Source organism: Papio anubis, chromosome 3 (genome assembly GCF_008728515.1).
Source record: "Papio anubis isolate 15944 chromosome 3, Panubis1.0, whole genome shotgun sequence".
In the NCBI taxonomy this organism is placed as follows: domain Eukaryota; kingdom Metazoa; phylum Chordata; class Mammalia; order Primates; family Cercopithecidae; genus Papio; species Papio anubis.
This window is the reverse complement of record NC_044978.1, coordinates 2,528,231-2,600,319: the sequence shown is the minus strand read 5'-3', so window position 1 is coordinate 2,600,319 and position 72,089 is coordinate 2,528,231. Positions and strand designations below refer to the sequence as shown.

At 39.3% G+C, this 72,089-nt stretch overlaps 1 long non-coding RNA gene across 1 annotated transcript; it reads left to right on the top strand.

Annotated features, from left to right (window-relative positions):
• Positions 1-16,430: 16,430 nt before the first annotated feature.
• On the top strand, positions 16,431-71,613 carry LOC103884852. The gene is made up of 4 exons (XR_647660.4): positions 16,431-16,549; positions 35,789-35,919; positions 37,971-38,041; positions 69,111-71,613. It is a non-coding gene; the product is annotated as an uncharacterized LOC103884852 (long non-coding RNA).
• Positions 71,614-72,089: the final 476 nt, after the last annotated feature.

The following is a 72,089-nucleotide window of genomic DNA, read 5'->3' as shown; positions in this document are numbered from 1 at the left end:
CTACTTCTGGAAATGAAAGTCAAAGAGATAAAAATTTAACTTGGGCTAATTAGTGGTTCTAAGGGGAGTTCCATTATTGCAAACGCTATAATAGGTACCCGTGAAATGAAGAGTATGTGATTGTTCCAACATATATCTTTAGAGTTTAGTGCTTAGATCCTAGAAGATACTTAACTCTGGAGATACTCTGGGTGTAATTTAAAAGTGGGATGGCCCAGATTGGACCTATGATCCTTTCCTTGAGCTTTCCTGGGGCCAGGCTGTCCGTGTGGAAGTCTTCCAGACCAGGGCAGGCTGGGATCCTACCTCCCAGTGCAGATATTGCTAGGCCAAAGTGAAAGCACCAACTCTTGGAATTTACTTCTGCTTCCAGGAGAGCAATGGAGAACTTCCAAAGGTTTCATACACTGGGTCACACTGTGCCCCATATCACCGCTCCCTGGCATGTCAGGTCATCCTAATAAATGCAAACAGCTCAATAACACTCGGGTACTCTAAATATCCTCTCACTGGGAAAGTACATGAGAAAAAACACCTTGTCCTTAAACTTCTACCTTGAGTCCAAGCTCTATAAATCAGTCGTGCTTTCAACAACCTCTTTTTAGCCATTCCAGTCTTATGGCTGACTCTCTGCTTCCTACTTCTTTGAATATGAATTTCAGTGAGAATAAATTATTTTATAGGAAAAATGTTTTTCACTAGGCAGGAAATTCTTTTCATCTTACTAAAGTTGGAACATAATAGTTTAGACATTTTCATTCTCTAAAGTATAAAACATCTAGTGCATGGTCATTACCCCAACCACTAAATCATAATGCTCTTGGAGGTAGAATGTGCTAGTATTTAGGAAACTCATTAAGTCAGAAAGTACTCACTGAGCCCCTACAGCCTGGAAAGTACAGCACTGGTCACTTCAGGAAATCATCAATATCAGACTAACTCCAGGTCCTTCGGGAGTTGCAAATATTTATAATAGAGAAGGTAATCAGCCTAAGATCAGTCTTTCTTGAATGTAGCCATAAAATATTTATTTTGCTCATATAGATTTTATGCTTTGTTTCTTTAAAACCTAAATTCTGAAAGTTAAAACAATACTGTTTCTGATAATGCTATGGGTATACTTTCTGGCATCTTTTATTTTTAGATACTATGAATGAAATCTTACCAAGTGTCATATGTAGTTAGTAAACAAACTATGAATAAACCATCAGCATTTTCAGCATGTGGATGTTAGCATTAAAAAGTAAATTCTGATTCTTTTAGGTCAAAGCTGTTGAATTGAGTCCATAGTTTCAGAAAACGGATCACCTAGTCTTTATGTGTTGCATTTCAAGTTACGTCCCTATCAATCTTTACTAGATCATGCATATTGAAGCTTCCATAGAATCTCCATTTAGTATCCACTGTAGTACAAATGTTTGTGTCCCCCAGTATTTGTCCATTCTCACACAGTTATAAAGAACTACCCGAGACTGGGTAATTTATAAAGAAAAGAGGTTAATTGACTCATAGTTCTGCAGGGCTGGGGAGACCTCAGGAAACTTACAATCATGGCAGAAGGCAAAGAGGAAGTAAGGCACATCTTACATGGCAGCAGGAGGGAGACAGAAAGCAAAGTGGTAAGTGCCACACACTTTTAAGCAATCAGATCTCATGAGAACTCACTCACTATCATGAGAACAGCAAGGGGAGATTGCCCCCATGATTCAATCACTTCCTACCACACCTCTCCCCCAAGACATGGGGATTAAAATTCCGGATGAGATTTGGGTATGGACACAGAGTGGAACCATATTACTCCCTCAAATTCATATACTATAATCCTAACTCCTAGATGGTGGCATTAGTTGGGAGGGCTGGCTTGGGGGAGCGGTAATTAGGTCGTGATCATAGACCTGCCATGAGTGGGATTAGTCTCCTTATAAATGAAGCCCTGGAAAAGCTCTCTTGCCCCTTCCTTCTGCCATGTGAAGTTAGAGTGAGATGACTGTCTGTTTCATGCTGGGATCTTAATCTTGATCTTTCCAGCCTTCAGAACTGTGAGAAATAAATTCCTGTTGTTTATAAGCCATCCAGTCTATGGTATTTTGTGGTAGTAGTCCAAAGGTGGTACCCATGTGATACTTCATACATAAAATCATTTGATTATGCCACTCCCCTGTTAAAATGCTGTTATTGATTTGTACTGAGAACAGGATTAAAAAAAAACAAAAACATTTTCAATGTGGCCTCTTTAATGTGGTTTACCACTGTGGCTGCACCGAAATCACACTTGTTCTCAACCCTCACTCCAGCTACCCAGGTTCTCTTTAGCAAAGACGTTCTATCCACTTGGAAGGAAACACTCTTTTCCCCAGTTAGTGCCTGCTTATTTATGAGCTCTCAGTTCAGTAATTCCTTTCTCCCTTACTCCCTTGCCCTGTGAGTGGGCATTGCTGTCTCCTCGAAGGCCTGCAGTCTTCTCCCTGTGCTTCATGCAAAACCAGCCTGCAGCAGTGGCCCTGGTGATGGTTCACAGAAGCTCAGTTTGCACTTGCTGGAAAGTGACCTCAGGTGATTCCTATAAGCTTGGAAGCAGAGATACCTTTGGGGCTTCAAGGAAGCTGCTATCATCAGAGACATATTTCCCCCGAGTCTGCTTCTTTTACATCTTATGCCAATTCCCATTTTAACACATTCAGATTCCTCTGTATCTCTTTCAGGTTAAATTCCAGATTATGTATCTGACCCAATCTATTAGATTGGTGCAAAAGATTTTGTCATTAAAAGTAATGGCAAAAACCGAGATTACTTTTGCACCAACCTAATACAACTTTCTGCAATATGTAATCAATCAACTAATCAAGTTATAAGATTAAGCTCAGTGGTTTTGAAGGAGCCTGCTGGAAATCCTCTAAAGATGTTGCAGATATTATTTTGGGGGCTGGTTTTGTATTGTTGGTAATAAAAGTTTTTGAGAGACTTTCCATTTCTAAACACAAATCAAGTATCTCTAATTCTTCTAGGATAGAGACCATAAAATCTCTTGATTATAATAAAATTTTGCTCTCTCAATTGCTAATGAGAACCATGGTAGTGAAAATAATTTTGACATATAGAAATTGTTTTGATGTTTTAATGACTAATTATCTTAAATATAGTGTCTGGCTTCCAGAATTTCTTTATAAATAATTCTGATGTTGATTAGCCGTGTAGTTGCTAACCTTGTTCCAAGTGCATCACAAATTGAAATTTTTAAAAAAATTAGGAGGAATTATGTGATCCACATGAATCACTGGTGCCCCCGGGAAAGTTTTCGGTGGAAACCTCACAATGTGGGAGATTTGGAGAAGAAACTGACTACATAAGGTGTCTGCTTTTTAAAGGAATAGTTCTATTTTGGGAAAATTTTTCATGCCATAGAGAGGATGTTCCATAACTCAGTGCAGAGACAGAAATCGAAGAGAGTTCCTTTGTGTTTCTATCATAAGACAGAAGAATGTGTACCATCCACAACATAAATCCTAAGTCCTGCACTGGGATAACTTCCCGAAGTCTTGGAACAGCTGTTCATAGTAATTATAGTTGAGTGAGGGCCACCCTCTGCTTCAGGCAGAGAAACTAATACCGACTTTACAGACCAGGTTCTTTTGTTTTGTGTTGCTGAAAGGCTTTTTGCTACCCACAATTCTCCACCATGATGAGAAATTTTAGATCTGGTTCATAAATGCAATTAATAATAGAAATGACAACTTATTGTTGGATTCAGAATTTCTAAAGTACCTAGTGAGAACCTGGTGAGAAACGCAATCATTCTTGACTATGCATACAGTTAAGATCATCTTGAGAGTATCTAATAATGGAGAGAAACAAAGATGGAAGAGGGAAGGAGAGAGAGAGAAGAGGGGAGGGGTAGAGGAGGAGGGAGAGAAAGGGAGTGGAGAGAGAGAGAGAGGGAGACAGGAGAGAAACTCCTTTTGATCCCTGAATATTATAGAACTAATTATATTATTAAAATTTAATTTTAAATCTGCATGTGCTTTTTTATAAGATGAAAGGGAAACTTCAAATAAGTTTCTCAAAGAAGAATTCAGTGAAAATATATAAGATGAATGCTCTGGTCTAATTAGATAAAATAAACATATGCAACAGCACACACTTCTCAACGGTCATAAAAGGTATTTTGTTACTTAAAAGCAAAATATTCAGTGATCTGCATGTGTTTACAGGTTGAATAGCATCTTTACTGTGGAAGAATGTTTGATTTTTTCACATTATAAGATTTTGGAAATTACAATAACATTTTATTCTTTTATGAATGTTGACAGGATTTTGTTAAAATTTGATTAATTATTTAAAAAATCAACTGAATCATAAATCACAATTCCTAAATAATAGCAGAACCTATTTTTTTCCTACTGGGCATTTACATTTACTTAGTTTCATTCTTGTAAGTTGACTGTTAATCTCCTTCTTTGTTCTCTTCCAATTTGTCATTAAATACTGGGATCTTCCTTTAGGGCACAGAATCATAAATAAGAGGAAATGCTCCCTGAAATCAAAAGAAGCCTGCTGGAAAATGTTTGTTTGTCTGTTGCTGGTTCTGATGGATTCCTTACACTTGATGCTTGTTTACACATCGGGGTTCCCCATGTTAATACGTCTGAAAAGCTCTTTTGATACAATCAATTCTGCTGTTAAAGAAATGAATTGATCAAAAGTATCTTTTAAAAGTCATCTGGCATATTATTTCCCTTATGTTTTTCCCATTATGATTTATAAATATTCTGAGAAATAAAAATTGCTTTACTATATGCATGCTACCACATATTTCTAGGTCACCCTTCATTGAGTGTCTACCATGTGTCAGGTCCTATATTAAGGATTTTGCATTAAGTTCTTTTTAATTCTTACAAGAACCAAGTATATTGCATATTAACAGGTCCATATTACAAATAAAGAAACAAAGTCTCACAGGGGCGTTTCAGTTACCTGCATGACCACAAAACCAGGAGTAGTAATGGAGCCAGCATTTAACCTACATTAGTCTGACTTCAGCAACTGTATTCTTCCAAACAAAGCAGTTAATAATAAAATAATACAAATAACTGGCAAAAAGATACTTAAATATTTATTCCCATCTATTTAAATAAAATAATTTACATAAAGTGCTCAGTACAATGTCTAATATAATCATGTAATTAGAACAAAAAGTGGTCACAACTTCTATTTGAACAGTTACAAAAACTGGGTTTTACAGTTGTATTTACCAGAAAAGGTCAATTGCTATAAAAACACATCCACAATCTCAGTTATTTAACAATATAAAGGTTTGATTCTTGCTGCCATTAGAGTCCAATAGCTATCAACAAGGTCAGAACGAAGCAAGGAGTCTTGCCAAGCAGTTACTCAGGGACTTAGGTTCCTTCCACAGAGAGGACCTGAAATCCTTGAAACCCTCCACTGAGAGATTCTATCTTTTCCCAGCAGATATGGAATTACAGAGCATCTTGTGAGCTATTGTAGGGGTGAGGCCTGAAAGTAGCATGTGTGACACCCACTCATATCACATTGGATGGAATTCAGTCGTATGGCCTGCCCTAGCTGAAAGCAAAGCTCAGATACCTTGTGTAAACATAGAGCTTTGTGTCTGCCCCAGTAAGCAAAATATATCATCCTCCAAATGCATGGGGACTGGAATTTTGGCAGTGTAGTTGAAACCTTAGTGAATAGAAATTATATTAGAGATTAAAAAAAAAAGAATCCCCCCTTTGAGAAGAAACTTAGTTTTAGCTCCCAAATTACAAAATGAACTACCAAAGATTATGCATTTATTTTAGCATTATAAATATATGTTACTAGTTTGATCTCCTTTGCAATGCCAGGGTAAGCTGAGTGTTTTAATTACAATAGTGATTTTGTAGCACATTTTAATAAAACTGGAGTGTTTCATAAATTTCTGAATTATGACATCATTTTAAGGCACTATTTAATTCACACTTCATTAAATTGGAGGATTATGAAATTAGAGCTCATTTTTAAGAATAAAAATCTAATTTTCTTAAAATTGTAGACTGTGACATTCTTGAAAGGAAGAAAAAACTAATGATACTACCTCATATCCAAATATACTAGAAGCAGCAGTTGAAGAATTGTCTTCCTGGAGCTTGGCCAATGTATAGGATTCCTAAGATACATTACCACACCCTGTTTACTGTCTTTGGCCTGGATTCAACTGGAGACTGCCAATTCCTTCTGAAACAGCCAGAGGCTTGTGGCAACCTTATTACAAATGGCTTATTTTTTTTTCCCAGGGAAACAGTTTATCCCCCTTTTTCCCATACTATGACTCTGGGAAGAGCTTTGTTTCAAGATGGTGGCTGTTTGACCATTCTAATGACAAAGCTCTCTGAAAGGAGTTCTAGAAGGGAAGATATAACTTTACTACCACTGACATTCTTAATTCAAATCCCAAATTTCATTCATCCAGGCATTTATTCTTTCATTCCAGAGTATTTTTGTCTTATCTTCTGTATTAGTCCATTTCACACTCCTGATAAAGACATAACCAAGACTGGGAGGAAAAAGAGGTTTAATTGGAATTACAGTTCCACATGGCTGGGGAGGCCTCAGAATCATGGCAGGAGGTGAAAGGCACTCCTTGCATGGTGGCAGCAAGAGAAAATGACGCAGAAGCAAAAGCAGAAAGCCCTGGTAAACCCATCAGATCTCATGAGACTTATTCACTTTCACAAGAATAGCATGGGCAAGACTGTCCTCCATGATTTAATTACCTCCTCTTGAGTCCCTTCCACAACACATGGGAATTCTGGGAGATACAATTCAAGTTGAGATTTGGGTGGGGTCTCAGGCAAACCATGTTATTCTACCCCTGTCCCCTCCAAATCTTATGTCCTCAGATTTCAAAACCAATCATGCCTTCCCAACAGTCCCCCAAAGTCTTAACTCATTTCAGCATTAACCCAAAAGTCCACAGTCCAAAGTCTTATCTGAGACAAGGCAAGTCCCCTCCACCTATGAGCCTGTAAAATCAAAAGCAAGCTAGTTATTTCCTATATACAATGGCAATATAGGTAATGGGTAAATACAGCCCTTCCAAATGGAAGAAATTGGTCAAAACAAAGGAGTTACAGAACCCATGCAAGTCCAAAATCCAGGAGGCCAGTCAAATTTTAAAGCTGCAAAAGGTTGTCCTTTGACTACAGGTGTCCCATCTAGGTCATGCTGATGCAAGGGGTAGGTTCCCATAGTCTTGAGCAGCTTGCCCTTGTGGTTTCACGGGGTACAGCATCCCTCCTGGCTGCTTTTATGGACTGGTGTTGAGTGCCTGTGGTTTTTCCAGGTGTACAGTGTAAGCTGTCAGTGGATCTACCATTCTGGGGTCTGGAGGATGGTGGCCCTCTTCTCACAGCTCCACTAGGCAGTGCCCCAGTAGGCACTCTGTGTGGGAGTTCCAACCCCACATTTCCCTTCTCCACTGTCCTAGCAGAGGTTCTCCATGAGGGCCCCACCTCCACAGCAAAATTCTGCCTGGGCATCCAGGAGTTTCTATACATCTTCTGAAATCTAGGCAAAGGTTCCCAAAACTCAATTCCTGACTTCTGTGTACACTCAGGTTCAATATCAGGTGGAAGCTGCCAAGCCTTGGGGCTTTCACCCTCTGAAGCCACAGTCTAAGCTGTATGTTGGCCCCTTTCAGCCACAACTGGATCAGCTGGGACACACGGCACCAAGTCCCTAGGCTGCACACAGCATGGGGACCTTGAGCCTGGCCCATGAAACCACTTTTTCCTCCTGGGCCTCCAGGCCTGTAATGGGAGGGGCTGCCATGAAGGTCTCTGACATGGCCTGGAGACATTTTCCCCATGGTCTTGGGAATTAACACTAGGCTCCTTGTTACTTATGCAAATTTCTGCAACTGGCTTGAATTTCTCCCCAGAAAATAGGTTTTACTTTTCTATCATATAGTCAGGCTTCAAATTTTCCAAACTTTTATGCTCTGCTTCCCTTATAAAACTGAATGCCTTTAACAGCACCCAAGTCACCTTTTGAATGTTTTGCTGCTTAGAAATTTCATCCACCAGATATCCTAAATCATTTCTCTCAAATTCAGAGTCCCACAAATCTCTAGGACAGGGGCAAAATGACACCAGTCTCTTTGCTAAAACATAACAAGAGTCACCTTTGCTCCAGTTCCCAACAAGTTCTTCCTCTCCATCTGAAACCACCTCAGCCTGGAGTTTATTGCCCGTATCACTATCAGCATTTTGTGCAAAGCCATTCAACACATCTCTAGGAAGTTCCAAACTTTCCCACGATTTCCTGTCTTCTTCTGAGCCCTCCAAACTGTTCCAACCTTTGTCTACCACCCAATTACAAAGTTGCTTCCACATTTTCAGGTATCTTTTCAGCAGTGCCCCACTCTACTGGTACCAACTTAGTGTATTAGTTCATTTTCACACTGCTGCTGATAAACACACACCTGAGACTGGGGGAAAAAAAGATATTTAATGGACTTACAGTTCCACATGGCTGGGGAGGCCTCAGAATCATGACAGGAGGTGAAAGGCACTTCTTACATGGTGACAGCAAGAGAAAATGAGGAAGAAGCAAAAGCGGAAAGCCCTGAGAAACCCATCAGATCTTGAGACTTATTTCCTCTCATGAGAATAGCATGGGAAAGATCAGCCCCCATGATTCAATTATCTCCCCACTGGGTCCCTCCCACAACTCATGGGAATTCTGGGGGATATCATTCAAGTTGAGATTTGAGTGGGGACACAGCAAAACCATATCATCTTCTATGCCACAGGTACTGGAATACAACTTGAACAGATCCTGGATCCTAACTCACATTATTTTGGGGAAGAGAAACAAGTCGTTGAATAAACAAAATAAAATCCAGTTTATGAAAAGTGGTATAAAGAACACAAATGCGGATGCTGGGTCTTTATGTGATAACAATGGGGCCTTCAAAATAGAGTATGGGAGAAGCTTCTTTAGATGGCTGCAAGTGGGAACCCCTCACAGAGGTTCAAGCTGAGATACAAAGGATGAGAAAGGTCCAGTCGCATGAAAGGACAGGAAAAGAGAAACCCTGGAGACCCAGCAATGGGGGAGATTGGAGTGTGACTGCTGCAGTGAGCCAGTGGCTGGGGACATGAGTGATTGGAAAGGAGAACAAGAGCCAGGCCATGCAACGGTTTGATCCGTCATGGAAACCTGTGGAAAGATGTTAGGTTGGGACATGTCTTGTTCCTGGGATATGAATTACATTTTTAAAAGTTTATTTTTGTCACTTAATAAGAGAATAGATTGAAAAGGGTAAAATTAAACACTAGGAGATCAGTTAGTGAATGATCTGGGCAAGAGAAATCTGGCTTGAATCAGGGTGGTGAGGGTGGAGGTGGAGACAGGTGAGTCTGAGATCTATCTGGGAGTGCCGCAGAGAGCCTGATAAGAGAAGGCGAGGGATAGAAGAAGGGAGGAGTGGAAGCAGGTGACTTTTAGGTTGTTGCCTGGTAACCAAGTGGATAATGGCACTATTTACTGAAATGTAAAGATGACTATGCTGCGCGAGGGCAGGAGAGAAGTCATACAATGTACTTGGGATATGTTAGGATATCTAAGGCTACTTGAAATGCCTACAAGACATTCAACACAGATTTCAAATAAATAGTTGGATATAAGCCTAGATTTAGGGGGAAAATTGGAGCTAAAGACATAATTAGCATTTATCAGATTAGAGATGGTAGATAGCTCTACATTCACGGGAATGTACGAGATCAACTGCGAAAAAGTACATATGTGTAAGAAAAGAGTGCTTAAAACCTAGTTGTGAGGAAATTCAATATTTAAAGATAAGTAAAGGAAGAGGCTTATGTGTAGAGTCTATATACAAATTGGAAGTGGTAGTGACTGAAAAAATTGCATTAAAATTAACCAAATTTTCTCTTTGCTAGGCACTGTCCTAACTGTAGCTGCTTGAGAAAATAGAAATGTAATCATGAATACCCAACAGGTATTTGAGTCTTCAATGCAAAAGTCACATAGAAGCTGCTGCTTTAATGTTTGTAACAGACTTCCAAACTAATGTCTCTTATAATGTCCCTGTGTATTAAGATTTCCATAAACCATTACAATTTCTATTTATTTTGTCTAGACGTAAAGCAGACAGCATGTCATATTACATATATTGCTAAAATTCTTGCAGCCTAATGTATACAGATTTGTGAATTTTGAGTGATTGGAAGTTCATGAATATTTTGAGGTTGGTTTGTTTTGTCTTGTTCAAAGCCTAGATATCATGTTTTTGCAGTTTAACATATTTCTTGAGAGGAAAGAAATGTTTAGATTTCAAGCTAGTTATAAAATTGTCAGAAAGAATAGAAGTTAAACATACAGAGAAACAAAGGTTACACATCTGGGAAAATAGTAGAAAAGCCTTTATATAGTCTCAGCAAATGAATTCAGAGTGTTTTATTTTTAATCACAACTCTAAAGAAAGAAAGATTGCCTTTTGGGGAAATTAATGAATATTTTGGGCTTAGACAGAAAATAATTGTTAATTGCTCCATTTATTAGAAATCATATGTCAAAAGTTTTTTTTTTTATCAGTAATACAATAGCAATGGAGATAAAAATATATACAGATATTTGATTTTGATGATTTTAATCTCCTATACTATTTCCATAACAACCTGATTATTCACACCTGTCAAACTGATGGGTGAGAATGTCAACTTGCCCTTGAATGCCAAAGACTATTTTCAGACCCTTGAATTTTCTCACTAATTCAATCCATTCTGCATGCTTCTGATATGCCTTTTAGAAGACCAATTTGCTTATATCTCTTTACCTATTTACTGAAATCCTCATTTAACAGCTTGACATTCAAAGTCTTCTACAGTCTTGTCATATCTCACTCTAAATCTGTTTCTCCCCCTACCCATCTTTTCCAATGCAATCCCTATGTTGCAGGATGGCTAATTTACTTGTTTTTTTTAATGTATTTCATGTAACTACTATCTTGAAGTGTTTTCTATGTATTTCTGTCTCTACACTGTGATCCTCTGTTGTGCCATCTACTCAGGGACATGCGTTCCCTTCTTTGACACATGTGTCTTACGTGCCTTTGTCCCCCACGTATTACCTGGACTGGTGCCATATCATAGACAGTAGGTATCAATAAATGCTTCTTGGTTAATTAGATGATTAGTATACAGGATGCTTTTGATGAGAAGGGTAAAGGAAATCATCAGAGAGGTTAACGGAATTAGACTCAACTCTGGGTGTCTCTGCCTTCAAAACTCATGTCTTTCACACTATTCCACGCCAGCTCCCGCAGAATGGTGTTTGTCTTAGTCCATTTCTGATGCCATAACAGAAGACCAGAGATCAGGTAATTAATTATATGGTTAGTTAGAAAAAGATTCATAGCTAGAACCTAGTGCTCCCCATTTCCCTAGTGCTTGATAGGTTTTTAAAAATTTATTGAGATAGTTGCAATTTTGTCAAATTATTTTTGACTCGTAATCCATACCTGTTGATATTTCTTACTTTGTAAAAATGATTTTCTTCCTTTCATTTTGTATCTACAATTCAGCTTTGCTTTCTTTCTTTTCATTTCCACTTTTCCTTTTTGTTTAAAATATAACCCATCAACACACACTTAGGTAAGACTGTACTGAATATTGTCTCTGTAAAGGGCATGAGAGTTTCCTTAATGTGAAATTGAGGTAGTACTAAATATAGACTTAATTCAGCAAACTGACATCTCACCAAGCAATCTTTTTACTATGTGGACAAAGTTGTGTGTTTCTGTGCGTGTGGGTGCGTGTGTGTGTGTATGTATGTATTGTGCATGTGTGTCTGCACATTGCAGGGAATGGCATTTTCACATCACCACAAAAACACTTTATATAAGAAAATAATTCTCAACTGCTCTGTAGGAGAGGGAACCACGGATGGGTTAAAGCTGACTTCTGTCCCTGACTTCTCCACCCCCATTATTCTGTTTTGTGTTTCCGAAGCCAGTTTTATGTCTTAGTAGAGCCATAAATAATGGCAATAAGCTGGAAAGGCTGGCATCTCCAAGGGTGGGGAGAAGAGGTCAATAACATACATATATAGTCTTCTGTTCACAGGGCCAGGGGCTGCTGAGTGTTGAGTCAAAAAGCCATTTCCAAGCAGAACACGCTGAGTGGCTGGAGAAAAACGCCCGTCAGCCTCCGCACCTGCGATTCCAGGAGGATGGGCCTTTGCCAGTCTTGAGGGAGCTCGGGAGGTGTTCTAGCCAGGCTCTTCAATGAACTGTCATTCAAGCTACCTGCCTACTCCTTCGGCTACTCTAGCCCAAGGTCCTGCCCCATGGGTGGGGCCACTGCATCAAACAGCTCTCCAGGGAGAACCACTCACAGCGTCGCCTAAGTCTATCTGAATCTGAATGGCACTTACGCTATCCGAACGGAGCCTATTCAACACAGCCCACGGCTTTACCTGCAGCCTTGCATAAAACCTTGTAGAAATATTTCTTTCCAATTCCTTTCTATTTTCTGATTATCCTTTTTTGTTTGTTTGTTTGTTTGTTTGTTTGTTTTGCTTATTTTTAGGGAGCAGATATTAGATTTTCTTTTCATTAACTGCAAAATACACACAATTCATTCAGGAGTTAGCGACTCAGCTAATGTAGACACTTCTGGGCAATGACAGGTGTTTTGTTTTCAAATATGGTTAAGAAAATAGTCATACAATGGCTCCTGTTTGGGCTCTAAAGCCAACAGGCTTCTTCCTCTGTCCCCAAATAGGATAATAAAAGATTTGGAGAATATTCCAAAGAATATTCAAAGAAGTAAGTGATTTTAGTGTAAGTTGCGATTTCTCTGTGAGAAATAACAGCAAGCATAGATACACCTAAGGGAAGGCAGGACGACGTCGCCACTTTCCTTGGAGTCTAAAACTCTGACCTGAAAAGTGTTCGCAAAAGATTGGAAACAAAGTCAGGATTGATTTGCTGAGATTTACACTCTTACCTAATGGCCTGAGGAAGCCGTGCTGCCGTCTTGGTTTGTTCTGGCAGCTATAACTAAATACCATAGACTGGGTGGCTTATAAACAACGGAAATTTATTCCTCACAGTTCTGGAAGCGGGAAGTCCAAAATCAAGGCCTGACAGATTCGGTGTCAGGGGAGGGCCTGTTTCCTCGTTCACAGAGGGCACCTTCCTGCTGCATCCTCACAGGGTGTGCGGGGCAAGGCAGATCTCTGGGCCCTCTTTTATCAGGGCACCGATCCCCTTATTGATGGGGGCTCCGCCCTTATGATCTAATCACCTCCCAACAGTCCCTTCCCAACACTCTCACACTGGTGATTAGATTTCAACATGAATTCTAGGGGAGACACAAACACTCAGACCATAGCAGTGACCAAAGTAGCATTAGTCAAGAAAGCCTAAGACACTCAGTCTCTGATAGGGAGGAAGATCTTACCAGTAAATGTGAACATGTATTTCAGGGTTCAAAGGTGATTAGGAGTAAACAATTTTAAAGATTATAGAAAGCACAGTGGCAATGCTTAAAAAAAAAAAAAAAAAAAAAGGACTGCTTTCCTGTTTGAGTAAAAGCAAGAATACTAAATCAGGAGCATCAGCCAATTGACATTCCTGTGCTGGTGTGGGGAGAGGGCAGACATTCAACTCAGAGCTTAGCTATCCAGCTCATCTTCACTCCACTGGACTCTGAGGCCAGATAATTAGATTCCTTCTTTTCTCCCAAATTTATATTTCATCACAAAGCTGAATGACCTTTCCTGTCAGTGCAACCAACAAAGATGGCTGGGCAGGAAGTGCCCAGACATTGCAGGCCTCCCTACACCAAGGAAATTGTATGTTGCAACCACACAGACTGATTTTTTTTTAATGCCAAGCTATGCAGCTCGACTGTCAGAGCAATGAAGTGAAAATAAAATTAGGAGCCAAATGTCTAAACCCTTAAGAAATGTCACGGATAAGAAGAATAAAACAAGTTAAAGGTTTTCCTTTTTTTGTTTTAATGTTTAAATATATGAATTTTGTTGTCAGTGCAATGAAAATGGAGTCAGTGACCCGTTGGACCAAATGCTTATGTTCAAGAAATGCCTTGAACTTTAAATAAACTCCATGTTATTTTGCTCTGGATTAATTTCCTTGCAGATGTGTGGCATCGCTTGGGAATATATGCCCAGCTGGAAAATATAGACAGAGGCAGGGCACAACCTAATTTTCTTACGGTTCAGACTTTGCTGAACAGACAACATAGCTTTCAAAAGAAACATGAACTTCTCTTTCTTATTCACTTCAGGGACAGAGAGATTGAATTGAAGGCAGAATTTGAGAGTTTCCTCCAGTGACCACAAAATAGCATTTTAAAGTCTTGTTGTGTTTTGTTTTCTGCTGCTGTTTTGATTTTTTTTTTCTTCTCCTCAGCAGGTTTCTGAATTTCCAAGTAGCTCCTTCCTGCTGCTTCTTCTCTTATTCCCGCATTTATTAGCAGGAGGATGCAGTCAGCAGCTCTGCAGCCAGAGGAAATTCACAGCACCTCTCTGAGCCTTAGCTTTCTCTCTGTAGACTGAGAGCATTGGGCTAAATAGCTTCTTCCTCCAGTGGCTGGTCTATTTCCTAGGTCTGTATGGGTTTACTATTTGGATGTCCCTGTGGCGGAGGTAGAATCTCGTCACTACAGTCCCCAGTACTAGAGGATCAGTTAGTCAGACAGCCAAAGAGATCATTCACGTCAATTTAGGAAGGAGGCCGGGGTGGTGGTCTACCTATGCTCCAAGAACCTAGTACCTCCTTTCCCCTCTCCTATCAGATGACTTTTTTTTTTTCTGTTTTCAGTTTGGTCTTCTGTAGATTTGTACTACACTTTGACTGGTATATATAGAAAAGCAATTTTCATTACCATAAAGGATTAGAAAGCAAACTTTAAAAACTAAGCTCATGCAAGTATCTTCACATCTTAGAATATTAGGGGAAATATTCATATGGGATGTTGAGTGATGTCAAAAGGCCAAACATACAATTATGGGGGTTACCATCCCATTTGTATATTACCTCGTTGTTAGAAATCAGTAGTTCACTGAATATTTTTCACATTATTTTTAAGAATATTTTTAATTGTCAGACAGTAACAATAAGACATTTTAAAATTGTTAGTAAAATAACTTCTATGTATAAATAACCTCTGTCTTAGTGAAGTAACTTTTATTTATTAGTAAAACTAAATCTTACTCATGCTCGTTTAAGCAGAATGAATTACAAGACTATGGGGTCTATTAATTTGCTAGGTCTACTGCAAGAAATTACCATAAACCAGGTGGCTTAAAACAACAGGAGCTTATTATTCTGACAGTCTGCAGGCCAGAAGTCCGAAACCCAGGTGTCAGCGGGCCGCGCTCCCTCGGAAGGCTCTGGGGGGTGCGGAGGACGGTCCTTGCTTCACTCTCTCCCAGCTTCTGGTGGCTGCCTGGCAGCCCTTGGTGGACCTTGGCCTGGCCTGTCTCAGCATCACTCCAATCTCTGCCTCCGTCTCCTCCTCTGTGTGTCCCCGTCTTCCCCTGTTCAGTCACTCAGAAGCGCACCTGCCAGTGGACTTAGGGCCTACCCTAATCCAGGAGGATCTCATCTCCAGATCTTTACCTTAATGACGTCTACAAAGACTATTCCAAATAAGATCTGATTCTGAGGTTCCAGGTGGACGTATCTTTGGGGGTCGCCATTCAGCCCGCCGCACAGGGAGGTCGTGGAGCTCAAGTGAAGAAACAGCAGCCGGGCTCAGAAGCCACCAAAAATAGCAATTACAGAGCCCCTTGGAAACAAAGCTCATTTTCTTAGCCCTCCTCTCTCCTTCCAGGCCGCTTGCCTCCTTCATCTGCTTCTCTCTAATTGGCAGCATCAGTCACTTTTCCCTGCAGCCTGTGTCAGCTTAGGACAGAAGAGGACCCTTACACTGACATGCATTTAGCTGCAGAGCACACGGCGAGCGGCTAACCTCTGCCTCGGTTCCACATTCCTGAGAAAAAGAATCTCATGGGCTAGTTTCCATTAAGCCTCTATCACGGTCCCGTCAGCTGTAGTTGAGACAATGGTCAGGTAAGTAGGTGCTGGAAGGGAAAGGCATTCTCAGTTTAACAAAGTATTTTTAATAAAGTCACAATAGCATGAAAGTTAATAATAATGAGGTTTCTAAATACCCTTTCCAATGTTGTTCATTGAAGTTCATTAAGTACTATTCAAATAGTACTTAAGTTTTTAAAACTATCCCCCAAATGCTTCAGAGCCATCTGAAATGGTTGCTGGGTTTAGACTTCCCTGACACCTGTGATGAGTCACAATTTAGTCATCAATGTTAGTGTTCTACTCTCATCATAAGGGCCTGTGAGGAAGGTCAAGGTGGTTTGCAGTGGCTTTTCTGGAAAATCTTCCAGAAGACTCCAAGCTCTATTGTCTGCAATTAGGATAATAGGCGTGGCTTCCGTCAGAAGGCTCCTTTCAGTTCTGTAAAAGTTCCTATTGGTGAGTGGCTTATGGGGCCTATGAAATGTGATCTCTTTCTTCTGGAAAGAGGTCCCGAAATGGCAGTAATGGAGGAATATGTCCTGGAAATGGGAGTGTATATGTGCATGGAGGTGAGGTAGTGATGGGCGGGACGATGTGTTAATTAGCATGACAGGAAGAGAAAACCTGTTCAGAAAACGTAATGGTGAGAGAGAAATCAGAAGCGATATCCTGGTTGGAAACCAAAAAGCCTCAGGGAGACAGAGTCAAATACGATGGCCATAATTAAATCAAATATGTACTCCTTTTCCTTGACAAATCAGTGAGGCTTCAGAAGTGTGTGAAGCTTGAGATTCAGACATGAAATGTGAACACATAAGGATGAGATAAGCCCTGTGGCCCATCTTCCAGATCTCAGAAGGATAGAATGAACAACTGTAGAATCTTAGTGTCAAATGTAGGCCTGGGGCTTGATAGTAAAAGTCCATCAGGTTCAAATCTTACAAAACAGAATTGCATGGATGGGGTAGAAAATGGGTCGCTATGAGAAAAGCAGCATTGTTGATTTCATTTCCCAACTGTTGTAATAATGCTGTGTGTGTGTTAACTGAACTAACTAGGAGAAAAATGTGAGGAAGAGCACTCTCTTATTATTGAAATGGGCTTGGAAGTCAAAGAGCGAATGTCTGGTAAAGGCTATAGCATAAGTAGGATGACCCAACAATCGATTTAACAGACTGTACCAATTATCTGGATAAACTTATGTAAGAGTGGTGTTGATATGGCTATTACATACGAGGGACTAAATTGTGTCCCTCCAAAATTCATGTGGAAGCCTTAACCCCCAATGTGACTGTATTTGGATACTAGGAGTGTCGGAGGTAATTAAAATTAAAGTTATCACTAAGGTGATAATGGTGGGGTCCTAACCTGACAGGTTTGGTGGCCTTACGAGGAGAGGAAGAGAGAGAGCTCTCAGTCTCTCACATAAATTGGAGGCAGAAGATCCAGTCTGAGGGCTGGTCATGTAGGCATTCTTGGGAGAGGGCAGTACAGGCAGGCCTCAGAAATATTGTGAGCTCGATTTCAGATCACCGCAATAAAGAGAACATTTCAAAAAAGTGAGTCACACGAAGACTTTGGTGTCCCAGTGCATATAAAAGCTACGTTTACACTGTACTGTAGTCTATTAAGTGTGCAAGACACGACATGTACTTTTTAAATGTTCTCTGTCTCCATGAACATGCACACAAGAAAGGCCATGTGAGAACAGAGCAAGAAGGCTGCCTCTGCAAGCCAAGAAAAGAGCCCTCACCAGGAACTGGTCCACTGGAGCTTGGTCTGGGACCTCCAGCCTCTAGAATTGAAAGAAAATAAAATTCTGTTGTTTTGACCACCATATTTATAGTATTTTGTTGTGGCAGCCTGAGAAGACTAGTACATATAACCATAGCCATTATCACAATGTTTAGCTATGTTTACATCTCTTTTATTTGTGCTATGAAATTACCCTGACATAATGCTCATATTTAAAGATATCGCCTACTATATTTTTCTTTTTGGATGAGTGTAGCATTTTGTGAATAACTGGATTTTTTGATCTGACAAAGTTCAGAATCGAACTGCCAATATAGTGGTACTGTATGAGAAAAAAAAAAGTAAGGGGTGGAAGATAGGGATACTATGAAGTAGGAGATATACCACAGGAAATTCATGCCAATAACTCTACATTTACCTCCTCAATGAAGATGTAGCCTTGTTGATCACTGGTTTCAACCAAGTATCAAGAGAAGCACTGATGTCTGCCCACAAGTATGCAAACTTTTAGGATATTCTTCCTGAATGTGTATAAAAAGGCTGAGAAATAGTAAGAAACTGAGATACTCTGATCGAGCAATATTCCTTCTGATGTGAACCAGGTCTACCTATATATTTGGCTAAATAAATTGGGAACTTAATCTAATTTTGTGGTGGTTGTCTTTGTGTAGTAGTTTTTACCTGCTGAATTCTAAGTACACCTTAAGTAATAAACTTTTAAAATAATTTGTCCATTCTGGGTTCTATGCTGGGGTCAAGAAGGCATCATTTTAGTGTAGATAATATAGGCATTTTTTTCCAAGGAGTGAAATAGTTATTGTGAATAGAATTGAAGACATTGATTTCCAAATTCCCCTTGTTGGTAAAGACATAGGAAGAAAACCGAAATACCGTTGGCAGTTGAAAGAAGGATTGCGAGGCACTGCAGACTCATTACATGGGGAAATTTGAAATTAAGAGACAAAAGAACAAGTTTGTAAACCAGTTTTAGAGGTTTCACAATGAAGGAGCGTAAAAGCGAAGGCTTTGGACATTCAGATGCTAGAGCCTGGGTAGAGGCAACATGCTGGGTAGTGCTGAGTACATTTATTTAGAAGTCATTGAATTGCCTTTTCCATTTATGATCTGTGTATTGAAGCTATTCACCAGATTCTTATTTGTGCTTTTCTTCATAGCATGCATTTTACCTGCCATTAATTGACTCAAAATTATTTTTCTAGCAATTATTCATGCTGATGTGCACAAGCTTTATTGTTTGATCGAAAAACAGTGATAGGCAGGATGTCCTGAGTACTTGCCCAGGGACATTCACTAAATCTTCCCAGCAATTCTAGGAGAGAGTCAACATTACCCTGTCACAACTGAGGACACTAGGACTTAGAGAAGTTTAGGAACTTGTCCAAGGTCACACACAACTAGTAAAAATAGTAGAACTGGAATTTGAACCTGGGTAGTTGGGCTCCAGGCCTCCTCCTCTTATCCATTTTATCAAACCAACTAACACTGTACCTTGTTTACATTGTTTTATTGGAATTATACATGGTATTCTTGAGTACAACTTAGATTCAAGACACCACATGTACTTTTTATGTTCTGAAATTTTACATCTAATCTATTCCTACAAATTAATGTATTTTAATCATAGTGTCAGTGTAGCATCTAGACATAAAAAATGGGTATATTACCTTGAACTACCCAAATTTGATCAGTAGGTTGAAAAGAAGCACGGCTGCATTCTGCGTTTCCTCTCTGACGCTCCAGCACAGGGCATTGCGGTATAAGAGAATATCAGTATTGGCACATATCCACCTCACGGATGTTTGCCTTTTCTTGATGCTCCCTGGTGCCTTAGCTTTGGCCACAGTGCACATAAGCAAAGTGACAGAGCAAGCAAGCCACAAGGAGAAGAGGCTGGAAGTACAAGGAGGCTGAATGTATGTGAGATGTAGACCAAGGGCCAGGGGCCCAGAATCACAATAGACATCTGCAGTGAGAGATTGCTGCAGCTACTAGAGATTGCAAGAAGGTAACTATTAGAATTGAAGTCTGTTTTGCCTGCTGCATGAACTGCTAACATAATTTGGAGGCAGAAGATCCAGTTTGAGGGCTGGTCACGTAGGCGTTCTTGGGAGAGGGCAGTACAGGCATGCCTCAGAAATATTGTGAGTTCAGTTTCAGACCACTGCAAGAAAGAGAACATTTCAATAAAGTGAGTCACACAAAGACTTTGGTTTCCCAGTGCATACAAAAGCTATGTTTACACTGTACATATGTAGTCTATTAAGTGTGCAGTAGCAATATTAAAAAATACTCTACATACCTTAATTAAAAATACTTCATTGCTAAAAATGCAACCAACAATCAGAGCCTTCGGCAAAGTCATAATCTTTTTCTGGTGGGGATCTTGCCTCGATGTGGATGGCTTCTGACCGATCAAGGTGTCGAATGCAGAAGGTTAAGGTTGCTGTGGCAATTTCTTAATGTAAGACAACAGTGACGTTTGATGCATCAACTGACTCTTCCTTTCAGAAAAGATTTCTTTGTTGCATATGATGCCGTTTGATAGCATTTTTGTCATATTAGAACTTCTTTCAAAATTGGAGTTAATTCTCTTAAGCCCTGCCACCGCTTGATCAACTAAATTTATGTAATACTTTAAATCCTTTGTTGTCATTTCAACAATGTCACCGCGTCTTCACCAGGAGAAGGTTCTGTCCCAAGAAAGCACTTTCTTAGCTGATCCATAAGTTGCGATTCCTCATCTGTTAACGTTTGATCATGAGATTCCAGCAACCCAGTCACATCCTCATGCTCCACTTCTAATTTTAGTTCTCTTGCTATTTCTACAACGTCTGCAGTTACTTTCTCCACTGAAGTCTTCAACCCCTCAATATTATCTATGAGAGTTGGAACCAGCTTCTTCCGGACTCCTGTGAATGTTGACATTTTGACCTCCTCCCATGAATTTTGAATGTCCTGAATAGCATCCCAAATGTTACATTTTTTTTCCAGCGGGTTTCCAATTTACTTTTCCCAGATGCATCAGAGTAATCACTGTCTATGGCAGCTGTGGCTTTATGAAATATGTTTCACAAATAATAAGACTTGAAAGTTGAAATGACTCCTCGATCCATGGGCTGCAGAATAGATGTTGTGCCAGCAGGCATGAAAACAACATTAATATCTTTGTACATCCCCATCACAGCTCTTAAGACAGGTACACTGCCAAAGAGCAGTAACGTTTTGAAAACAATCCTTTTTTTCTGAAAAGTAGTTCTCAACTGTAGGCTTAAAATATTGAGTAAACCATGCTATTAAAAGATGTGCTGTCATCCCAGCTTCCCTATTCCCTTTACAGAGCACAAGAAGAGCAGATTTAGCACAATTCTTAAGGGTTCTAGGATTTTTAGAATGGTAAATGAGCATTGACTTCAACTTAAAAAGTAACGAGCTAGGTTGGGTGCTGTGGCTCATGCCTGTAATCCCAGCACTTTGGAAGGCTGAGGTGGGAGGATTGCTTGAGTCCAGGAGTTTGAGACCAGCCTGGGCAACACAGTCAGACCTTGTCTCTAACAAAAATGAAGTAGAGTATTTTTGAAATTTGAAAAAATATACAGCAGCTACATTAGCCCTTCCCAAGAGAGTCAGCCTGTCCTTTGAAGCTTTGAAGCTATGCATTGACTTCTTTCCAGTTATGGAAGCCTTCTTAAATAGGAGATGCCATTTGCCTCTGATGGCATCTTCTTTCAATAGGAGGGTGTTTTGCATAGATTGAAAATCAGTTGTTTAGTGTAGCTACGTTCGTCAATGATCTTAGGTAGATCTTCCTCTGGATAACTTACTGCAGCTTCCACACTAGTATTTGCTGCATCACCTAGCACTGTTAGGTTACGGAGATGGCTTCTTTTCTTAAACCTCATGATCCAGCCTTTGCCAGCTTGAAACTTTTCTTCTGCCAATCCCTCACCTCTGTCAGGCTTCATAGAATTGAATAGAGTTAGGGCCCTGTCACGGATTAAGCTTCAGCTTAAGGGAATGTTGTAGCTGGTTTGATTTTCTGTGCAGACCACTCAAACTTTCTTTAAGTTGGCAGTTAGGTTGTTTTGCTTTCTTATCATTTGTATGTTCGCTGGAGTAGCAGTTTTAATATCCTTCATGATATCCTTTCCTTTGGATTCACAACTTGGGTAACTGCTTGGTGCAAGAGGCCCAGCTTTTAACCTGTTTTGGCTTTGGACATGCTATCCTCACTAAGCTGAATCATTTCTAGCTTTTGATTTAGAGTAAGAGACGTGTGACTCTTCCTCTCACTTGAACACCTAGAGGCTATTGTGGGGTTATTAACTGGCCTAATTCCAGTCATTGTGTCTTAGGCCTGAGGAGAGGGAGAGAGATTGGAAAATGGCTGGTCAGTGGAGCAGTCGGTGCTCATGCAAAATTTCTGGATTAAATTCTTTGTCTTGCATGGGTGCAGTTCATGGTGCCTCAAGACAATTACAACAGTAATATCAAAGATCACTGATCACAGATCATCATAAGAAACCTAATAATAACGACAGTTTGAAATCACAAGAATTACCAAAATGTGACACAGTGATATGAAGCAGGACATGCTGGGGAAAATGGCGCTAATAGACTTGCTTGAGGCCAGGTTGCAACAAACCTTCAATCTGTAAGAAATGTAATATCTGCAAAGCACAATAGACAGAAGTACAATAATATGAGCTAGGCCTGTGTTATCAAACCAGAGTTTGCTGTAGCAACAGGAACACCATCTTGGCTAGTCCAATTCTCATCTTCGGAGATCTGGAGTGCATCTCTCTGAGAGTCTGTACAATCCTTGTTACAACCCTGAGTTCAGAGTAATAAAAAGGGATGAAATGATGAAGGGACTGGACTTTTGCTAGACAGTAGACTCCTCTGTGTGCCCTAGGTTGTTCTTCTCCTCTAACACATCGGAGTAGATTATATCTTAAAAAGGAGTATCGGTGTTCACAGCAACTGCTGTTGTGCCTGCTCTTCAGGTGACAGACGGTATAAGCTTCTCTCTGAACCATAAGCAATGTTTGCCATCCTAAGAATGTGGACATAATATATTATATGAAAGTTTTTACTTGAGGCCACGTAATATGGCTTCATAGTTTTGTTTCATGGCTATTAGTCTTATCAAGGTTACTGCTGGAATGCCTGTGCAGGGAACAAAAAGAGGATGTCACAAGGAAGCAGTGACCAGTAAATCCTGATAGAAGTTTAAATTCACTGACAGTCCGATAGGAATAAAGACATTATCAGCTGCATATTGGAGCACATTATTAAAACACCCACTCAGGTTTTGAAATATCCATTTAAAATAGTTCAATTAAAACCCAATTACAGAAACGTTCCACACGAACACTGAAACATCTATTTTATTAGGATTCTGCATATCAATAGCCTTTAAGTTTTAAAGATGAACCGAAATGTCTTAAAATGAGCACCAAAAGGGGAAACCCACAATGTTATCACTGCTGCTTCAAAGGCGTGTCTGCCTTGATTTGAGAACCTGAGTTCCAGTTGTCCCGTTTACAGTAACAGAAAGAATAATAAATAGAGGATGCCTGTGAGTATCTGTTGCGATGCAAGAAATATTAATCTTAGGCACACTAAGCAACTAAACCACAAAATTGGACTTTTTGCAACTGTTCGAAAAGTTAACTAAAGATGAATGTACATTTTATGCATGTGAGTGCTTTTATCATATGCCATTTAATTATAGGTATTTTAAAGTATTCATTCAGAAAAAAATTAATTCATTTAGCACTTTAGAATACCTGAGAGATATAGTAATATAAATGTATGCAAGATTTTCAAAGAGTCACTTCTTATTTTGCATTTTTGGCTAGAGTTGCTCTTTCAGCAAATATAAGGGTGAGCCGGACCTCACAATGCAGCAATATGGCTTTTTTTTTTTTTTTTTTTGATACGGAATCTCACTCTGTCGCCCAGGCTGGAGTGCAGTGGCGTGATCTTGGCTCACTGTAACCTCTGCCCCCTGGGTTCAAGCAATCCTCCTTCCTCAGCCTCCCAAGTAGCTGGGATTACAGGTGCCTGCTGCCATGCTCAGCTAATTTTTGTATTTTTAGTAGAGACAGAGTTTCACCATCTTGGCCAGGCTGGTATTGAACTCCTCACCTCGTGATCCACCCGCCTCGACCTCCCAAAGTGTTGGGATTACAAGCATGAGCCACCGCGCCTAGCCACAATTATGCCTTTTTCCAGGCTCACTAAGGATTTAGAGATTCATATTCCTCTTCTCGTCACAGCCATGAATTCCGTTCAGCATCCACCTGCATGCTTTGCCTGGCATTGTCTGCTTGGGAACCAGAGCCCTGTTACTGCCTTACTTGAACGCCAAGTTTTCCTGAGCTATCTACCAGATTACTGTAGATCAAAGCCTTCTTTAGATTTCTCTAAATTGTGTGTCTTTGGACGTCAGACACACATGGTCTTCTTTTGAGAAATGTCTATTCAAATTTTTTGTACATTTTTAAATTGGATTATTTGGTTTCTTCCTATTGAGTTGTTTCTTGTATATTTCAGATGTTAATCCATTACGAAATGTAGAGTTTGCAAATATTTTCTCCTATTCTACAGGTTCTCTCTGCACTCAGTTGATTGTTTCCTCAAATGTGTGGAAGCATTTAAAGTTGATATAATCTCATTTGTCTGTTTTTATTTTTTTATTTTATTTTTTTTTTTTTTGAGACGGAGTTTCGCTCTATCGCCCAGGCTGGAGTGCAGTGGCCAGATCTCAGCTCACTCCAAGCTCTGCCTCCCGGGTTCACGCCATTCTCCTGCCTCAGCCTCCCAAGTAGCTGGGACTACAGGCGCCCGCCACCTTGCCCGGCTAGTTTTTTTTTTTTGTACTTTTTAGTAGAGACGGGGTTTCACCGTGTTAGCCAGGATGGTCTCGATCTCCTGACCTCGTGATCCGCCCGTCTTGGCCTCCCAAAGTGCTGGGATTACAGGCTTGAGCCACCGCGCCCGGCCATTTGTCTGTTTTTAAATTTTCTTGTGCTTGGGTTCATGTAAAAGAAATTATTGCTCAGACCAAAGTTATGGAGCTTCCCCCTGTATTTTGCTTCAGCAAGTTTACAGTTTCAGGCCTTTCCTGTAGGTCTTTAATCTGCTTTGAGTTTACTTTTGTATGTGGTGTGAGATAGCATAAGACATAGAAAAGGCCAGCAGGTATGTGGAAAAAGAAGACTTGCAAATAACCAACAGGTGTATGAGGAGATGCTCAGCATCACTAATCAGCAGAGAAATGCAAATGAAAGCCACCACAAAATAGCAGCGCACACCTGTTAGAATGGCTTTTATCAAAGAGATGAAAGTTAAATGTTGGCAAGGATGTAGAAAAGAGGAAGGCCTTGCATACTGCTGGTGGGAATGTTAATTAGTGCAGACGTTATGGAAAACTGTGCAGATCTTCCTCAAAAAGTAAAAATAGAGCTGTCATATGAGCCAGCAATCCCACTAGTGGGTATGTGTCCAACAGAAAATCCGTATCTCTGTGTGACAGGTATTTGCATTCTCGTGTCCATTGCAGCATTATTCCCAGTAGCCAAGATATGGAGTCAACCTAAGTGTCCATTAATGGTTGAATCAATAAAGAACTGTAGTATATATACACAATACAATGCTATCCTGCCTTTAGAAAGAAGGAACTCCGGTCATTTGTGACAACACGGATAAACCTGGAGGACATTATGCTATTTGAAGTAAGCCAGGCACGGAAAGAAAAATATTGCATGATCTTACTTACATAGTTGCGTATTAAATTAAAAGAAGCTGCACTCATAGAAGTAGAGATAATAGTGGTTACTGGGGTTAGGGAGATGTTGGACAAACAAACAAGAAAAGTAAGGATGTAACTTCAAACCAAAAATAAAGGAGTACCAATGGCTTTTTGACTGAATGCCCACAAACACAGTAGCTGTCACTCTGTTTACCTTTGTCGTACTGATTTTGTAGATGGACCTGTCATGGCCATTGCTAGAATTAACAAGTGCGTGGAATGATTACAAACAAAAATTGAAGAATCTATTTTGTTAATTTTTATGGTAATGCATGCTGAGAGATTATGGGTTTCTCACTTAAGTATGCCAATAACAGCCAGATGCTGTGGCTCATGCCTATAATCCCAGCATTTTGGGAGGCCGAAGTGGGCAGATCACCTGAGGTCGGGAGTTCGAGACCAGCCTGACCAACATGGAGAAATCACCTCTCTACTAAAAATACAAAATTAGCCAGGCATGGTGATGCATGCCTGTAATCCCAGCTACTTGGAAGGCTGAGGCAGGAGAATCACTTGAACCCAGGAGGCGGAGGTTGCAGTGAGCCCAGATTGCACCATTGCACTCCCACCTGGGCAACAAGAGTGAACCTCCATCTCAAAAAAAGAAAGAAAGAAAAGAAAAAAGTAATACCAATAACATGGTTGTACATGACTCAACAAATAATATTTTAGTCCAGATATATTTAAAATACATGAACACACAAACACTGCAATGTGTTTATATATTGGCATATTGGGGTTTTATTATTAATGTTGGCATATTGCTTTTCATCAGGCCTCTTCCTTACTCAAAAATATTTGAATTTCCCCAATTTTCTGCTTTGTCAATCCCCATACTCCTCTGTCTGGTTGTCAGTTCTCTCTCCAGTTGTGCTCCACCCTGTGCATCCAACAATATATTTTTTGACTCCCTAGTGTGCACACTCTACTTAAACTTGTGTTAACTCTGCCCAAACTTCAGGCAACTGTGTCAAATCAACAATGGAGCACTCTCTCAAATACCTCAGCCCTTACACGTTCAGCTCCCCAATTTAGCACTTACTTGGAGACTTAGGTATACACTATATCAATTTGTGGTATGACACCCTTTAATAATTTTCTACTTGTTACTCTATCTCCCTGCAACTGCTCTGTAGGCACAAGCATCTACATGGTGAATAGCCAACAGTGAAATTCAGAGTAGCAAAGTACTGACAATGCCATTTTCTAGGTCAGTTTCTGAGTGGGCTGAGATGACTAAAAGTAGAAGGCAACTCCAGAACCAGCTGATTTCCAGCAAAAAGAGCAATGATTACTCCTCTGCTTACCAGCAGTTACCCCTGTTGATACGGAAGCCTCGCCCTACCACGAGGTAGCTTCTGCTGCTATTATCTTGCTGCTCTGGGAGAGTTCCTGAGAATTCAGGGTTAGGGAAGTAAAGAGGGGAGCAACAGTCTGTAATCAACTTAGGACATTTCATTGCTATAATCTCATTACTCAAGAGTTTTTTAAAAAATATCATTGAATATAATTGAGTCTGGTCCCTATTTTTGCCCAGATGGGAAAAAAAGGAAAAATTCATGAAATATAAGTCTAAGGTGACTTTTTAAAAATTGTATTTTCTTTCTGGAAATAACAGAGCAAAATCTACAATAAAATGTTTATGTAATTTTCACATATAAGATTGTAAGTAAAATGCATGCTTATGAAATGCATTTATTACAACTTTTATACAATTTTGTGAAGCTAATCATATGTGTGTGTGTACACACACACACACACACACACACCTATCTTTATATATATTTCTTTGCATAGATCTATCCAGACAGATACCACTCTTTAAACTTTTATATATTTTAATCTCCAGTGAGAAATACTGAAGTGAACTAGGTCATTTCTTTCCACGGTGGAGCTGATGGCTGACTCCAAGCTGTGACCAAATGATCTCTCCTTGAGGCCAGATAAGAAAGATGAACATGGGCTTATTTTTCCTTATGTGTATTTTCAAGAGCTCATTAATAATTTCACTTTCATGTTGATGAGAGTTAGCTTTCAGAAACATTTATTTTATACCAAAAGAAAAAAAAAGACTAAGAGAAGAGCTCGTTATCTCTTCATGATGATATAACTTTTCTGCAGAATTTCTAAAAATCTTAAAGGACAATTGTGTGTGTTTGAGGAGAAATACAGGGCCTGACTCAGAATCTTCCAGTTACATTATCTCTTGTTACCTTTATAAATTCTATACTCTGAAAACAGGAAATATGTTCCAGCTGTTGGAAACTTTTAGTTACAACTGATTTGTGTTTTTCTGCTATGTTCATTATTTCAGTTTGTTATACCAAAAATCTATTTTTTCCAATAGACTAAAGCATAAACAACTCAGGCTTCCTTAAGAAATCTTGGCTCACTGCAACCTCCACCTCCAGGATTCAAGCAATTTTCCTGCCTCCACCTCCCGAGTATCTGGGATTACAGGTTCCCACCACCACACCTGGCTAACTTTTGTATTTTTAGTAGAGATGGGGTTTCACCATGTTGTCCGGGTTGGTCTCGAACTCCTGACCTCAGGTGATCCACCCGCCTCGGCCTCCCAAAGTGCTGGGATTACAGGTGTGAGCCACTGCACCAGGCCCATCAATTCTAATAATTATTTATGCCCACTCTGTGTTCTGCACTGTGTCATATGCTTTATATGGATCATCTCATTGAATCTTCAAAGAAATTCAGTGAGGTCAATATAATTATTATCACTGTTTTCTGAGAAGAGGACTGAAGCTTAAATTGCCCAATGATCCATGAAAATGAGCTCATGGACATCAACACCCCCCACCCCGCCCCAACACCATTGCTGCTGCCACTGGTGCAAACACCCATGCAGATGCTGGTGGCCAATCCCCCACCAATGCACCGCCCCTGCCACTGCCAGTGCATGCACACGTGGGAAGACCACAGCCCTGTTACTGCTGGTACACCCCAGAAGCTAACATGTGTGTGCCTCCCCACAACACAGCTACTGGCACACATGAGCAAGCATAGATCTTAAAGTCACAACAAAGTGCCTTGGTGGGCACCCCCCAACAAAGTGTTGTGGCCAGCAGACTGGGAACATCTCTGCCCATCCAGCACACCAGCTTCCTAACCTGGAACGGCCAGAGAACAAAGCAGGGGCCTGGTACCAGCTCCCAGAGTTAGAGTACACAGCCTGGGAGTGCTGAGCTGAGGTTTGGCCCCCTAAAATCTTCCAGAAATTAAGCCATTTGACTGAACCCACCTTATACCACAATCAAACCCCTCAAGGTCATCAAAAAAGATAAAAGCTAAAAAACTCCCTCCAAAAGACAGCAACTTCAAAAACTGAAGAAACATCAGCTCACACACATGAGAAAGAACCAGTACAAGAACTCTGGCAACTCGAAAAGTCAGCGTCTTCTTACCTCCAAACAATGGCACTAGTTTCCCCACAATGGTTCTTAACCAGGCTGAAGTGGCTGAAATGACAGAAATAGAATTCAGACTACGGATATGAATGATGATCATCGAGATTCAGGACAACTTTGAAACTCAATCCAAGGAATCTAAGGAATACAATAAAATTTTCCAGGAGCTGAAGGATGAAATGACCATTTTAAGAAAGAACCAAACTGATCTGATAGAGCTGAAAAACTCACTTTGAGATTTCATAATACAGTGGCAAGGATTAACAGTAGAATTGACCGAGCTGAGGAAATAATCTCAGAACTCAAAAAATATATGATTCAAAGTAATCAGACAAAAATTTTTTAAAAAGAATCAAGAAGAGTGCACAAAACCTCCAAGAAATATGGGATTATGTAGAGACACCAAATCTATGACTCGCTGACATCCCTGAAAGAGAGGGAGAGAAAGCAAACAATTTGGAAAACATTTTGGTGACATTGTCCATGAAAATTTTGCCAACCTCACTATTGAGGCCAACATTCAAGTTCAAGAAATGCAGAGAATCCTTGCGAGATACTATACAAGCTGACCATCATCAATATACATGGTCATTAGAGTCCCCAAGGTCAAAATGAAAGAAAAAATGTTAAAGGTAGCCAGAGAGAAGGAGCAGATCACCTACAAAGGGAACCCAATTAGGCTAACAGTGGACCTTTGAGCAGAACCCTACAAACCAGAAGAGATTGGGAGCCTACATTTAGCATCTTAAAGAAAAGAAATTCTAACCAAGAATTTTATAGATAGCCAAATTCAGCATCATAAGCAAAAAATAAATAAGATTCTTTCCAGAGAAGTAAATACTAAGGGAATTCATTAAAACCAGATTTACCTTATAGGAGGTCCTTAAGGAAGTACTTAATGTGGAAAAATTACTGGCCACCACAAAAGCACACTTAAGTACATAGACCATCAACAGTGTAAAGCAACTACATAATCAAGTCTGCATAATAACTAGCTAACAACATGACAGAATCAAATCTGCACATATCAATATAAACTTTGAATGTAATTGGGTGAAATGCCCCAATTAAAAGACACAGAGTGGCAAGTTGGATAAAGAAGCAAGACCCAAATGTATGCTATCTTCAAGAGACCCATTTCACATGCACTGACACCCATAGGCTCAAAGTAAAAGGATGGAGAAAAATCTACCAAGCAAATGGAAAACAGAAAACAGCAGCAGTGGCTATTCTAATTTCAGTCAAAACAGACTTTAAACCAACAATGATCGAAAAAGACAAATAAGAGCATTACATAACAATAAAGGTTCAATTCAACAAAAAGACCTAACTATCCTAAATATATATGCACCCAACACAGGAATACCCAGATTCATAAAGCAGGTTCCTAGAGACCTACAAAGAGACCTAGATAACCACACAATAATAGTGCAAGACATCAAAACCCCACTGACAGTATTAGACAGATCATTGAGGCATAAAATTAACAAAGATACTCACTAAATAAAGGATGAAACAGACATTTACAGAACTTTTCACTCAAAACCAACAGAATATACATTCTTCTCATTTGTACATGGCACATACCATATATCAACCACACAATGAGCCATCACATAATTTTCATCAAATTAAAAAAAGTAATTGCAATCATACCAATGCCACTCAAGACCACAGCACAATATAAACAAAAATAAATACTAAGGAAATCACTCAAAGCCATACAATTATATGGAAATTAAACAACCTGCTCCTGAATGACTTTGGGGTAAACAATGATATTAGGGCAGAAATCAAGAAATTCTTTGAAACTAATAAGAACAAAGATATAATATATGATAATCTCTAGGACACAGCTAAAGCAGTGTTGAGAGGAAAGTTTATAGCACTAAATGCCCACATTCAAAAGTTAAAACGATCAAAGTAAAGACCTAACATTACACCTGGAAGAACTAGAAAAACAAGAGCAAGTCAACCTCAAAGCTAGCAGAAGACAAGAAATAACCAAAATCAGAGCTGAACTGAAAGAGACTGAGACAGAAACACCGTCTCAAAGATCAACAAATCAAGAAGTTGGTAATTTCAAAGAACAAAAAAGATTGATAGACCACTAGCTAGGCTAATAAAGAAAAAAGAGAAGATCTAAATAAATACAGTCAGAAATGACAAAGAGGACAGTATTACCAAACTTACAGAAATACAAAAATCTCTCAGAATACTACTACAAATACCTCTAAGTACAGAAGCTAGAAAACCTATAGGAAATCGTTAAATTTCTGGAAACAAACAGCCTCCCAAAATTGAACCAGAAAGAAATTAAGTCCCTGAACAGACCAATGATGAGTTCTAAAATAGAATCTGTAATAAAAAGCTTACTAACAGGAAAAACCCTGGGACCAGACAGATTCACAGCTGAATTTTAGCAGATGGACAAAGAAGAGCTGATACCATTTACACTAAAACTATTCCTAAAAATGGAGAAGAAGACACTTCTGCTTAACTCATTCTATGAGGCCAGCATCATCCTGATACCAAAAACCTGGCAGAAACACAACAAAAGAAAACATAAAGCCAATAACTTTGATGAACATCGATGCAAAAATCCTCAATAAAATACCAGCAGATTGAATCCAGCAGCACATCAAAAAGCTAATCTACCATGATCAAGTAGGTTTTATCCCAGGGTTGCAAGATTGGTTCAACATATGCAAATCAGTAAATACGATTCATCACATAAACAGTAATAAAAACAAAAACCACTTGATCATCTCGATAGATGCAGAAAAGACCTTTGATAAAATTCAACATCCCTTCATGTTAGAAATTCTCAACAAATTAGGCACTGAAGGAACCTACCTCAAAATAATAAGAGCCATCTATGACAAACCCACAGCCAACAGCATATTGAATGGGCAAAAGCTGGAAGCATTTCCCTTGAAAATCAGAACAAGACAAGGATGCCCTTTCTCACAACTCTTGTTCAACGTAGTACTAGAAAGTCCTAGCCAGAGTGATCAGGCAAGAGAAAGAAATAAAAGGTATCGGAATAGGAAGAGAGGAAATCAAACTATCTCTGTTTTCAGATGACATAATTCTATACCTAGAAAACCCCATAGTCTCTGCCCAAAAGCCCCTAGATCTGTTAAACAATTTCAGCCAAGTTTCAGGATATAAAATCAATGTACAAAAATCCATAACATTTCTCTACACCAACAGCATCCACACTTAGAGCCAAATCAGGAACACAACCTCATTCACAATAGCCACAAAAAGAATAACATACCTAGGAACACAGCTAACCAGGGTGGTGAAAGATCCCTACAATGAGAATTACAAACCACTGCTCAAAGAAATCAGAGATGACACAAACAAATGGAAAATCATTCCTGAGTGAATAAAATGTACTCCCCGTCTTTAACTCCCTTGGCTTTCCTTCTTCGTGATTCTATTTCGAAACTATGTGAGCTGTGGTTAGGCTCCTTATTTTGAGAAACTGCTCAAGATAAGACAAGTTAATCAAATAAAATATTATTGGCAAAAGAATGAAAAGTTAGAAAACAGAGCAAGATAGATCACGCAATGAATAGCTAAGGGCTTTGAAAACATATATTAGATAAAGTTCTGTTTTCTTATTCTTAAGGAAACATTTTTTAACCAAAAAACACAACCTACTACTCCTAGAGTGGATAAAATTCTCAAATGTGTATTTTAGAACCTTACAATGTGGCTTCAGAATGGGCATTATCAATAATTACTCCAAGGCCTGACACTATTTAGTAGCAGACAGAGGGAGGTCACTGTCTTTTCCTGATCCAGAAAATTTTTCCCATTTCGACTCCATTTTTTTTCAAATGTAGTTTGACTCCAGTGGTCAATACAATTTCAAATTGAATACGTGCAGCAACAAATATGCCGTAGTGCCTTTTCCTTTCTTTTTGGCCTTTTTTGGAACAACGTTAATCAACAGAAGAAAGTCAAATGGTTATAATTAAAAGAAAAAAAAAAAAGACTTCTGAGTCATGAAAGTACAAATAAAAAGGTGAAAATAATTTTTGGAAGACTGGATGAATTTTATCTTTTAGATTTAGTACATTGGTTTACATTATGTTGGGACTTTGGCTTATGTAAAAACTGGATAATCAAAATTATTAATACTAACATAAAGAGAATGTGTTCTCAAGAGTAAATCTCATGTCTTGAAGCCATATGCATCATTCATCATCATAGGAATCCATGAATTTCAATTACATAACTGAACAGTTCGAGTATCCCACAACAATGGAAATGTACAAGTGGGGATGGTGATAGGAGGGTTCACATGGTAGAGCACAGTCGAACCAGCTGAAGGCTGAGAGAGGCACGTGTCTTCCCCCTGTGGTCACACAGTGACTGTGCAGTTGGCATGACAACTCTTTTATCGACCCCACAAACTTCAGGCACTGCTACTATTTGTCAGATATCTTTAACCTGAGTCAACAACATCTACAGTTAGGAATATTTAATTAATTAGGTGTCCTTACTAAAGTTAATTAGTTTGTGAGATGTGAAGGATACTTTGTAATAAGAATAGTTTTTTAAAAATGTGAAACAATTTCCAATCCAGATATGGACAATAAAATTAAACTGAATGTGAACTGTTTGGTAAAAGACACAGTGAGATTTGAATGCTATGAAACTTTTTCTTGGAAAAAAGTCTTTTTTGATATGTATGTGAATGACCCCATATAAATGGTAATTATATGTACTAACGCTTGGAATGATAAGTCAGCAAAAATAAGTGAGTGGTTTCATCATATGTTTTATTTCAATAGTTTACTACACATACTTTTTGATAAATCACAATAATATATTTTATCCATATGAACTAAAAGGCAATACTTTGAATAATAGAAAAATTAAATTCCCCTGCATTATAGGGTATCGAACTCTTTCAACTAATTTTGCGAGCTAATGAGCCATGATATTTTCCCTTGAGAAACATTTTTAGCAGCATGAAGTAAACGTAGGTGATAATTAGGTACACACAGAGGCATGTACTGATGTATTAATGACAGCACCCTTCTACAGAACTTTAAGATGTTTCACGAGTGGGACATCGTCTATCTTGAAATTACTATGGAGAAATTAAGGATTAGTTTCTCATGATGTTCACGAATTTCTTTAATCCGCCCGGGGTCGGCATTTGGTCTTATGGTGTGTGTGTGAATCTGGGGTAGAATGCATCGTATTGTTGTAAAATTTGAATTAACGTGGACGTATCTTCCTTTCTCACTGTCATATCGTAGGAAACGTTTTGAGTCTACACTTTGTTCTCCAAAGGATTCAGATGTGTTTGGTCACGTACAAGCGACTCAGGAAGAGTTCACTGCAGGAGGCAGAGTTTCTAGGTGTTCAAATTGGGTCCCAGGATAATAAGTCACTGTGAAAGGCCTTGCTTCTGTGGTTTTCTTTCTCCACTTTGTCCCTGCCTGACACGTACCAGAGGCTTGTGTTAGAGCTCTTAAAAGGATAGATGACAACAAAATATGTAGAAAAACGGTTTCACTAAGGCTCTGTGAGATTTTGCAAGTTCAGGGCAGCCTATACAGGGTAACCATGCCGGGTATAATATAATGACATGCGGCCCAGGGATCAGGTGTCATAAAATGATAACCTTTGATCAAGCTAATATCTGAAACAGGAGTGGGACTCCTGAATAATGAGGCACATCAGCCACATCACAAACAAATTAGAAAAAGATAGTATTTTTGTCACTGGCTTTACCTCTGAAAAAGATACCGTTGGCTACACTGGCCTCTTTCTGAGTTTTGTTACAGATATCTGAGATAGAAGCACAGTCAAGGAAACCTTGCTTTATAATTATTTATGAGGACATTTTAATCTGTTTAACATATAGCCTGTACAACATAGGTTGTGTGTGTATACATATGTACATATGGATGCACACATTTATATACATATATATTTGTATACACACACATCTGCCTGGTCTTCTAATTAAAGGGGCTGAAACCCAGTTTCAGGCATAAAAATGATCACTGACATCACAGTGCTTCAGAGAGTGTCAGTAAAGCTGAGGGATAGCGCTGTGCTTACAATGCAAACTGGGTGTCCTGTGTGGAAAACAAACAAAAATTGTCAAATATCAAATATCTAAAATACCATCCTTCATACATTGTTAATTTTGTTACATTAAACTTTCCTCATTCTATTTAATTGGGTATTGAATCACTTTTTTAAATTCTTAAATTCTTAGTATTTCAAGCTTTTCTGGAGAAATAAAATGAATGACAAGTACAGAATTAAAATATAATCCTTAGCAGGCGCGGTGGCTCACACCAGTAATCCCAGCCCTTTGGGAGGCTGAGGTGGGAAGATCATGAGGTCAGGAGATCGAGACCATCCTGACTAACACAGTGAAACCCCATCTTTACTAAAAATAAAATTAGCCGGGCATGGTGGCGTGTGCCTGTAGTCCCAACTACTTGAGAGGTTGAGGCAGGAGAATCACTTGAACCCAGGAGGCGGAGGTTGCAGTGAACTGAGATTGTGCCACTGCACTCCAGCCTGGGTGACAGAGTGAGACTCTGTCTCAAAATAAATAAATAAATAAATAAATAAATAAATAAATAAAATAAAATCCTCAAATGAATCAGCATTCTAATCCATTTTCGATTTTAGTAGTTGAGAAGATGTCCCTTTTCAAAGCATGCTGAATGGAACCGAGCAACTCAGATGTTCTACACTAACAGAAAAATTAGTACTACCTTTGACTTCTGATAGCCCTAAAAAACTATACAGCTATATTGGAGGTACGTGGGTAATAATATGGTAATGCTATCAAATACAAAGTCTTTACTACGTTCAAAATTGCCCTGAAGTTTCTTTTATCTGTTCCTTTGAACAAAGATTTCAGTCTTTTAGGAACCAACTCTACTTTTATAAAGCATTCTGCTCAGACCTGGTACTGTGTTCTCTTTGAAGTGTTTCACTCACTGATTTTGTGTTGATTTCCTCCCTTCTTATACCCTCGGGATTTTTCTCAGTTGGCTATACTGAGTTTATAAGTCAGAAATTTCAAGGATTATTCCTCTAGGCTATCAACCAATAAGCACATACGGCAGAACAGAGGGAAGCAACTGTTTCATCATGAGGACCATACTGTAAGTCCTACCTGACTTCAGAGCTAATTGCCTCTGAATTTTGCCGTACTTCCTTGTTATGTTCCTGTTCCCATTCAAATATCCATCTTCCTGCATCCCATGCCACCTGCCCACCTCTGCTTACCTACTACTAATACAGGAGGGATTCACATGAATAGGGCAGTGGTACTTGTGAAAATGCACCTGGAATAAATGCGGGGATGGGGCTGTGGAGCCTCTTGCTGCTCATAGAGCCCAGGGTAAGATTCCTTGAGCTACATCCCACATCACCGTCCTGCAGATATTTATTATAATAGAAGCCAGAATCTCCTGTTTTATTGCATTTCAGGCAAATGACCCATTCATCCAGTTGCTACTGTTTTAAAACACATTCCTCCATGTTTGTGTTTTCCATGGCCATGAGCAGATTGAGTGAGGGAATAAGAAATTGTGGAAATAATTTCTCATCACATATATCAATCTGTGTGAGTTTTCTTCCAGGCATGTTGCTGAGCATTTTATAAAATTGGTCGATAATTATACATGTAGTAAAAGGGCATCCCTCCGTACATCTTTGATGGGAATTATGCAAGAGAGGTCATCTCATTAAATTTGATCTAGCCTAAGGGTATCTTGGTCTTAAAAGGGTGGAAGTGAATTTTGCAAATCAGGCAAAATAGTGATGATATCTGGCTCACACATGCTTCATTATTTGAAAAACAAACAAAACAAATGAGGTCAAATGTTAACCACTGAGTTTATAGACAGGATAACTATATTACATGTGTGAATAATGAAATAACTAGTCAGAACTTCTAAGCTGAGATAAAATCACAGTGTGAGAAAAGCCTGAGATTTCTGTAGAATTTAGTTGTGGCCAGTCACTTGATTCTAATTCAATCATTGTATTAGTCTGTTATAAAGAAAAAGAGGTTTAATGGACTCAGTTCCACACGGTTGAGGAGGCCTCATAATCATGGCGGAAGGTGAAAGGCACAAGCTACGTCTTACAGGGCAGCAGACAAGAGGTAATGAGAAGGAAGCAAATGGGTTTCTCCTTTAAAAACCATCAGATCTTGTAAGATGTATTCGCTACCATGAGAACGGTATGGGGGAAACACCCCCATGATTCAATTGGCTCCCACCAGGTCCCTCACACAACACGTGGGAATTATGGGAGCTACAATTCAAGATGAAGTTGGGAGGGACACAGCCGAACCATATCAATCATTATATTCAGAAATATATTGAACCCATCAGTTAAGTCAGTTCCTTAGTGTGTGCATACAAGACATGAGAAGATGTCCTTTTCCCTCTTCAAGAGTTTGCAAAGAGGAGACCCTATGTTGTCACTATAACACGGCATGTGGCTCTTTTTGTTTCATTTTTTTCCCTCTAACCATAAATACCTTTTGTTTTTTAGGGGGCCTTTCTAGTACACATCTGTGTTTGTGGCACAGGGAGGAGGGTGTGAAGGGAGAGGAGATTATCTATTAGGCTTTAAATCTTACACTAATTTAAATGTATTGATTTCATCAAGTCTGAAAAAAATGAATCATTTCAATGTTGTCAGTAAATAAAAATTTCATGCTGGGTTATTACCAAAAATTGTGATGGCATTGCTTGGATATTAAGTCTATTTCTGGACACAGTTTAAATAGTTGATGTGAATTTCTATTTTGGAAAATATATAACTATCTTCCATTAATCACTACCATCAGGTGAGCAAGAATTGCCATGGACATGGGCCTGCCTGGGAGGCTGAGTGGGCAAGAGTAACTTGTAACCAGAAGTGAGTAACTCTCCCTCCTTTCCCATCTCACTGCTCTTTTCCCTCCACTCCTGTCTCCCTAAGTTTACACTCTCTAACAAAAGAGTAGCATATGCCAACACAGCCTTTGCTTTATGGGGACCCAAATTAAGACAACGGCATTAAAATTTATTTTGCACCTTGCACTTGGGTTCACAGCCAAAGTGCATTAAAAAAATAGCAAAATTGTGATGTGATAATTAAACTCTCCTCTGTGTTATTGAAGAGTTTCTTATCTGGGTCATGGTAAAACTGCATCATAACTGCAGTCTTATGGGTCATGTTAAAACGGCATATATCTTCTCACAGAGATGGAGACATTTATAACATCTGCCTGGCAGCTTGCCCATCCTTGATTGCAAAAGGGAATAAAAGCACCTTAGAGAGTAACAAAGATGACATGAAATTTTGAAAGAGAAAAAGAGAGATGGGATTGATTGAGAAATAATATTCTCATAAAAACTCAGTGTCATGAAAAAATCAAGGATTTTTAGCAAAGCCTCTTACAAATATACTCATTTCCATGGAATCAGAGCAGGCTCCTATGAAGCCTTCTGCCTTTTTAGGTTAGAGGTAGAAAATTCGGGTGCAGAGGAGAAACCCCCAACTATACAGCACTGCTCTGGGGCCTTGGGGATCTCCATACACATCCAGAGAGCGTCAGAAATTTGTGAAAGATGAAGGCTTGCACAGTCTCCGTCAGCAGCTTCTGTTAGGAAAGAGACGAGTGAGCCAGGCAAGGAAGAGCACCATGAACCCAGGGGCTGGCTTGAGTCGAGCAGTCCACAAGGCCAGGTGACCCACAGGCAGGTGCTATGTCTGTTATAAAAGCCACCACAGATTCCCTAAGAAATAATGGCTAGAATTTAAAACCATAACTATGTCTTAAGGCACATAGATACTAAGGTTTTTTCTTCCAGGAAGAGCAGTATAAATCTGTGTTGGCATCATGGTAACTAAAATACCCGATCACGGTCAGAGAAGGTTGGGGCCAAAGGTTTCTAAAACAATTCCTTGTGACTCCTTGCTTCTGGGAGTGCAGGAAAATGTGCTACCTGTTCAGAGCAGACTTAGTTCTTAGAGTAACATTCTGCAGTTTCCCAAAAAAAAGTATTTGATGGTTTTGAATTCCAGAGATTCAAAGGAAGCTCAGTGAAGATTTCAATGTAGCCTCTTCATTCATCCTGCAGTCAGTGCAAATACTTTGCACAAAGGTTTCCTCAGGAAAAGTGGAAGGAAGAATCAGCTGAGGATGATGAGGTACAGGAGCCTCCTAGAGTAGATGCCAGACTAGCAGGTGTAGGGCAGAGTGATTTCACACTGCTTTGTTGCATGCATGGATAGATATCTACTATTAGAAAACGTAAATGATGATTGTTATTTTCCCCTTCATATTTGTGAAAACAATAGCCAGTGGTTTGTTAGGTGACAGTTAGATGAGGATAAATACTTTGAGACAAGAAAAACATGGTTTGTTATTATGGAACTGGGTTAAAAGGCTATGCTAAAATATTGAGCAAAAGTATAAACTGTAGTGCGTTACAAACTGCCCAAGCCATTTTAGGCTTTCTTATCAGTATTACAAAGATAAATGGTTGTTTTCACATTTTCCCCAGTCAGATCAATATTGTATCAAGACTGTATTCGGTAACGCTTAGTTGCCTTCGAAGGGTTATTGAAAAGAATAACAAAAATGATGGCTGTGAAGCAGTTCTGTAGAAATATGTGTGCTATACTAATGTTGGTTATTGTTATTGCTGTTACAATAATCGCTTTGATTTTATCCCAATCTTAAGGGGAAAATTTTAGAATACGAATTGCAGTTATTCTTAGTAGCCTAACTACAACTTGTGTGTTAGAGGAATCCCTTTTCAATCTCATTCTGCTCAGTCTTGCTGTTAAATATTTGGTGAATTGAGTTGAGATTGTGCTAATTGAATTTGTGGGCAATCCACAGCCAAGAATAAATGCTTCAGGAGAGAACTAAAGTATAATAGGTTTCTGATAAACTTTAGGAAATAGGCCAACTGTCCACTAAATGAGATTTCCTAAAGCTGTCTACAAAGCCCCAAAGCATAAAATAAAATAAAATGCCAAAAATAACAAAATGCATTTATCTCTGAGCAATATTATACACACACACACAGAATTTTTATTCTTCTACATTTTCGCTAATTCTAAAGTCAAGTTTTCTGCTGCTCCATTCTCCTTTCTGTTTTCTCCATGTTTCTGCGTATTTCTCCTATATCAAATTTTCTCCTTTGTGACTCCCCGTATTTGAGTTAAAATGTGATTCTGCATAGATTGGATTAGCTATAGTGAAGAACAGCATGGACTGTTTCAAGGAAAGCTGTCATGTGGTTCCAGGCTTAGTGCCACAAGAGGATCACCAGGTAAACGGTAGGCCTTTCCATGGATCATGGGGTCAGGAGAGACCCACATCATGAGCCTGACGCACTCAGGATCAAGGGAGGCAGAAACCACTTAGCCACCTCGTTTGTCTGCACCTCTAACATCAGTGACTTGATCTTTGCTAGTTCCACTTCTTGAATCATCTCACACTTTCCCTACAGTCCAAGATCATCACTTACATTTCAGTGTCTTGAGATATTGAAATTTTTGAATCAGTGTAGGATGTTGCCACTGAGTATTTGGTTATAATCCTTGACTGTCAATTCCTATAGCACTAAAACAGTTTTGGTTTTCTTTTTTAAAAAATTTTCGTATGTGTCTAATTTTGATCTCACAATGTAACCACTTTTGTTATTGTTTTTAAGGGTTATCTTTCAAGGTCTTTTGCTAATGATAGCTAACACTTGCAATAGTGAGGCCATACTCTCAGGCATAATCACTAAGGTGTGTGCAATCTCGGTCTCCTTTTTCACTAAATCTGACAGGTTCCTCCTATAATTATCTAAAACTAGTATTGATTAAGGTTTCTTTAGTCTAATGTGTTTTCCCAAAGAGAATTTTTTTAAAAATAAATGAGAATGTGTAGTAGCAAAACAATCCACCACGAGATCTCCCTGTAATGCCGTCCCTGCTGAGGTTCTGATTTGAGAGAGAGTCTACAGCTGTCCGCCATCTACAGGGATAGACAGCTTCTTGTGCCTTACTTCTGGACCAGAGCCAGTTTTCACACTTAGAACCCCTTGATTGAAGAGGAATGGGGTCTCCAGGAAGAAGGACCCCGTAACACCACAGCAAGTGGTTATAAGGAACGATTCTTTCCATCCTTCCCCAGAAGAACCTAGGATCATTAACTCAGCTTACTTCACACTGGAGAATGATTGTTAAAAATGAGGAATGCTGGTAACAAAGCCCGAGTTGATGTTAGTACCCAGAAACCTGAAACGGCATTAGAGTCCCTTTGCTCTAATGAGGCAATATGAGGGGCAGGGAGAAAATGATATTCTGTTCAACACCAGGCTCATGGTGGGTCCACACGGTCTGTTAACCCGCTCAAGGGTAATTTTTCCAGCCCTCAAACATATAATTGGAATAGACATATTTGGTAGTAGTTACAGTCCCACATTGGATCCTTTGCCTACAGAATAAGAGCAATGATTGTGGGAAGACCAGGTGAATGTCCCTGAAACTAGTCTCCTATACAGCCAAAATAGTGAATTAGTATTGTGCCTCAGGGTGAGGAGGGGCAGAACAGAAATTAGTGCCTCCCATGGGATCTGAAGGATAATTTTCATATCTCTATTTAACTCAGCAGTCTGGCTCCTCCAGAAACCAGAGGATCCTCAGGATGACAAGTCATGGTCTGAATTGCAGCCTCCATGCTAGATCCTGTATCTTTGCTAGAACTGACTGATAAGACCTAAAGTACATGCTCTGTGACCTTGATTTGGCCAATGATTGCTTTCCTATTTCTATCAGAAAAGAGAATCCAAAACAGTTTGCATTCACATGCAATATACAAAAGTGTCTTTCACAGATTTGCCTGGGACAATGTTAATTCTCCCTCCCCCGTTATAATATAATCTGCAGTGATCTGAACTGTCAGGATAACCCACAGATGATGACATTTATCCACCATATCACGTTAGTCAGAACAGATATGCAAGAAGTGGCTAGCATGTTAGAGGCCTTGCTTGGACACATGGGCTTCAGAGGATGAGAGATGAACCATATGAATATTCAGAATTTTTTTGACATCAGTAAAAATTTTAAGAAGGAGTCACGGGCATGCCATGAAAATTAAAATATAAATTATTTCATCTTACACCTCCCACCATGAAGAAATTTAAGTCTCTTTGGGTTTTGGAGGTCACATAATCCACACCTGAGAATACCGATCAGGCCTATTTATTACTGACAAAAAGGGCCGCCAGCTTAAAGTGGACACAGGCAAGAAAGAGCTCTGCATCACATCCAGACTTTGGTGCATGCAGCCCTGCCACTGGGGCCACTCAGCTCAGGAGACGCTATGATATCAGAGTTTCCTGCAGTGGGAAAATATGCCATGTGGAATATATGGCGAGCCCGGTGAGGAAGTCACAGCACAGGCCCCCAGAAGTGAGGAGCATTGCCAAACTGTCTGCAGTGGAGAAGGATGTACCTTTGGAGAAACAATTCCTGGCCTATTACTGGTCCCTGCTACAGTAAGTGAACCTGACTATCGTACATCAAGTGCAGCATATCCTTCATGAACTGGGTCAGGGAACTGTCCTTCATGAACTGGGTCAGGTGGACCCAGAAAAATCTCCATCATCTGACGAAAGCGACACATTCAGGATCAAACATGAGCAGAGCCAGCAAGTACAAGCAAATTGCACAACCAGGCATCCCAGATTTCCATGTTTTCCTTCATCACACAGCACCTCTCTCTCATGTCATACTTATGTCCCTGTGGTGGAGGGGGGGAAATTTCTTGGAAATATCTGACGAGAGGAAACAGAAAATCCAAGGTTGAATTATAAATGAGTTGACCTGGAGCGTGGATGCAATCCAGTATCACAGAAGAGCTACCCACTACAGCATTACTTAGGCATGGCCTTAGAACACTGTGGCGACGACAAATTCCCACAGTTGGCAGAATTTCAGGCAGATAAGTGGCCCAGTGGTAGATTATATACAGATTCATGAACAGTGGCTAATGGCTTGACCAAGCTGTTCAGGAACCTGGAAGAAGAAATCTAAATTATCAAGAACAAAGATGTCTGAGAGAGAGGCATGTAGGTGGCCAAATGGGCATGAACACTAAGTATGAAGATCACACATTAACATGTGTGTTACACATGTGTCTACAAGAGAACATCCACATATAAAAGACACTAGACCCCAAGTATACAGAATAACTTGGTTAATGGACATCTGTAAGCCTCTGTCACTGGCCACTCCAGCCCTGGCACAAAGAGCACAACTACAAAGTGATCCCAGTGAAATAAACAGAGGTGATGATTGGCTTCTACTTACCAAGTCTGGTCAAGCTATTTCTTCACCAAACGTCCAACTTGCCAGCAACAGAGACCCCCACAAGGTACCCAAGACAGCACCATCTCTGAAGACGATCAAAAGGCCACTTAGAGAAAAGGATCTGTTTTACTATGGAAAGACAAACAGTGCATTCTCACAGAAGTAGACATATATTCCATGTTTGGGTTTGTCTTTCCTACTCCAAGGGCTTACAGAGTGCTTGATCCACTATCACAGGATTCCACATGGCATTATATCAGATAAGTGGACCCACTTCAGAGCAACGGGCATTTGAAAGCAGGATGGCATGGGATCCATCTTTCATATTACACAATATGCCCCTGAAAGCTGCAGGTACAACAGAACATTAGAAGGCCTGCTGACAGTAAAGCTGAAGCACCAGCTCAGCGGTGACATTTTATGAAGATGAGTCACAGTCCTCCAGAATGCAGCACCCACATTGCAGCAAAGACTTTAAATAGCACTGTGTCCCACATAGGAACAAAACATAGGTCAGACGCGCCAGGAGCGCAATCAGAGGTGAACTTGCTTACCGTCAGTCTCTGTAGGCACTGGGAGACTTTGGGCTTTCCATTCTGGCGACTCTGGGTTCTATAGGATTAGAGATCCTAGTCCTCAAAGGGTAGCACTTTCATCAGAAGACGCAAGAGTCCTATTCAGCTCTAAGTTGTGACTGCTGCTTGGCCACTTTGAGTTCCAAGCCACTTTGGGTTCACTAGGAAGTAGCAGCTGAGCAAAAAAGTCACCAACTCGGCAAATGTAACTGACACTATCATCAAGAAAAAGCAGGACTTCTGTTCCACAAAGGGGCAGGGAGGACAGCGTGTGGGACTCGGGTGCTCTGCTTGGGTCCTCTCTTGTCCCTCAGAACTGAGAGAGGACAGTCACTAAGCTCATGCAGTGAAATCCATCCACGGACACCAGCTAGTTCTCTCTAGTGGCAGAGATGGCTCCAGCTTGAGCTAAGTCATCTTGTAAATGGTGTCTCCTGGTCATAAACAAGACTAGACAGGAATGGAAGTGCCCATCTATCATTGAACCTGAAAACAAAACATCAAACACAACATACGTAAATAATGTGTCCTGCTAATAATCGGGGTATGTAATCCACCACCAATAATTCCACCTTATCCTGAGGCTTCTTCCTAATATGGAAGGACGAGAACAATATAAGGAATTCCAGAGCCCGAGGTATGAGTTCTATGAATTTAAAACTCTGAACTCCTTCTTGCAACCAAACTGTGAACCCCTCTTTCCTGAAGGGTTTGGATAATGGGAGAACACGTCTATCTGTTGTAGAAGAGCCTGTAAACCTCACAAGGCTGGAGAGTCAAGACAGCACTGAGCAGGAGGCTATGAGTTGCTTTAGCTGAAGATGGGAGCTGCTTGGCAGCTGCCAAATTATCTACTGCCAAAATCTCTCCTGGATGCAACAGCCCAGATGTTAGAGAATTTGTGTTTGATCCCCAGCCTCCCTTGTAAATTTCACATATAGTTCACTAAATCCTTGCGTGTGTGGATCGAGCGAAAGAAGCAATGAACTTGGAGTCAGAGATCATGGGGTTAAGTCTTAGTTCTGCACTTAAGAGCTGGTGAAATTCAACATATTTTTTCACTGACACACACAAAAATTAATTAACCAACCAAAAAAATGTAAAAGAAGAGTTAATGGAAAAACAGGGAAGTAAAACTATCTATTGCAGTACCTGACAGCTAGTAGAGTGCAATGTCTGCTAATTAGTTTTTTAGGTGAATTTGAATTATTGGTCTTAGGCTGATCTGTCTCTCTCTCTCTCTCTCTCTCTCTCTTCCTCCCCCACTCCTCACCTTCCCCTACCCCTCTACAAAACATGCTAAATTTCTACTTCTAACTCTCTTTAGTAAATAGCCATGCACAACCTCTATTGCTACCTGTGACCTCCTGATCATAAGGAGCTCTGCGACGGCTCCTCCTCCTCTGCCACTGGGCGCTGGTCTTTAATGCGCTGCTGCTCTGCGTGTAAACACATCTGTGTCTAATAGCTGAAGCGACAAGAGCATGTAGATTAGAAGGATTGTGAAAAATCAGATTCTTTGATGAACTTTTCTAGTCATGAGTATTTCAATTTCTTATTTCATAGTAATATAGTTTGGTTAAAAAATGAAAACACAAATATATAAGGAGGTCAAAGAAACAAACCTATTCTCCAAAGGTGTCATACATACCTTATGAAATGTTTAGTATCCATTTTTCTGTTTTGCCACGCGTATATTAATATCTTTAAACAAAATGGTTTCACTGAATAAATTTTGTTCCCAATTTAATTATTCTATTTCTCAATATACCTTGATAGTAAAGACGTTTATGAATCATTCCTATCTTAAGTTTCTTTCATTAAAAAAAAAAAAAAAAAGAAAAACTAGAAATGGACTCCAGTTATAGTAAAAGGAAAAGCACTGTTAGGATATTGGGTAGCTCACAGAATCAGTCGAATTTGAAAACGGGTTGGGGCAGGAAACAAGGAAGACACAGCAGAGTTGGAAGCGGCCCTGGGACTCCTGCGGGGACCTGGCAGCCCTCCCTCCCAGCCCGCGGCTGCCCTGGGCCTGACCGCTTTGCAGGGGCTTTGCCTGCGCTTGGAAATGGGACGCTGGTGGGGAAGAGGCAGCGCTGAGCGTGTCCTCGCGTGGGAAAAGGGCTGTGTCCTGGGTAGCAGAGCTGAGTTACCTTTCCACAGTCTCTCAAGTCGTTTGAAGGACCTCTGGGCCTTGAGTGCTTCTCGGTTCCTGGCAGTCTGGGGGCGTCGTGACCTTCCTGCAAAACGGCCTGAGGTGCGAGTGGGCCTGTGAGAATCGCTGTCGGGTTTCTGGGTTTTTCGGTGAGGCGGACCGTGCAATCTGTGTTCTGTTCTGAGCCGTCCCCGGGCCTGGGCCTGGCCTTGGGGGCGGCTCAAGGTGCCTGAAAGCGGCTGTTTACCTGAGATGCTTCGCACTGACGAGCCGGGGAACGCGCTCCGCAGCAGCTGGGAAGAAAGCACGGAGTTCTCAGACTCGGGTGGTTTTCTCTCAGGACCGATTGGATGCTGTGCTGTGAAACCCTGCATTCATTATCCAGGAGCACTGATTAAATGTTCCAACGCTCGTAGCGCTGCTCTAGGAACCACACAACAAGAATTATCCTGCCCGGTAGGACTTTGAAATCAAAATCGGAGATTTATTACCTACAAGGCCTCACCTGGCACCCCACAGGATGAGAAGGGGCCTCCCATCCCCTCAGGACGCCGCAGGCCCTTGAGAACGCGGGTTCAGTTCGCAGGACTCTTCCATTTTCCTCTTCCAAGCCACTTAACCCCGCCATCTGGGGACAGAGCTGAGTGTACGCAGAAAACACACACGAGATGTACACTGTGACTTTATTTTGTTGATTTATTTTATTTTCATAGACTATGATACACCAGAATCTTTGCTTCCTTGGATTTGAACCAATGTTGTCCCAGCCAAGTCGCACTGGGTGGTTTTATACAACCACAGCGACCATGAAGGAGTTTCTGTGGGCCTTGTCCGTTGTCACCATCACAGCGGTCTCACCTCGGCTTCTTGGCTCCATGCTCTTTGTGAGCCATTCAGAGAAAAGCCGGAAGCAGTTCTTCAACAAGCTGCTGCCCTGCACACTCTACCCACGGTGGCTGCGTGCTCTGAATATGCTGATGTGACCCTGAGTTTTCGGAAATTCTTTTTTATATTATTCGCCCCATGAACTATAATATTATCTTGGAAATTCCAATATGTTGATACTCAAGCCTCATCTGCCAAGATTTATTTTTATACTTAGAAGTGGCGTACACATTCTTTACTGGATGATATGTCCTGGTTTTGGTTTAGTACTACCGATTACACTATACCTTTGCTATCAATAGCTTCTTTCTCTCCCCACTGCCGTCACAATAGAAACCCAACCCTTCAGAAAAATCAGTGCAACCAAAGCATAACAGAATAGGATTGACGGAATTGTGGTTATCCAAGGAGATTTCAGATATTTCAAAAATAACATGATAAGGTTTCAGTAATTTTGTGCCCAAAGTGAAACGCTTCGCTGCGTTGTGGATGCTCCCTCGGGGGAGGTGTTTTCTTTCATTTTTTGTCATGAAAGTTCATTATTCCTATGCCCAGGGCGTCTGCGTCTTTGTTCTTTTCTTTTCTTTTCTTTCTTTCTTTTTTTTTTTTTTTTTTTGAAGACGGAGTCTTGCTTTGTCACCCAGGCTGGAGTTCAGTGGCACAATCTCTGCTCACTGCAAACTGTGCCTGCCAGGTTCAAGTGATTCTCCTGCCTCAGCTTCCTGCGTAGCTGGGATTACAGGCACCCGCCACCACGCCCAGCTAATTTTTTGTATTTTTAGTAGAGACAGGGTTTCACTGTGTTAGCCAGGATGATCTCGATCTCCTGACCTCGTAATCCACCCACCTCGGCCTCCCACAGTGCTGGGATTACAGGCATGAGCCATCACACCCCGCCCTCTGTTCCATTTTATATAATCAGTGACAAATAGTCTGAGGGTTGAGATTAGGGACATTTAGAATAATTTTTGGCTCCTCCATCTCCTTAGGAAAGGTGTCTGCCCTTTTCTCCTATTGGAGAGGAACACCGTGGGGATCTTTGAGCTGATTCAGGCAAATCCATGCCGAAGAGGTGGGCCCGTGCCACCTTTGCACAGCAAAGTAGCAGAAACCATTGGCAACTGGTGGGCAGCTACTGCTGGGATTTGAGAAGTCCGCCTATAACAGTTTTCAGGGAGAGCCTCCATATTCTTGAGCATGATTTCAGACTAAGAATAATAAGAATAATAGCCCTCAAAACGAGGGCTGTGGCTCTTCATCATACTAGCTCTGCTGTCTGGTGTCAGCGATCCGAAACTGCCACCAAGCCGCTCAGTGCTTCATGAATAGGATGAAACTCTTCAGTGTGAAAGCCTCAGACAGCACTACTCCCTACACCGTCCTAGAGAACAATGTCAAGATTATTTATGGTCTTTAAAGGTACAGTAAGCCTTTTCATTCCATCTTTAAGATAAACAAATAAATCACAAGCACTTTGGGGTTTGTGTAAACAGATACAGAAGCAACATAAATTACAGACAGAAAACTTAATTTATAAATAGGAGCTATAAATAAATTTAATAATCGATAATCATAAGCAATTTCAAAATGAAATAACAGGAAACCCCCACTAGAGAATATTATGCAAATTTTTATTAAATTATCCATTCTATTATACCTCACTTCAGTTCTTAAGAATGTGTTTTTCTTATCCATAATCATAAATAGGCAGACAAAGGGAGATAAACTCATTTCCTCATTTTTTATTAAATTCACCTTTCCTCCTTGGGTGGAATTTTATGAGTATCTAGAGTGCCTGGTTTTCTCCCAGCACACTGAAATGCTTAGTGTATGGCTATTTACTTAATCAAGCTAGAACATTTTTCTATTAAACCCACTTCAGTTTCAAAGATATCCAAAATATACCTCTACTTTGACTTTTTGATCTATTTTAAACTCCGGCCTTATCTGAAAACTTAAAATAGTAGTCAGCTATTATTTTTAAGAAATACTTCAGGTAGCCATCAATATTTAACAATATAGAAACCATTTAAAGAGTCACGTGCCTTCTCATTGCAATTTTGAGCACCTAACATGTGCTATTAGAAAGTATAGAATGAGGTCAGAGTAACGACGATCAGAATAACCTGCCATAGGAAAAAAAAAATACTTTAAAACTATTTTTAAAATATTTGAAGCCACCAGCAAATGGCTAATATTGGGTAGACAATGGAGGGAAAACAACCCTTGAAAGAGGCGGACTATACTGGGTGATATTTGCATTTGTGTGGTGCTTTCCCTGAGGGCACCCCCTTGTCCACATCATATGGGACAGCCAGCATTTAAGAAGATAGCCACAGTTTACAAGCTTGAAAAATTAGATAGCAATTAGAGGTCTGACTTTGGGGCTGTTATAGGAGCCTGAAGAGAAGGTATAAAATGCCAGAAGACAGGAGCAGCAAAGGTGGGAGCCCCTCAAATATACATGTGAACTTCATCTAAACTTTCTCTTTGACTGCTTGTCCACAGCATGTTGTACAGGTAGCCCCTGCCTATCTGCAGGGGTGCGTTCTATAACCCCCAGTGAGTGCCTTAAACCCTACGTACTATCAAATCTTGCATACAATATGCTACATTTTTCCCCTATACTTTCACACCTATGATGAAGCTTAATTTATGGATTAAACGCAGGAAGAGACTAACAACAGGAACTAATAATAAAATAGAAAAATTGTGCCAAAATAAAAATAATAGGGAAACGTTTTCAAAATTTACTGAAAAACAAACATATGGATTCAGGGCACTCAGTGAGCTTCAAGCAAGATTGAAAAGACAAAACAAAACAAATGAACCAACAGAAACAAAAATGAGATAAATCAAAGTCAGACTGCTGAAAACCAAAGATGGGAAGTCTTAGAAGTAGCCATGGAAGAAAAACATGTGAAACGTTACCAGTGGTGAAACAACAGGTGCGTGAAGGCTGATTTACAGAATTTCTAAAAGAGTAGATGGAAAAAATGAGGGTAACATCTTGAAAATATTGGAGAGAAAAAAAAAGCTGTTAACCCAGAATTCTATCTCCAGTGAAAATATATTTCAAAAAAGAACCAAAAAAGACCAAGTGAGATGTTTTGAAATAATGAAAAACAATTTGTTTCCAGAAGACTGATACTATAATAAATACAAAGTTCTTCAGACTGCAGGGAAACAATGCCAGATCAAAATTTGGATATTCAGAAAGGAATGAAGAATACTAGAAATCATAAATATGAACTAAATATAAAAGAATATCATTATATGCTTAAATCCTTGATTTATTTAAAATATACCTGACTTTTGGCCAGGTGTAGTTGATCATGCCTGTAATTCCAGCACTTTGGGAGGCCAAGGTGGGAGGATCATTTAAGGATCCTCCAGGGGTTTGAGACCAGCCTTGGTTTGAGACCAACATAGCAAGACCTCATCTGTGGAGAAAAAATATTTTTTAAAAAAGTAAAAACAATTAGCTAGGTGTGATGGCACATGCCTATAGTCCCAGCTACTCATGAGTCTGAAGTGGAAGGATCATTTGAGCCTAGGAGGTTGAGGTTGCAGTGAGCCATGATCATCACTGTACTCCAGCTGGATCCTGTCTCTACATAATAATACTACTAATAAGAATCAAATATATATGACTTCTTAAACAAAAATTATAGTAGTGTTTGATGGAGTTTGTAACCAATACAGGCATACTTTAGAGATATTGCAGGTTCAGTTCCAGCCCGCCTTAATAAGAGTATCACAATAAAGTGAGTCAAATAATTTTTGGTTTCCTGGTGCATATAAAAGTTATCTTTACACTATATTGCTGTCTTTTATGTGTGTGAGAGCATTATGTCTAAAAAACCCAATCTATATGTGTTAATTTAAAAATACTTAATTGCTAAAAAATGCTAATAATCACCTGAGCCTTCAGAGAGCTGTAATCAGTTGGCTGGTAAAGGGTCTTGTCTCGGTGTTGACGGCTCTGCTGACTGATCCGGGTGATGGTTGCTGAAGGTTGAGTTGGCAGTGGCAATTTTAAGAAAAAAGACAACTATGAAATTTGCCACAGTGATTCTTCCTTTCATGAAAGATTTCTTTGCAGCATGTGATGCTATTTGACAGGATTTTACCTAGAGTAGAACTTCTTTCAAAACTGGCATCAATAATCTCATACACTGCTACTGCTGTATCAATTAAGTTTATTCTAAACCTTTTGTTGTCATTTCAACAATGTTCACAGCATCATTACCAGGAGTCATTTCCATCTCAGGAAACCACTTTCTTTGCTCGCACATAACAAACAAGTTGGTTTTATCATGAGATTGTAGCAATTCAGTCACATTGACTTCTAATTCTAGTTCTCTTGCTATTCCCACCACATCTGCAGATACTTTCTCCACTTTAGTCTTGAACTTCAAAATCATCCATGAGTTTAGGAATCAGCTTCTTCCACACTGCTATTAATGTTGATATTTTGACCTCCCCCCATGAATCATGAATGTTTTTAGTGGCATTTAGAATGATGAATCCTTTCCAGAAGGTTTTCAATTTACTTTTCCAAGATCCACCAGAGGAATCACGATCTATGGCAGTTATAGCCTTATGAAATGTATTTCTTAAATAACAAGACTTGAAAGACAAAATTACTCCTTGATCTATAGGCTACAGAATGGATATTGCATTAGTAGGCAAGAAAACACATTAATCTCCTTGTACATCGCTATCAGAACTCTCAGATCGTTAAAGTACCCAGATGGCCCAAAGCAATAGATAAATTCAATTGAATTCGTATCAAATTACCGATGTCTTTTTTTTCATAGAATTGAGAAAAAGATCCTAAAGTTCATATGGAACCAAAAAGAGTCATAATAACCAAAGCAGTCCTAAACAAAAAGAACAAATCTAGGGGCATCACCTTGTCTGATATCAAATTATAATACTAGCCTATAGTAACTAAAACAGCATGATTTTGGTATAAAATAGATGCACAGAGCAATGGAATGGAATAGAAAACCCAGAAATAAAGCCATATACCTGCAACTAAGTGATCTTTGACAGAGCTGAAAAAATAAACAATAAAAAAACACCCTATTCAGTAAATGGTACTGGGAAAATTGGCTAGCCACATGCAGAAAAATAAAACTGGACCACTGTCTCTCACCGTATACAATAATTAGCTCAAGATAAATTAAAGACTTAAATGTAAAACTCAAAACTATAAAATTCCTAGAAGAAAACCTAGGAAAAACTCCTCTAGATGCAGGTCTAAGCAAAAATTTATGACAAAGACCCCAAAGCAAATGCAACAAAAATAAAAATGATAGATCAGAATTAATTAACCTAAAAAGGTCCTGTACAGCAACAAAATAATCAACAGAGTAAACTAATCTACAGAATAGGAGAAAATAATTGCAAATTTTGTCTTCAACAAAAGACTAACATCCAGAATCTATAGGGAATTCAAACAACTCAACCAGAAAAAACAATCCCATTAAAAGGTGGGCAAAGGACATAAACAGAAATTTCTCAAAAGAAGATATACAAGCAGCTAACAAACACATGAAAAAATGCTCAACATCACTAATCATCAGGGAAATGCAAATTAAAACCACACTAAAGTATCACTTTACACCAGTCAGAATGACTACTATTAACTAGATGCAGACAAAGGGAAAACTTGTACGATCTTAGTGAGAATGTAGATTGGTTCAATCTCCGTGGAAAACACTGTGGAAATATCTCAAGGAACTAAAAATAGAGTTTCCATTCAACCCAGCAATCCCACCACTGGGTATCTAACCAAATGAAAAAAAATTATATAAAAAGACAACTATACTTGTTTGTTCATTGAAGCACTATTCACAATAGCAAAGTCACGGAACCAACCTAAGTGTCCCATCAACAGTTGAGTAGATAAATAAGATAGATAGGTAGGTAGGTAGGTAGATAGATAGATAGGTAGGTAGGTAGGTAGATAGATAGATAGATAGATAGATAGATAGACAAACAGACAGATATCATGGAATACTACATAGCTGTAAAAAATGAAATCTGCCTTTTGCAGCAACAAGGATGGTGCCCTTCTGAGAACTGACTCAGAAGCAAAAAATCAAATATTGCATGTTCTTACTTATAAGTGGGAGCTAAACAATGGGTACACATGGACATAGCCATGGAAATAATAGACGATCAGAACTCCAAAAGGGGGGATGGAATAGAGGGGTAGAGGGATGAGCTTTGAAAGATTACCTGGTGAATACAATGTTCAGTATTGGAGTGACAGTTACACCAGATGCCCAATCCCCAGCATTACACAATGTACCCATATAACAAACATGAACATGTATTCATTAATCCTAACATTAAAAAGATAAATAAAATATACTGGAAAAAAAGAACTCAAGTTACTAGGTGCTTTGTCAGTGAGCAGAAATATTTTGAAAGATTTTTTTTTTTTTTTTTTTCTGAGCAGTAGGTTTCAACAGTGGGCTGAAAATATTCAGTAAACCAGGTTATAAAGAGATGTGCTGTCATCCAGACTGTGCTGTTCCAGTTGTAAAGCACAGGAAGAGTAGCTGTAGCGTGATTCTTAAGGGCCCTGTGATTTTCAGAATGGTAAGTGAACACTGGCTTCCACTAAAGTCACCAGCTACATTTGTCCCTACCAAGAGAGTTAGCCTGTTCCTTGAATCTTTGAAGCCAGGCATTCGCTTCTCCTCTAAGAAAGTCCTAGATGGCGTTGTCTTTCAATAGGAGGCTGTTCTGTCTACATCGTGAATCTGCTGTTTAGTGTGGTCACCTTTGTCAATGATCATTACTGGATCTTCTGGATAACTTGCTGCAGTTTCTCCACTTCACCTTGCACTGTTATGTTAAGGAGATGGCTTCTTTCCTTATCTCATGAACTGACCTCTGCTAGCTTCATATTTTTCTTCTGTAGCTTCCTCACCTCTTTCAGCCTTCATAGAATTGAAGACCGTTAGGACTTTGCTATGGATTAGACTTTGGCTTAAAGGAATGCTGTGCCTGGTTTGATCTTCTGTCCAGACCACTAAAACTTATATCAGTAATGAAGCTGTGTCTCTTTCTCATCATTTCTGTGTTCCCTGGAGTTGAACTTTCCCTTCAGGAACTTTTCCTTTGCATTCACAACTTCACTAACTGCTTGGTGCAAGAGGCCCGGCTTTCATCCTAGTTTGGCTTTTAACGTGCCCTCTTCACTAAGCGTAATCATGTCTAACTTTTGATTTAAAGTGAGAGACATGCGACTCTTCTTCTCACGTGAACACTTAGGGGCCATTGTGGGGTTATCAATTGGCCTGATTTCAACATTCTTCTGTCTCAGGGAACAAGGAGGCCTGAAGAGAGGAAGACAGAGAGAGATGGGGGAACACACTGTCGTCAGAGCGGTCAGAACACACAAACATCATTTATTGACCATTTGCTGTCTTATATGCAGGCAGTTCATGGTGTCCCAAAACAGTTACAATAGTAACACCAAAGATCTCTGATCAAAGATCCCCATAACAGATGATAATTTAGAAGTTGGAAATACTATGAGAATTATCAAAGTAGGACACAGAGACATGACGTGGGCACAAAATGTTGGAAAAATGTAACCAAATGAGTTGTTTGATGCAGGGTTGCCACAAACCTTCAATTTGTAAAGCATGCAGTATCTGTGAAGTTCAATAAAGCAAAGCACAATAAAATGAAGTGTGCTTGAATGTATCATACATGGTAACAAGAATACAAATACCAGATTAATGCATGTATACAGACACAATGCTTCATATATTACATGTTACAGCACAATATTAACTGCATAAACTATAATAATTTAAGGATGCATATGGTAATCCCTAGAATAATTTCCAAAACTATATAATAACAATGCAAAGAATTGTAGCTAAAAGACCACTAAACAAAAACAAGAAACATGTGGGACAAACAGAAACCAAAGAGTAATATAGTGAACTTAAATCCAGCTGTAACAAGACTTACATTAAGTATAAGTTGACTAAGCCTTACAATTAAAAGGTATGAATTGTCAGACTGGGTTGAAAAAGAATAATTTTCTTGTTGCTTTCCTGTATGGAGACTACCAGTTTTAATTCATAGTCTTTGAATTATCTTTCAATGTTTCATACATTTTAATTCCCATTTTGATTTATTCTTTGATCCATAAATTAACCAGAATTGTTCTGACATTTACAATCGTATGAAAATGTTTTCCTTATCTTTGTGACAATTTCCAATTTAATTGCAGTCACATAATGTAGTCTCTGTGCTACGCATTTTTTGAAATGTATTGAAGTTTACTTTGTGATTTAATAAAGGGTCACATTTTCTTAATATACACCTGAAAGAACACACATTTTCTAGTAGTCAGTTTCAGGGTATGATACATTTCTGTTCAACCAAATTTTGGAATTTTGTGATTCAAATCTCCCATGTGTTTATTAATATTTGTCTGTTATCTATGGCTAAGAGAGGTATGTCAGAGGTTCCCAGCAAGATGGCAAATGTGTCCATTTCTCTTTGTCCATCTTCCAATATCTGCTGCATATCTGTGGAGCTTGTTTTCTTAGGGGTCTTTGAGTGAAAAATCCCTCCTGGTCATTTAGATTCTTCATATTCCTACATGTAATAATGCTTTTCACCTTCAAGATTGTGACATTTTGTTTATTTTTTTATTTTTTATTTTATTTATTTATTTATTTATTTTTTGAGACGGAGTCTCGCTCTGTCGCCCAGGCTGGGGTGCAGCGGCTGGATCTCAGCTCACTGCAAGCTCCGCCTCCCGGGTTTACGCCGTTCTCCGGCCTCAGCCTCCCAAGTAGCTGGGACTACAGGTGCCACCACCGTGCCCGGCTAATTTTTTTTTGTATTTTTTAGTAGAAACGGGGTTTCACCGTGTTAGCCGGGATAGTCTCGATCTCCTGACCTCGTGATCCACCCGTCTCGGCCTCCCAAAGTGCTGGGATTCCAGGCTTGAGCCACCGCGCCCGGCCCCCTGACATTTTGTTTATTGTAACAATAATATTGCTGCTCAGTTTTGTTTTGTCTATTATGGAAGCATCCATTTGTAGCAAGAGCAGCATTCTCTTCAGCTGTTTAACCATGTCTTGACAATAGTGTATAGTGGTCTTATGTAATTCTATCTAAAAAAACCGTAGATTTTTCATTTTGCTTAGTCCACTCTCAATTTGTGTGATCATCGCTCTATCTGAATTTGTTTAACACAAGCTTTCTTTTCATCTTCCACTTGTTTCACTTTTTCTGTGCTGTAACCTATTTAGAAGGTGGAGGTAGATTCTCAAATTACTCATTTGTTTTTAGTTTTTTTTTTATCCTTTTATTTTCTTTTGTCTACTGGTTTGCAAATAATACTCATCTTTATTTCTGTGGTTTTACTTGAAAATTATCCTACATAGTTAACTAAATAAATCTAAAGTTGGCATCTTAACCCCTCCCAAACAGTACTAAGAACTTAGAACAGTTAACACTGATCAGCCTCCTCTCAATTAATATTCCATTGTTGTGCACAATTTTAGTTCTGTTTTTGTTCCCCATCATAGATTAAACCTTTCTGTAACTATTTTATATGAAGGTTGGGAGTTTTTATGGTGCAAGTTTACCAGCGTCTTCGTTTACCATTTCTTCTTTTGGGTCCTTCATTTCCTTACACTTTCCTTCTGGGGCCACAGTCCATCCTCTGGATACAGACTTCAGTGTTTCTAAAGGTATGTTGGTTGTAAACCCTCTCACACTACTTGTCCACTCCTGTATTCTCCGTACCTGTAGCCTTCAATACAGGAGAGAGAGTCAGTGCTCAAGTCACTGGAATAATGAGAATCTCCCCACATCCCACAAAACACTGGAATTTCCCTCAGTCTTGGTGATACCATCCGTAGGAAAAGGCAATCTCTTTACCAGCATGAGGCCTGAGGAACCCATATGGCCAGATTAGCTGTTGGCTTCCTCCCTAGGGCGGGGCACCTGACCTATAAATTAAACACACCACGGACTACAGTAGCAGGAGGCTGCCATGTGAATATGCTCTCGTTAAAGTCGTAAAGGCTAATCTCAAGCAGGTTAATGATGCTCAGAAATCGTACCACATTTTCCTGATACATTCCTTCTCACACTCACGAGATAGCTGTTTCACGCCCTCCATTTGCTCGTCAGATCTTCTGTACCCTTCCCCATCCGACGTCCACCTGATGACCTATGCCACTGATAAAACAGAAGCCACTGGGAGAAGCCTTCCACAAGCTCCTTCCACCACACAGCACACGCGTGTGTCCCCGGCACCTGCTTTCCTATACTGTGCGTGTCCCCTGTTTCTGAACTACTCATGCGGCTGTTTACAGCCACCCACTCCACAGGAACACCAAAATATGGCAAAAGCACTGCTCCCTGCAGCCCTTCCCGCCGCCTTTCCCAGCTCTCTCCCAGGCCATTCCCCTCAGCATGCAAACGTGCTGTCATTTCTCCCATGTGGAAACAAACCCTCTATGGACCCCACTTTCTTCTCTTGGTTCCAATTCTCTATCCCTCTGCACAGCAAAAATCCTTGAAAGCTGTCCATCCACTTTCCACTTCCTCTGCTTCCTTTTCTCTTTAACCCAGTCCAATCAGTCTTATACCCCGACTATGCCACAAAAACTGTGACGTTCACAAATGGCGGTGCCACTGCTGCCTCCTGTGGTTACTCTGCAGTCTGCGTGCCATCTATGTCGTTTGCAGTCTCCGTGACGTAGGTGGGCAGACCTTCCCTTCCCCACTCAGCGTCTAGGGCCCCAGCCTCCTCTGGCTTTCCTCCTGCCTTGCTGGCCACTCTTCCTCGGTCTCCTTTGCTGGTTCCTCTGTGTTTCTCAGACTTTATATGTTTTGAGTGTCTCTAGTCTGGTCCTTGAATTTATTTCCTGTGTTTTCCTCTGTGAAGATTGTATTCAGTCACATGGCTTTAAAATCGTCTACATACTGATTTCTCTCAAACTGGTAACTCCAACCTTGTCCTCTCATAAGACTCCAAAGCCATTTATTTAATTGCGTTCTTGTCCTTGCCACCAATACATATCTCAAATTCAACAGGTCCGAAAATGAGCTCCAATGTTACCCTAATCCTCCAAAATAAGAAAAAAATAAACTGATCCCTTCGGTCTTCCCTGTCTCAGTTGATAGCAATTCCTTCCTTCTAGTTGCTGTAATTCAAAATTGCAGTCTTCCTTGAGTCTTCTAATTGTCTCATATATTCAATCCATTAGCAAACCTGCTAGCTCTGTCTTCAAAACACACCCAGGATTTTAATATACCCCTGTTTCTACCCATGCTTGCCTCTCTATGGTCTATTCCCATCACCAACATCCAGAGTGTCCCCTGTTACGCTGGCCAGGTCTCATCACTTCGCTGCCCAAAGCCCTCCAGGGGCTTCAGGTCCCCAGGGAAAGGGCATCATGGTCTGATCCCATTCTGCCTCTCCTGTGCCCGGCCCTAGCGTCCTGCTACTCATCCCCTCACTCCTGATCAGACCACAGCCACTCCCTTATCACGCTGGGTACACACCTTAGGGTCTGGATACTGTCTTGGTGCTCTCTGCCTGTTACAGTCCTTGGCAATATATTCACGTCTGCACGACTAGAGCCTTTATATTGGTGTAAAAATCTCGACTTCTTAGTGAGGACTCCATGAGTCTGCCTCCACCCTCCTTCCTCCCCGCACTGCTACAGCACCGGTTATAGAGATCAACTACCGTGTTTATTGTCTGTCCACCTGAGGACTGTATGCCAGAGTCAGTGCCTGACCACGGTTTGGTGCATAATCAATATTGAACATGGTATTATCATTTTTCTGAAGTATCATCACACACAATTTACCAGTATTATCATCATGGAAGCTTAATATAAATACAAATACAAAACAAACATAATTTTCTGGAAACAAGAACAATAATGTATTTCTAAATTTCTACCTCTGATTCTGTAAAGCTGATGAACAAGACCATCATCTATCTATCTACCCATCCATCCATATGCATCCATCCGTATGTTTGCACGTAAGTAGTTTCACATACAATTATTTTAGTTGACATGCAGACATTTCCTACTTAGGTAGTGAAATGAATTGTTGCTTAGGTGTTTATAATACTCCTATGAGAAAATTCTGTTTCATTAGTTTATATTTAAAACTCTCATCTTTATAAGTGATTTAAAAAATGTTATCATCTGCCTGGGATAGAGATAGGAAGTTGATTCTTATATTCAATTTAACTGCATTTTGTTGTCTTATTGTGATGTAAATTACAAGATATTATAATGCATCTAAATATCTGGGAATTAAATATTCATTAGTGTCTGTAAATCAGCATAAACCTGTATCTGAGTATTTTGTATCTTGAAAACACACCTCAAAGTAATACCAAATATGGCACTGAATCTAATGGAACAATAGAAAAAAATTAGGAGATAAATATAATGCAAAGTGTGTATTGTATTTGGATAATTGAGTTTTCAAAGTGTTTTATTATGAACATTTCCAGAGTCAAGTTCTAAAATGTTTATTATCACTGAATATGTTGATTGCAGAATTGAATTACATCATTAATAAAAGATGATAAATTTCACAAAATCATATAAAAGTTTTCTTAGTCTTTTCTGGGAACTGAATGTGTTAATGGTTTCATGTATCCAATAAGATTTTGTTTAATAAACTGAAGACAATTTTTGTGTTATTGGTCAATTTTTTCATACCTTTTACTTTTTCAGTCATTAATTTTTATTTAATTATCACTGAGTCATAGAAACAATTCACAACTATTAAAATAAGTATGTTTTTCATGATGCCTCTTTATTCTCACTCTTGATTGCTTCACAAGAGTCTCAGGAGAGCAATGGGGAAACGGAGAGGTAAATGAAGCCAGAATCTCACCACACTTTCCCTCCTGTTGAGTATTGGACAACAGTACTTGTGTGCCTTGTTACAGCAGTCGGTTGCAATTTAGCACTTCAAATTAATGACTAATTGTGCCTAATATATTTTCCTGGAGATTTTAGTTGATGAAAATTGCTTTGAGTTCTAAAATATTTTCAGGGATCAATTAACATTAGGTAACTGGGAAAAGATTCTGAAATTGTTCCTGTGGTTAAAAAACAAAACAAAATCCACCTTTATTTTCCCAAATCTATTTTTCACTTTATATAGCCTAAAACACTAATAGGTAAATATTCTCTTCTGAACATAAATAATAATATAGAATATTCGTTAAAAATATAACCATGTGAGGTATAAGTTAAAAGACATTTGGAAAAGAAATATGAATCTTTTAGGAGCACTGAGATATTTTGGTTTTGGGTTACTTGTTTTTTAAAAGTCTAATTCAGTTTGATAAGCATTTATTGAACAATGTATTCGTCCATGGCATTATGTTAAGTGCTGACAAGATAAAGACGATGTAGTCTCTCCCCTCAATAAGAACTTAAAGATACTTCTCTTTGTTATACAAGTTCACCTCTCAAGTTATGAAAATAACCTCACTGAAAAAAAAGTGACTAAAAGTTTACTTCAGACAAGGGATTTTGAGGGTTTGCACTGCTTCTCCTTGAGCATAAACTAATGGGTGTTCGTTGAGTGATCCATATTCTTTGGCCAGAAATTTACATTTGAGCTGTGAGACATATTTAGCCCAAATTATAAAAAATAGCTTAATCTTTCTGACAAATCAAGAGCAAATATTTGGGTACATTTTTTGCCTGAAACACGATAGGTGAAAAAGACATTCTTCTATGAGTTTTCAAGTATTAGATAAATCTAGGTGAAATGGGCTCCCAAAATTTTCTCTGCTAGAGATACAGGAAATGGAACAGCCACAAGGAAGCAACTTCAAGTATGAGAAAATCACTTATATGTTGAAACCCGTTTTTCAAATCCTCACTATGGATCAGTGATAATTTGGCAAACTTGTTTATTAGTAAGCTTCCTCTACACTGCAAAATCATAAAATGTAAAATTATAAATAGAATAATACAAAATGTGATCTTGCTCTGTTTATAGTAGGAAGTTCAAAATTAATAAAACAAAGTAGCTGTATTAAGGACATAACAGTAATGAAATACGTATAAAGTACACAAAAAAGACAACCAGATAGGAACGGCTCCTTCAAATGTGAGAAAGTCCGTATTTGGACACCCAAGTATAAGCGCTATGGATTTCAGTCTGTAACTGGATTTTCATTCAAGCAATGATAGCCCTTCCCTGGCATCCAGTTCATGACTGAATGGCTAGTTAGATTCCCCAAGTTTAAAATGTTTCTTTTTCTTTTCTTTTCTGTCTTTTTTTTTTAAGAGATGGAGTCTTGCTCTGTCACCCAGGCTGATCCTCCCTCCTTAGCCTGCTAAGTAGCTAAGAGCAGGCACGCACCACCACAAGTGGTTAAATTGTGAAAAAAAAGAAAAAATAGAGATCTGGTCTTGTTGTGTTGCCCAGGCTGGTGTTGAAATCCTGCCCTCAATCAATCCTCCCACCTTGGCCTCCCAAAGTTCTGGGATTATAGGCGTGAGCCATTACATCTGGCCTTCTTTAGTTCTTTAGTCTTTAATGATTTCTGAATAGTCTGCTTAGATTCTCTCTAGCCAACACATGTGTACAGAGCCCAAATTTATGTACTGTAAAAAATGCCAACCCCCAAATCAATGACCCAAATTAAAATCCTTACTATGCCCTTAGCCAGCTGTATGAAGATGAACAAACAGAATCAGTCTTTCTTGGCATTCCCTATCTGTAAAACAAGTTTGCTGAAAAAGTTTACCTAAAACGGTAGTCTTAGCCCTGGGCTGGTGTGCATATGGCTCTGTGTGTTTCCCCGTCTGCGGTGGGGCCAAAGGTGTTCATACAGCTATTCTGGTGATGCCGATGGGAAAATTCACAACAAAGGACTTTTGAAATGGATAAAAATATAAACATAAATGTAAGTTAAAAAGTTTCAGTTATCATATATGTATATAAATTTTTCTAATGAACTATGAGCAACTATCATTACTTATAATATGGTAATTACTAATGCTTTTATATCTGGAAATCATATGTAATATGTAATCATATAATATGTAAGATTACACACATTATAAATTACTATGAGAAGATTATATAAATATGGTTGTATATAATTAGAGTTGTTACATATAAATATATATTGTATATAATAGTTACTATATATACATATATATGTTGTATATGATAGTTACTATATACAAATATGTTATATATAATAGTTACTATATATAAAATACATATATGTTTACTATAAAAATAAGCAAATAGATAGCTCAATATATAGTTATTCTTAAAACTCAACAACTTTGGGCCGGATGCGGTGTCTCAGGCCTGTAATCCCAGCACTTTGGGAGGCTGAGGCAGATGGATTACAAGGTCAGGAGTTCGAGACCAGCCTGGCCAACATGGTGAAACCCCGTCTCTACTAAAAACACAAAAAATTACCCGGGCGTAGTGGCATGCGCCTGTAGTCTCATCTACTCAGGAGACTGAGCCAGAAGAATGGCTTGAACTTGGGAGGTGGAGGTTGCAGTGAGCTGAGATCCCACCACTGTGCTCCCATCCGGGTGACAGAGCGAGACTTTGAAAAAACCAAAACCAAAACCAACAAAAAAACTCACAACTTTAGAGAAACAAATTGTTTTTTGAAATTTTGCTTCCAGAAAATTGCTTATTTGCTTTAAACTAGCTTAATTTTTTGTTTCTGAACAAAAATTGTACCATGTGGGTGCTGCCCACTTCCAGCAGTGATTCTGTACAAGTGGATTAAAATAGCCAACGCTTTGGATACAGAATGATACTCCATGGTTCTTCATGTGATAATGTGCTTACTAACAATGTAATGAGGATCAGCTAGAAGCCAGATACTGTGTAATGTCAATGACACGAGGCTAAATAAGAAAACATTCCTGCACTTGAGCCATTCATCGCCTGGCCCTGCTGACGTGCCATCTTGGAATAAAATCTCCGGTACTTATAAACTTGAAATCCACACTTGTTTATTATAAACTGATTATAATTCAAATTAAAACAAAATATGAAGTTCCACCATTATTTTTATAGTTAACTTTGTTTCATTTATACTCAAATAATTCTCAGTTAACTGAAATCACATTAATTACTCAAGCCATCCCTTTGAATACTTAGGGACTCTGCTAGACTGTGGGGATAAAACCAGCTATGCTCATAAGCCACCTCTTTGATGAAAAAAAAATGTTCTTATATGTGGTGTTTGCAAATTTTGTGGTATAAATACTCCTACTGCAGTTGATTTCAAATAACCACAATGTAACCACCAGCTTGCAAAATTCTTGAATATTTAGTGATCATCTCTCACAAGCTTGTATCAGCCAGCTTTAGCAGACCACTAGATAAATCATAAATAAGCTATATGATAGTCTTCATATATTAGTAGGGAGAAACAGGAAGACATCTAACAGGATCATTATTTTAGTAAAAGTTCTATGGGAACCCAAGAGGAAGGAATGCTAGTGGCCAGGGAAGGCTTTAGCGAAAAGGGGTAATTTGAATTGTGTCTTGAGGGATGAGGAGGACCTCCCCAGGGTGACAAAGCTTCTCCAGGTCGGGGTGGTGTAGAAACACGAGGATGGGATGTCTTGACAGAAAAGGAAATGTATGTAGAGGAAAGTGTATAGAGCATAGTATGTTTACATTTTGGAATAATATGAGATGACCAGAGAGATGGGAGGGGCCAGGAGAGAAGAGGTACATACAGTAAGAACTGGCGGGTCTGAGGCAGAGCAGCTATGAAGGCACTTGTGTGTTATATTAACGAGTTCAAGCGACTTTGGTAACTTCCCCAGTTGAGCAGAGCAGTGCCATGCTGGGCTTTTCGTTTTAGGAAGAACACTCTAGAAGCAGTATAGAGGATACTTTGGAGGTGAGAAGAGGGGTAGCAGGATGGCTTAGGAGGCAGCTTCAGTGCACTATGAAAAAATAAATGAAAGCTTTGCCTGAAATGTTAAGTTTGAGGTGCTTGTGAAGATCCTTTATTATTTAAAACAAATCTGCCCACCCTGAACAACAGCCAGTGGGGAAATCTGGTTTTAATGATAACGATAATGATTTTTAACTACATAAACATATTCTCCTCAATCTGTTTTCCCTTTTCATTGTGGGACTTTGTTGTCAGCAGACAAATCTTATTGTCTTCTCTTTTTTGGTGTAATTAAGATAGTAAATTGTGTGGAATGTTCCTTTCTTGTCAAATCTCTATATGATCTTGCTTCAGTCAACTGAAAATGTATTTGACTCTAGATGTAGTAACAAATCAGATAAGAAGATGAGAACAAAAGGGCATATTTGATTCACATGCACATTCTGACTAGTCCGGCATTCATCAAATTTGATATTTTATGGAAATTCAGTGATCTTGCCAAATGTGTAAATAAAGTGTTAATCTTACTTTAAGGGGCAAACCATGTTTTGTACAAAAAACAAAAACTGCTCTTTCAGAGCTAATTCAGCTCACAAAAAATCTGTCTACTGTTCTTATCATACGTTTATCTCCCCATCCATATCTTTTTCCCCAGTTTTGAACTAACACTTGTGTATTTCTAATGTAGTGAAAATTATCTGTGCTCTGTTTGAAATCTACAGTGTCCCAGCACAATGCTGATGTCAGCACACATAGGTTTCAAACGGATGGGTCTTAGCTGGCTTCTAGTTCTTTGTGCCGGCTGTAGTAAAGGTTCCATGCAGAAATGTTAAACTTCAGGCACTCGGTGTCTTATGTCCTCACGGCATCCTGCCAAACCCCGTCACAGCTGCTGTTTCTTTAGGACATATTAGCAAACATATGAGTGGGGGCAGAATCTGAACACCACTCAGGTGTATGCCTGCTTGAAAAGCTGCTTTTCTGCTAAGGATAAAAGCATTCATTTTTTATTATCAGAGGAGATAAAGACAAACTCTTATTTGAAGGACAAATTTTAAACCCGTGTGAAAATTATTTTAAGGGCATGTTTATATCAGAGCAATTAAACTAACGAAGTAGTATATTATGATGCAGTTACAAGCAGGTGATTTTCAGGAAAAATTGGTTCCCCACTGCCCTTTTTGGGTAAATTTAATATTACGAAAAAAATTTTTTGGTACTACTATTAGATAGATAAAGTCCTTTGAAAGCCCCTTCCTGCCAACTGGAGGATCCACGTCAGAAATTCCCTTCATCTGTGCCCCCTGGGCCTCCAGGCCTTTGAGTTAGTGATGCTCAGGAATAGAGAAGTGCGGAGACGTATGCATCACACAACGCTGGACTGGATTCACCTTTTTTTTTTTTTTTTTTTTTAATTTGGTGAATTATTTCTCTGTCACCCAGGCATGAGTGCAATGGTGCAATCTCTGCTCACCGTAACCTCTATCTCCCGGGTTCAAGTGAGTCTCCTGCCTCAGCCTCCTGAGTAGTTGGGATTACAGGCACCTGCCACCATGCCTAACTAATTTTTGTACTTTTAGCAGAGACAAGGTTTTACCGTCTCGGTCAGGCTGGTCTCGAACTCCTGACTTCAGGTGATCCACCCACCTCGATCTCCCAAAGTACTGGGATTACAGGCATGAGGCACCATGCCCAACCTGAATTCAAATCTTAGCTCTTCTAATTATTAGTTCTGTAATCTCTCAGAGATTCATGTCTTCATCAATCACATGAGAATAATATTATTCAGTTTATATAGGTTTTGAGAAAACTTCCTAATCACCAGTGGAAAATGTTTGTCATTTAGTGAATACTCAAAATGTTACTTTACTTAGCAAGTATAATTACTAGTAAACTCCAGATTGAACGGAAATAATTTAGTTACACTCTCTTGATATTTTCAAGTAGCTCACTTATTTTGTCTTCACAACCACAACTTCCTTGCCCTTTCTCTTTGTATGTCCCTTATTCTATTCTTTTACAAAGTTACAGCAGTTAAAGCATGGAGATTCATTCTGGAGGAGAATCAGTTTTGTGCACTCTCCTATGTTCTCTGCTTATAATAGAACTGTCTCCAAACTGCATGCAACATTGCAAACACCCAGTGATGCTACATACGTGATTTCATGGGATAATATGATAGCCAAATTTTCAAAGCACAAGGAGGAAGAGAAAGCAGTTAACCTTGTCAAGATAAACTAATCTTCAAATGACAAAATTAATATATAAGCAAATGTTAGAAATAAGCAATTCAAGGACTGATTGAGAAGCTCATGGTCATTTTCTATGTATCTTAAAAAGCATGACAAACTAGTACGATATTCTTTCTTCTTACTCACAAGTGGAAACTTCTCCTACTGTTCCTAGGCTGCCAAATTTTTTCTTTTTTCCTTTGTGAACCAGAGTCCATTCTGCACTCTTTCTCCCTGAGGTATGTGTGCCTTTCCAAACCAATATCTCTCACTTTTTCCCTTGGGTTATTTTCTTGTCCTGTCTTATTTCTCCTGGTGCCTTAGGGGATCCTTTCAACACACCTCATAAGGGCCAGGGAGTCCAAGAACAATACTTACTTTTATTACCATGCACTCCATCCTTCATCCAAACAGTCAGTTCTAAAATATGTTGAACTTCAGGTTCACCAGTGTTGCTGGCAGGGACAGGGGAGAAGGAAGATTTGCCAGGGAGATTTCAGAAGCACACAGAGCAAGAGGGCAGGGAGAGAGGGAACGCCGTGTCTCGGCTTCTCACCTCCCTGTATATGATAAACATCATGATGCCAGTTTCTTCAGCTCTGGCTGGTGACAGTACGGGTTCAACCGTCCCATGCTTTCCCCATTCTTTCCGTTGTTTGTCATCATTGTTAACTTTGACTTTGGGCAGAGAAGACTTCACTCTACAAAAGCTCTTTACAAAGGAAATGGATACAATGAAAGAAGAGTTCTATTTTTGTAAGCAACATTGTGGAAGCAAAGAAGGTCTAGTTTTGTCTCCCTTCCACCTTTTCCGTTCTCGCTCTCATCTCTCTCAGGCACCATAGACCCATCAATCTCCTTCCTTGCTACCTCCATCACAGGAACATGAAGTTTTTCTTGCACTTGGCCCCACAGCACTTCATGTTTCTCTACTGAGAAACATATCTAGGACAAGATACAGTGCTTGCCTTACACATATAGTATCGTCAAGATTGCTCAAATCTAATCGTGCTTTTCCCACATACTAGACATAAATTACTTGAGGGCAGGGATTGAATCTTCTCATCTGTCCGTAGCTTTCAGCCCTGAGCACACTGCCCTGAGCACGGAAAATGCCCTATGAATTTTAGCTGAATTAAGTTGACGAAGGCTGTTTCTGCTTTGGCAGATAAGGATAACGAAAAGTCCAAATCCATCATGCCAATCTCTTCATTAAAGTTCCCATTTCCTTAACTAATTCCAATGAAGGCATTAAGGCAAGTATGGTGGTAAAAATCCAATCTTTAGAGCCAGAAGATAAAGGTGTAAATTTCAGTACTCAGTAGGGGCTTAGGTTTTCACATCTGTGAAATGAGGTAAGGCTGTCTTCATGGAAACGCTGTGCAGAATGGAAGGATTTCATGTACTACTGTGTATCCCAATCCCAGGAGGGTTTGTATGTAGAAGAGGAACTGGAAACAGCCCAGTATATTCACAGTAGAGGAATAATCAATGGGTGAGGTCTCATTCCAGAAACTCCACTGGATCCCTGTCTCCCACATTTAAACACTTGATTTCCCTCTCAACTATTTTTTCTTATGTAACTTGAGATATTAATTACAAAAAGCGTGCAGTACATAATTTGTTGGGATATTTTCTACTAAGTGGGCCTAAAACCAGGCTTAATTGAAAAAGATTCCAAGATTCATTTTCCATGAAATTTTTCTGAGATAAAGCAAGAGAGCAAAGAAAGTAAGATTAAATCATAGAAAATAAGGCAAATCTACATCACTCCCTACCCTACTTACTTTTTATATAACGCCAAGGTTATGAGCAATGCAATGCCGAGAACCTGCAAATGAACAACTAGGGGTGAGTATTCGCTCTGTGTGTAACTCCAACAGGGAACATCTAACATCTTTTTCAAATACTTAAGCAAAATTAAGAATCATGCCCAAGGGTTGACTAAAGCTATTTTATTGTAAAGAATTATTCAAGCAGCTCTTATTCCCACTCAGTGAAGTCAAGACATTCTAAAACATAATCTTGCAAGCTAGGTGGAGTCATGCTGCCGAGGGGGCTACTGATAGGATATATTCTTGAAAATACTCCTTTACCAACCCTATAGGAATGCTGTGCACCCTTTTTGATTATCACAAATTTGTGTTTAAAATCTTGGAATTTATGTACTATGTACTTTGAATACATGAGCATGATACTTTAAATTTGCTAAAGTATTTGAAAAAGATGTTACAGGTATTCGCTGTTAGAGTTAAATGGAGAGTGAACACCCATTCCAAACTGTCCATTAACAAGCTCTCAGTATTTTACTGTGCTTTGGTATTCTTGTATATATAATATGATATAGGAACAGGTTAAATACATTAGTTCTTTGTTTTTGTAAGTAACTCATTACAAATGATTTGAGAAAATTAAGGTAGACTTTTACATTGAAAGCGTCCTTAAGAGATTTTTAAAGTCAATTGACCCCGAAGGACCTTCATTTGGAGATGGTGGATTCTAATGCAGACACTGGAAAGAACGTTAAGGGAGCTGTCATTAAATACTATATTTTGGCTGTTGGTAATTTACTGAACAGTTGACTTTTGGTAATTTGCACTGAAGGTGCTTTGATGTATAAGTAATCCTATTTTCTTTTCACTTACAGTTCAAGTACTTTGGGAAACACCTTCACTATTTCAGACCATTCAGGCAAATGATTGCTGCGATACCTCAGGGAACAGTTTATTCTTTAAGAAAATTTGGTGGAGTGTTTTTGAATTTTTGTTTTCTAAGGACCTCTGTACCGATAATCTAACATTTTAGTATCTCTCTATGTTTCTAGAATAAAAGATGCCGTGCACTACAGCCACCAATTCAAACACTCTCGTCACCCTAAGAGCTCTTGAAATTGCACCTGGCAGAAAGCATTTCCCAGCCAACTGGAAATAAGGAAGAGTTCCCTTCCCCTCATCCTGTTTGTTCCTGAAATGCTCATGAATCTTCATTTCTACCTTCAGAAAACAATTGCTAGACTGCTTGTACTTTCCTTAGCTGTTGAAGCTCCAGTGTCTAAGGATGTAAACATTTGTTTTAAGACAATGTTTCCTTTAATTATATATCTTAGAAGAGCAAATCGCCTGCTTAACTCAATCCCTTCAGAGGTTCCCAGTGAGAATTTATACACCTGAGCCCTAAATGGAAATTTGGGGTCATTCAGTGTTTCTGAAGGGCAGGCAGGTGGATATCAAGTCCACATCTTTTGAGGCATTACTTTTAATTACTTTAAAAGTAAACACCCTTCCCGTTAGAGTTCTGTTTCTTCAATTAATGAGATAACAGCAGTGTTCCTAGGACACTGGCTGCTCCTCCGTGATAGCAAGTAAACTGCACAAGCTACATCTGTAATTGGTTTTCTGATCCAGCCTCAGCAAACACACATGAGTGAAGTTCATGGAAGGGATAAACGGATTTAGTTACCTTCACAAGCTACCTTCAAAGAGCAGTTTAATTTTGTTTCCTTATAGCAGCTTCCCTTCCCCCAGCCCATTAGAGCTTCTTGATTTATGATACAGTAGTTGTAGCTCTCCCAGTCAAGACAGGATTTTCTTCTGTCAGAAAATGTGGCTCCCAAGGATACTGCCCTGGGAGAGTAAATGAGATTCTAATAGTTCCAGATTATTACTAAAGGCCGGGTCAAGGAAATAACTTTTATTTTCTTTCTATTAACCGCACATAGCAATGAAAATTCTCAATTAATAGGTTAATTTATATGATTTATAGTTCAATATGCAGAATATTAATCATGAGACATTAAAAGAAATGCTTCCTGTTAATATCACTCTTCTGTAGTATCTAAGTTGCTTTGTAAGCTACATGATTTGTTACAGTTAGGCAGGCATGTTACTTACGAAGGCCAAAATAATATTGGAAGGCCCCAAGGACCATTTGTTTTTACTAATGCTGTACAATTTTCTCTTGATCAATAACTAGAATTTGCTTCCTTGGTCTTCTAAAGTCAAATGCATTTACAATGGGATCTGTTGCTATTTTCCTGAGTATTTTGTGTATCAGAGCCTCCTTGTAAGTGGTTTGCTATCAATAAATAATCAAACAACAAGATACTGGAGGTCATTACCCTTGAAAAACCTCAGTGGTTTAGAAATTCAGTTCAAATTTTGTACCTTATTGTTATCAATACAATTTATGGCTAAATAGCGGTAACATTACATGTGGGATGTCTACATGAACTAAGCACAGAATCTGTTCCCAAGATCTTGTGGTCTAAAAGGGGAAACCGACAAGAAGCCAGACCATTGCAACGCGACGTGGCCAGCGGAGCAATCCAAGCAGGAACATGCATCGTGACGGTGCCCCAGCGGCTGGGAGAGTCTCTGAATGACCTTTAGGCCAGCACTTCCTAGATACTTGGTCATTTTACTGGAACTCCTTAAGTTCAGTCACTGGTTACATGCATAATTGGAAAAGAGTTTTTATGGATGACTTTAGGAGCCATAGCAGAGAATTAGCTCCTAAAGTCATTATTGACTCTTCTGCAATCAGAAAAGCACCATGATTAAGTAACAGTCTCTGTGGCGAAGCCACCTAGAACAAGCAGATCTTGGAGTGGAGTGAGTATAGAAAGTGCAGTTAGCTTTTGGCCTCTGTGGAGAAGGGAGGTGCTGGAGCCACCCTTCACCCACGCCCCAGTTATGTGCATTTTCATTTCTAGGTGCAAGAATGGCCCTGCAGCAAGAAAATAAAGTCTACATAGAAGATATTTTAATTTATAAATTTTAATCTAAAAAGTGCATGTTATTCTCCATTACAAGTTGTAGGGTGGGATATTTAATCCCACATATTTTACTCTGTTGTGTATTAGAAAAACTAAGAAGATAATGCCATAGATTTAATTCAGATGACTTAACATTTGAAGCTCTTATCCCATGAGTTCTGTTCTTTGCATGAGAGAGCCAGTACACACACACCTATGTTAATAGCAGCAATATTCACAATAGGCAAGAAGTGGAAGCAACGCAAATGTTGATTGATAGATGAATGGAGCAACAACATATATGTACTTACAAGGGAACATTACTCAGCCTTAATATCATAGAAAATCCTGTCCCATGCTACAACATGAGTGTACCTTGAGAACATTATGCTAAGTGAAATAAGCCAGTCACAAATTGACAAATACAGTAAATTTCACTTATGTAAACTATCTAAAATAGTCAAATTCATAGAAACAGAAAGTAGAAGGCTGGTTACCAGGGGCTAGGGGAGGAGGAAAAGATAAATTGTTGTTTAATAGGTGCAGAGCATCAGATTTACTAGATGAAAAGGTTCCTGGAGAATCTGCCATTGTCACAGACACATAGTGCAATATGACTTCGAACTATACAAAGCTATATACTTAAAAATAGTTAAGATAGTACATTTTGTGTTACGTGCTTTTTCAACAAAATGAGATCGTCAGATCTGACTGTATTCATTCCGCATTTTTCCCTAGAGATTTATTTGGCTCCAGAAGAGAACTATACTATATGCTTGAAATCCACTGTGCTATATAGATGTAGGCTTTCAGATAGCAGAAACATTTAATATCTACCAAATAAGCAGTGCATGGCACACATTTTTGCCATGCAATTTTAAAAGATGATATGCAGAAAAGGCAATGAAAATAGACCAAATATAATGATTTAATCCTGACCTGGAAAATGATTTCAGATGCAACTCTCTGAGCATACGCTTACGGTGCCGGTTGAAAATAAAATTGAAATCCCCTTAAAAAGGAAGTAATAGAGCTACTCCAGAAGTGTCT